This window comes from Lutra lutra, chromosome 2 (assembly GCF_902655055.1).
Source record: "Lutra lutra chromosome 2, mLutLut1.2, whole genome shotgun sequence".
Classification (NCBI taxonomy): domain Eukaryota; kingdom Metazoa; phylum Chordata; class Mammalia; order Carnivora; family Mustelidae; genus Lutra; species Lutra lutra.
In genome coordinates, this window is record NC_062279.1 from 93,625,508 (window position 1) to 93,697,596 (window position 72,089).

Here is a 72,089-nt window from a genome sequence, read left to right on the forward strand (position 1 = left end):
GATTATTCACCACGACCAAGTGGGATTTATTCCAGGGCTGCAAGCTTGGTTCAACATCCGCAAATCAATCAATGTGATACAACACATTAATAAAAGAAAGAACAAGAATCATATGATACTCTCCATAGATGCTGAAAAAGCATTTGACAAAGTACAGCATCCCTTCCTGATCAAAACTCTTCAAAGTGTAGTGATAGAGAGCACATACCTCAATATTATCAAAGCCATCTATGAAAAACCCACCGCAAATATCATTCTCAATGGTGAAAAACGGAAAGCTTTTCCGCTAAGGTCAGGAACACGGCAGGGATGTCCGTTATCACCACTGCTATTCAACATAGTACTAGAAGTCCTAGCCTCAGCAATCAGACAACAAAAGGAAATTAAAGGCATCCAAATCAGCAAAGAAGAAGTCAAACTATCACTCTTCGCAGATATGATACTATATGTGGAGAACCCAAAAGACTCCACTCCAAAACTGCTAGAACTTGTACAGGAGTACAGTAAAGTGTCAGGATATAAAATCAATGCACAGAAATCAGTTGCATTTCTCTACACCAACAACAAGACGGAAGGAAGAGAAATTAAGGAGTCCATCCCATTTACAATTGCACCCAAAACTATAAGATACCTCGGAATAAACCTAACCAAAGAGGCTAAGAATCTAATCACAGAAAACTATAAAGTACTCATGAACGAAATTGAGGAAGACACAAAGAAATGGAAAAATGTTCCATGCTCCTGGATTGGAAGAATAAATATTGTGAAAATGTCTATGCTACCTAAAGCAATCTACACATTTAATGCAATTCCTATCAAAGTACCATCCATTTTTTTCAAAGAAATGGAACAAATAATCCTAAAATTTATATGGAACCAGAAAAGACCTCGAATAACCAAAGGAATATTGAAAAAGAAAGTCAAAGTTGGTGGCATCACCATTCCGGACTTCAAGCTCTATTACAAAGCTGTCATCATCAAGACAGCATGGTACTGGCACAAAAACAGACACATAGATCAATGGAACAGAATAGAGAGCCCAGAAATGGACCCTCAACTCTATGGTCAAATAATCTTCAACAAAGCAGGAAAGAATGTCCAATGGAAAAAGACAGCCTCTTCAATAAATGGTGTTGGAAAAATTGGACTGCCACATCAGAAAAATGAAATTGGATCATTTCCTCACACCAAACACGAAATTAGACTCAAAATGGATGAATGACCTCAATGTGAGAAAGGAATCCATCAAAATCCTTGAGGAGAACACAGGCAACAACCTCTTCGACCTCAGCCGCAGCAACATCTTTCTAGGAACATTGCCAAAGGCAAGGGAAGCAAGGGCAAAAATGAACTATTGGGATTTTATCAAGATCAAAAGCCTTTGCACAGCAAAGGAAACAGTTAACAAAACCAAAAGACAACTGACAGAATGGGAGAAGATATTTCCAAATGACATATCAGATAAAGGGCTAGTATCTAAAATCTATAAAGAACATAGCAAACTCAACACCCAAAGAACAAAGAATCCAGTCAAGAAATGGGCAGAAGACATGAACAGACATTTTTGCAAAGAAGACATCCAGATGGCCAACAGACACTTGAAAAATGCTCCATATCACTCGGCATCAGGGAAATACAAATCAAAACCACAATGAGATATCACCTCACACCAGTCAGAATGGCTAAAATTAACAAGTCAGGAAATGACAGATGCTGGTGAGGATGCGGAGAAAGGGGAACCCTCCTCCACTGTTGGTGGGAATGCAGGCTGGTGCAACCACTCTGGAAAACAGCAGGGAGGTTCCTCAAAAACCTGAAAATAGAACTACCCTATGACCCAGCAATTGCACTACTGGGTATTTACCCTAAAGATACAAATGCAGTGGTCCGAAGGGGCACATGCACCTGCATGTTTATAGCAGCAATGTCCACAATAGCCAAACTATGGAAAGAACCTAGATGTCCATCAACAGATAAATGGATAAAGAAGATGTGGTATATATACACAATGGAATACTATGCAGCCATCAATGGAAATGAAATCTTGCCATTTGCGATGATGTAGATGGAACTAGAGGTTATCATGCTTAGCAAAATATGTCAATCGGAGAAATACAACTATTATATGATCTCCCTGATATGAGAGGAGATGCAACATGAGGGGTTAAGGGGGTGGGAATAGAGTAAATGAAACAAGATGGGATTGGGAGGGAGACAAACCATAAGTGGCTCTTAATCTCACAAAACAAACTGAGGGTTGATGGGGGGAAGGGTTTGGGAGAGGGGGGTGGGGTTATGGACATTGGGGAGGGTATGTGCTATGGTGAGTGCTGTGAAGTGTGTAAACCTGGCGATTCACAGACCTATACCACTGGGGATAAAAATATTTTATATGTTTATAAAAAATAAAAAAAAGAAATATCCCATAATTAATAGATCACTTTATAGTTAAATTTGCTTTACAAAAATCTGTATATTTAAATATACAAATTAATCAACAACCACTTGAAATGTAGTTTATTTGCGGGATTATATCCCCATCTTTGTTCCTTTTTTCCTTTCTGAAATGCTTCTACTGTAGAAATACTGATAAATTTTGGCTTATCTCATTTTTTGTTTCTCTCTAGATATGGTATTAAAGTCCTTGATATTTTGGTAGTTTTCTGATTTCTTCCATTTCTTTATTCAAATTTGGCCCACTTTTTCTAGATATTCCCTTTACTTAGGCTAGACTGCAAATTGTTTCTTTACCATTCTTAGAAGCAGAAATCCTTATACTTTAATCACAGACTAGGAAAGGAATTTAATATTTTAGTCAGACAAATTTCTCAATTGCCACTAGTTCCTACCAGTGTGAGCTTATCTCTACTATCCATGAAGTTTTAGCCACTGAATCATCTGAGGTCCTTCACGTAGCAGACATCAGCACAGGATTGGGTTTACAAAGGAATTACTTGAGGCAATTCCTGTATAGGACAAACTGGAGGAAGAGCAGGGAGTAGAGAATAGGCAGGGAGAGCTAGAAGACTGCAATGCTGATTTGACACTTGTTAAAGAAGAAAATAAAGGAACATTGGGTAGAAAGAGCCTTAGACCACAGTGCAGCTCTGAGAAAGTCTCAACCACGCCAAATAGAAGTGGTAGGACAAAGATTACGTTAGAATAGTCCCTCGTTGAGCAGGGATGACTTATCTAGGATCCTAGTGGGCTCAGACACTGGCTGGGAACACTCAGACAGAATGGCCTTGGCCTCAGCCAACAAGGTAGAGCAAATCCAGAAGGTAGAGCAGGTGGTGGCTGTCAGCTCGCTTTATGCTCCTTGCAGCAGGTCTCTCCTGAAGCAAGTTCTGAGCAGTGCACTTCTGTGACTGCCACAATTGCGATTTTACCAACGATTTTCTGTTTTACTTTGCCCTTCTATTATTTCAGTTTTCTCCTCTAAATAATGACATAAAATTAAGTCCAGATTTTTAAGATTAATGAAAATACCAAATGAGAAAATATAAATGTAATTGTTATGAAACAGAGATGCTTAACAAATTTTAATTATTATGTCACTCCTTAGAGATTTTTCCTTAAAACAAAAATATTCTTTCATAAATTTAACAAGCTTCACAAAGTAAATAATAAATTTGAGTTTTAGAAATCTACTAATCATCTTAATGCACTAATGACATATACCTTAAGACATTTTTATATATTTATTTATATTTATTTTCTTTTTATTTAAGACATTTCTAATGGAAGTAGAGTATTAAAAGGCATATTGTACCTGAGTCCATGATTAGAATTTGGCATTGCTTTCTGTATGCTCAGTTTTAAAATAGCATGTGATTTTCAATGTGTAGCACGTAATCAAGCAATTTTAAGGGATTTCAAAATAATAATCAGCTTTGAATTTCCAAGAGCAAATTCGTAGATAAAGGTGCCAATACCACTAATAATTCCTGTGAAAGTAAATGTTATCATCAAGAGAACTTATAGAATACCAAATTTCATGTGGGCATGTACTAAATTATTTACAATAAAAAAATAGGGGCACCTAGGTGGCTCAGTGGGTTAATCCTCTGCCTTTGGCTCAGGTCATGATCTCAGGGTCCTGGGATCAAGCCCTGCATTGGGCTCTCTGCTCAGTAGGGAGCCTTCTTCTCCCTCTCTCTCTGCCTACCTCTCTGTCTACTTGTGATCTCTCTCTCTCTCAAATAAATAAAATCTTTAAAAAAAATAGACAAAATATGTAGGCAAAGGCTCTTCTTTTCAAAGCCATATGTAATTTTTCTAGCTGGGTAAAAGTTTAATTTTACATTAAATTTTTAATTTTACATTTAATTTTACATTTTAGGGAACTTAAGACATGATCTTTAATATTAACAAATGGTAGATGTGATGTGCAGGTTTTCCCATTATTATAAATTTATGTCCCTGTAAAAAACGAATATTGAAATTAATTTCTCCCTACTTCACAAGTTTGTGACACCATATTCTTTACTTATTAGTACATGTGTATAGATAACTGAGTTATCAAGAAAGATAGACTTATATGAAGTTGGAGAATAATTATTTCTTTACTAAAATCAATTTGGTTGTAACTAACACAGGGTGAATTTGAGAGTAGGGTAGAAGAGGAAAGATGACTAAATTATGATGAATATGTAAAATTAATTAAAAGATAAATTATTTCAAGCTATTGATTGTTATTAAAAATACAAATAACAAGAACAAATTTGGTACATGTATTTGAAATATTTTTGTCTTATTTCATAGCATAGGAATAAGGAAGTAAAACTAAACAATCCAAAACCACTGTATAATATTCTTATACTAAATGATTACTACTGCACAACCTTCAAATTACACTTAGAGATATACATTTATTATTATTTCTAATGTTTTTTTTTTTAAAGATTTTATTTATTTATTTGACAGAGAGAGATCACAAGTAGACAGAGAGGCAGGCAGAGAGAGAGAGAGGGAAGCAGGCTCCCTGCCGAGCAGAGAGCCCGATGCGGGACTCGATCCCAGGACCCTGAGATCATGACCTGAGCCGAAGGCAGCGGCTTAACCCACTGAGCCACCCAGGCGCCCCTATTTCTAATGTTTTGGAGAAGTCAATAAAACATATGTGAAATATTATTCTCACTTGTACCTTTAGGATAATAATCTTCAAGTTTTTGTCTGTTTCTGTTATACTTCTGATTACCCAAATTTTGATAATACACTTGACAAAGTTAATTTTTTTTTAATTAATTTGACAGAGAGAGATCACAAGTAGGCAGAGAGGCAGGCAGAGAGAGAGGAGGAATCAGGCTCTCCACGGAGCAGAGAGCCCGATGCGGGGCTCAATCCCAGGACCCTGGGATCATGACCGGAGCTGAAGGCAGGGGCTTTAACCCACTGAGCCACCCAGGCGCCCCAACAAAGTTAAATATTTTTACACTAAACAAAGGATGAATAATGAAAATATAGCAATAATATAATGATTTAATGCTGTGGATTATTTATAAAAGCATCTGTATTAATTGCCTTCTTTTTGTCTACCCATTTGAATAGAACTCTTGCTCTGGATGCTTATGTGTACCTGTAACCACAAGATCTTTTTTTGAGTGCCAATTTGATACAGAGCCAAATTTCCCATGAAGATTGACAAGAAGTATAATATTTACCTTATGTTCCAGTGGACAAAAATCAGTATAATAGTATACATATCCATTGTAGCAAAATTTTTAAAAAATTTAACTTGATGACATACTGATTGAGAACTAATGCCTAGATTATGGATGCTCAGTTGTACTTCACTCATTTTGAACATTGTATTCTGACATCATAAAATCTTTATAGAAACAATCTTTCAAGAATTATGTCCAGAATTACACAATAAAAAAATCTCCACTTATTCATTATCATTCTTTTAAAGAGTGGTTTCATGAGATCATTCAAAATAGATGAAAGCTGAGACACCTGGGTGGCTCAGGGGTTAAGCCTCTGCCTTCAGCTCAGGTCATGATCTCAGGGTCCTGGGATCAAGCCCTGCATCTGGCTCTCTGCTCAGTGGGGAGCCTGCTTTCCCCTCTCTCTCTGCCTGCCTCTCTGCCTACTTGTGATCTCTCCTCTCTGTGTCAAATAAATAAATAAAATATTTTTTTTAAAAGAAATAGATGAGGGCGCCTGGGTGGCTCAGTGGGTTAAGCCGCTGCCTTCGGCTCAGGTCATGATCTCAGGTCCTGGGATCGAGTACCGCATCGGGCTCTCTGCTCAGCAGGGAGCCTGCTTCCCTCTCTCTCTCTCTCTGCCTGCCTTTCTGTCTACTTGTGATCTCTCTCTCTCAAATAAATAAATAAAATCTTTAAAAAAAATTACTCTAAAGAAATAGATGAAAGTTTTCAAGAAAAGAGTAATAAATTTAGAATTTTAGGTACTACTGTACTCTTGATAGTTTATTAAAAAAAAAAAACAAACAAACTGGTCGAGGGGTGCTTGGGTAGCTCAGTTGGTTAAGCATCTGTCTTCATCTCAGGTCCTGATCCCAGAGTTCTGGGATTGAACCCTGCATTGGGCTCCTTGCTTGATGGGGAGTCTCCTCTCGCTCACTCTGCCCCTCCCCCCGCACATTCTCTCTCTCTCTCTCTCTCTCTCTCTCTCTCCCTCAAATAAATAAATAAATAAATAATGTAAAAACAAACAAACAAACAAACAAACTTAAACTGGCCAACCACCAAAAATCCAGGTAGCTATACTAACAAATTGATTAGTAAGAAAAATGCTCTTCTTTTGAAAGTTTTCCACAGGGTGAAATATTTGTAAGTAAGCTAGAATACACATATTTATTGAATATCCTGTTTCTACAAGTTTAACAGGATATGGGGGTGGTATAAAATTTATGTTAAATGAAAAATTTTAACCCATTAGTAATTTATGAATTAAAATATGTCTACATTAATGAAATAAATGTAATTTTTTTAGGTATATGTTTAAAACTAATGGGTTGCTTCTTCTTTTTTTTCCCATTCTGCAAGGGTTGTTACTAATAGTAATGAAAGAGAAAAGAGGCAAAGACAACATAAAATGGATACATGTTAAGGATTGGGCATTGGGCATAATATCATTGCATAACAATGATATTAGAACAAGAGTAAATTAAAATTACCAGAGAGGAGGAAATTGAATTTGCCATATGTAATGTGGTAACTATCTACAACCTGGCCCTAATTAGTAATATAAATTCTATTTGAAATTCTCAAATAACTTGCTGATAATCAGTTCCAAATCTACAAAAAGGTTTTCTCCTACTGGTAAAATACCTAGCTAGGCTTCTTGTCTCTGCAGTGAGTTTAACAGAGGAAAGAAGTCTTCTGTTTTCAGCATGTCCAACAGTAGATGCTCTCTGTGTAACCATGTGATCTTAGACAATGTAGAAGTTTGTATTAGAACTGGGAACATACAGTGTTTCTGTTCAAGATCATGAGCTAACATGTTCCCACAGACATAACAAATCCAAAGCTATATATGAAACAATTTCCTCTGACAAAACCTGAAAACAGACAGAATGACCTTTTCACATTCTGCAAGAGAGGGAAAGGACCTCGAGGTAGGTAGGAAAGGCTAAGTTACAGTCTTGCCATAAACCTCACTGCCAGCACAGCAACCCACAGTATGGAGGGAGCTCAAAATCTAGAACTTCTTCCTGAGGGGTAGAAGGCTCATAACTTATATTAAGCACCCAGTTTAAAAAAAAAAAAAAAAACTTGAATTTGATTTAAATATAGTTAATGTACAGTGTCTCATTAGTTTCAGTGGTAGAATTTACTGATTCATCAGTTGCATATAACACCCAGTGTTCATTACATCAAATGTTCTCCTTAATGCCCATCACCTAATTACCCCTCCACTAATCTCTCCCCCCAGTAACCCCAGTTTGTTTCCTATAGTTAAGACTCTCTTATGATTTGCTTCCATATCTGTTTTCATCTTATATTTTTCATCATATTTTATCTTATATTTTTCATCTTATATTTTTCTTATATTTTCATCTTTCCTTCCTCTATGTTCATCTGTTTTTTTTAATTCTACATGTGAGTGAAATCATATGCTATTTGTCTTTCTCTGACTGACTTATTTAGCTTAGCATAATACAATCTAGTTCCATCCACATCATTGCAAATGGCAAGATTTCAATCTTTTTTAAAAATTAACGTATAATGTATTATTTGCTTCAAGGGTATAGATCTGTGAACCATCAGCTTTACACAATTCACAGCACTCACCATAGCACATACCCTCCCCAATGTCCATCACCCAGCTACCTTATCCCTCCCCCCACCCCCCACCTAGCCTCAGTTTGTTCCCTGAGATTAAGAGTCTCTGGTTTGTCTCCCTCTCTGGTCCCATCTTGTTTCATTTTTTCCCTCCCTACCTCCCATGATCCCCTGCCCTGACTCTTAAATTCCTCATATCAGAAAGATCATATGATAATTGTCTTTCTCTGATTGACTTATTTCACTTAGCATAATATCCTCTAGTTCCATCCACATCATTGCAAATGGCAGGATTTCAGTTTTTGAGGGCTGCATAGTATTCCATTGCATGTATATACCACGTCTTCTTTATCCATTCATCTGTTGATGGACAGCTAGGTTCTTTCCATAGTTTGGCTATTGTGGACATTGCTGCTATAACCATTTGGGTGCATGTGCCCCTTCAGATCACTACATTTGTATCTTTAGGGTAAATACCTAGTAGTGTGATTGCTGGGTCATAGGGTAGCTGTATTTTCAACATTTGAGGAACCTCCATGCTGTTTTCCAGAGTGGTTGAACCAGCTTGCATTCTCACCAACAGTGGAGGAGGGTTCCCCTTTCTCCACATCCTTGCCAGCATCTATCATTTCCTGACTTGTTAATTTTAGCCATTCTGACTGGTGTGAGGTGGTATCTCATTGTGGTTTTTATTTGTATTTCCCTGATGCCGAGTGATATGGAGCACTTTTTCATGTGTCTGTTGGCCATCTGGATGTCTTCTTTGCAGAAAGGTCTGTTCATATTCTCTGCCCATTTCTTTTTTTTAAAATTTTTAATAAACATATAATGTATTATTAGCCCCAGGGGTACAGGTCTGTGAATCACCAGGTTTACACACTTCACAGCATTCACCATAGCACATACCCTCCCCAAAGTCCATAACTCAACCACCCTCTCCCTACCCCCTCCCCCCGGCCACCCTCAGTTTGTTTTGTGATATTAAGAGTCTTTTATGGTTTGTCTCCCTCCCAATCCCACCTTGTTTCATTTATTCTTTTCCTGTCCCCCAAAGCCCCCACATTGCATCTCTACTTCCTCATATCCGGGAGATCATATGATAGTTGTCTTTCTCTGATTGACTTATTTTGCTAAGCATAATACCCTTTAGTTCCATTCATGTCATCACAAATGGTAAGATTTCATTTCTTTTGATGGCTGCATAGTATTCCATTGAATACATATACCACCTCTTCTTTATCCATTTATCTGTTGATGGACAGCTAGGTTCTTTCCATAGTTTGGCTATTGTGGACATTGCTGCTATAAACATTCAGGTGCACGTGCCCCTTCAGATCACTACGTTTGTATCTTTAGGGTAAATACCCAGTAGTGCAATTGCTGGGTCATAGGGTAGGTCTATTTTCAGGTTTTTGAGGAACCTCCATGCTGTTTTCCAGAGTGGTTGCACCGGCTTGCATTCCCACCAACAGGGTAGGAGGTTTCCCCTTTCTCCGCATATTCGCCAGCATCTGTTATTTCCTGACTTGTTAATTTTAGCCATTCTGACTGGTGTGAAGTGATATCTCATTGTGGTTTTGATTTGTATTTCCCTGATGCCGAGTGATGTGGAGCACTTTTTAATTTGTCTGTTGGCCATCTGGATGTCTTCTTTGCAGAAATATCTGTTCATGTCCTCTGCCCATTTCTTAATTGGATTCTTTGTTCTTTGGGTGTTGAGTTTGCTATGTTCTTTATAGATTTTGGATACTAGCCCTTTATCTGATATGTCCTTTGGAAATATCTTCTCCCATTCTGTCAGTTGTCTTTTGGTTTTGTTAACTGTTTCCTTGCTGTGCAGAAGCTTCTGATCTTGATGAAATCCCAATAGTTCATTTTGCCCTTGCTTCCCTTGCCTTTGGCGATGTTCCTTGGAAGAAGTTGCTGCGGCTGAGGTCGAAGAGGTTGCTGCCTATGTTCTCCTCGAGGATTTTGATGGATTCCTTTCTCACTTTGAGGTACTTCATCCATTTTTAGTCTATTTTTGTGTGTTTTTTAAGGAAATGGTCCAGTTTCATTTTTCTGCATGTGGCTTTCCAATTTTCCCGGCACCATTTGTTGAAGAGACTGTCTTTTTTCCATTGGAAAATATTTCGTTCTTTTTGATGTTTGAGTAATATTCCATTATGTGTATATACCACATCTACTTTATCCATTCATTTGTTGGTTGGCATCTGAGCTCTTTCCATATTTTGGCTATTATGGACATTGTTGTTATAAACATTCGGGTGCATGTGCCCCTTCAAATCACTATTTTTGTAACCTTTGGATAAATACCTAGTACTGCATTTGCTGGTTCATAGGGTAGTACTATTTTTAACTTTCTGAGGAAACTCTATACTGTTTTCCAAAGTGGCTGCACCAGTTTGAATTCCCACCAACAGTGTAAGCATCCAACTTATAAGACTGACACCTAAGAGAACTAGGAACATCCACAACACCAAACCAAATCAAAACAAACCTAATAGTAAAAAAGAAATCCTACCATTCGTTCAATGAAAACATGTTAAAATTTCAGAACACTATAGTTAGTCTGGATTGCTTTATTTTCAAATATAATTTGTCTGAAGCTTTATGGTCCTGTTTGATCTAAGTAAAATAATTTTATAACCTACTCTTGATAGTGCTTTTCTTTATCCAGATTTTAAAAAGCCAAAGCTAAAAATGTTCTTGTGAATTGAGTGGGTTAAACAAACAAAAAAATTGACATTGAACTACATATTTTTTTTGCTGTACAACTCAGTTTATTCATGGTTAAAAATATAAGTGATGACAATTGCCTTTCAGAGTAATAGGAATTAAGCTTTTTTTTCTTTTTTTTAAATTTTATTTTTTATAAACTCATGAAAGAAATTGAGGAAGACACAAAGAAATGGAAAAATGTTCCATGCTCCTGGATTGGAAGAATAAATATTGTGAAAATGTCTATGCTACCTAAAGCAATCTACACATTTAATGCAATTCCTATCAAAGTACCATCCATTTTTTTCAAAGAAATGGAAAAAATAATCCTAAAATTTATATGGAACCAGAAAAGACCTCGAATAGCCAAAGGAATTAAGCTTTTATCACCACAGCTTTTAGTACTTGACCCAGAACCTTAAAGAGAATGTTAAAACTAACATGGAAAAGTCTTATTTAGATGTTTACACCAAATATACATATTGCTGAGGAAATACTTTTGAGTGAGAAGTTTATATAGTATCCCTTTATAACCCATACAAAAATTCATGATTGTGGCTGTCATACTTCTGGGGAACTAAAATATTGTGGACTGGAATCTAATCAATAGTATTCTTCAGGTAGAACAAAGTGTGTTATATCTGTATTTTTCCAACCATTATTTTCTCAGAACACATTAAATAGCATGTGTGGTAGTCATAGAAAAAATACAACAATATAGAGGTTACAAAATGATATATAAATGATATATTAAGTATAATATAATGATGCTAAGGTATTTCAAATAAAGTTTTTGTTTTTCTCTACATTTTGATTCTATGATATTAACCACAAAATTACAATCTGGAAGTAAAGCACACAACACAAATAGTCCAAATTATCTCTCATTTTCCTCAGATACTTTCTTTCATTCTGATTTTCACTGACTAAAATGAAAATAAAAAGAGCAATTATAAGGAATGGGAGATTCACTTTCCTTAGATTGCTTTTACTGTATAAACAGCTAGGAGGTTTTTATTTACTCTAAGCATCCTTTACTAGCAGGGGCAGAAGTACATATTTTAGAAAGGACTTGTCTCCTTTTGTTAGTTATAAGCAATTTCTGTTAAAAGGAAAATCTTTTTGTGGAGTACTGCTGAATAGGAGAAACACTTTTTAACTTTGGCATGTAACTCATGTAACCTTTTTTTTTAAATTTTATTTATTTATTTGAGAGAGAGAGAGAGAGAGAGAGAAAGTGCACACACAGCAGGAGATTGAGAGGGAGAAGCAGGCTACCCACTGAGCAGAGAGCATGAAAAAGGGTTCAATCCCAGGACCCTGAGATCATGACATGAGCCAAAGACAGATGTTTGACTGTGCCAACCAGGCACCCCTCATGTAACTTTTCTTGGAAAGTTACTGGGAAAGACCAGGTTAGCTCACAAGGGATTAGTCAAAGTCAAAGATCCAAGTATAAGATTTCTACATTATAAAAGGACCACCATAATAATGATGATGAAAATAAAAAATACATTTTATATTAGATATTATGGATATAAAACTCATATATGATATTTTAGAAAACATATTATACAATTAACATTTTGAGTACATCCTTTGTGGCAGGATGTCTACTAAGAATTTAACAAGCATTTTTACTTCATAATGCCAAACATTTCTCACGAGTTTTGTTGTTGATATCCCATTTTATAAGTAGAGATGATAAAACCTAGAGCCATTAAGTAATTTAGCCAAGGTTACATAAAATGGCAGAGTTGAAGTTTCTTCTATATAATCAAATTTAGAAGAAGCTGTATCTCTATACAGCTACAACATCAAAAATATGTTCTCTTGGGAAGGAAAAATGTGTGATCTTAAAAGGTCTAGAATAATGAATGATATCATAAAGCAATAGCAATGTACAGGAAATAGCAAAAACCACAGGAACAGTTATAACATTTTCATTATAGCATTCAGCACACAAACAAAATAATCACAAATAAAAATTTTCCTTAATAACCACAAACAGGACTTTCCCCAAATTTACTTCAGGGCAAACTGATTTGGTGGTTAACGTTTTAGAGGGAGTGTTTATTCTTTGCTGTCATTTCATAGTTTGCATTATTTCAAGTGAACTGAAAATGACTAAAAATACAGCTACAAAGAATAAATAATACAACTATTCTAGCCCACTGCTTTTTTTTTTCTCCTTTTTACACAATCTCTCAGTTAAATTTCCATTCTCTTTGGAATGTGATAAAAATGTATTCATTCAAAATCAAGAAGAAGCAAAGTGTCCAGGACAAAAAACAGTAGAGGTATATAATATGAAGGTATGTTACTTTCCATATTAATAAGAATATATGTGTGAGATATAGAAAGTAGTAGAGATCTAATAAAAATGACTCCTACAAATTCTCAAAAATGGAACAATTAACAAAAAATCCATATACTTACTGGTGAATTTTAAAAGAGTTAAATCTTCAGAAAGTATAAACACCAAAAATCATTAGGGATTTTCTTTTGTAAGCCATGTAATTGTACCCTCCCATTAAATGCAATTTAATGAACTTTAATTGCATGTGTTTGTATAAATTTCAGCATAAAATCACTCTGTAGCAGATAAAATGTTAATTTAAGAAAGTTTTAAAGTTTGTCGGAAAATACGTTCAAATTAAACTCACTAAAGCTTCCCTTATATTTTAATTTTTCTTCAAGTAGTTATTTTTTTCATCTTCAGAAATTTCTTTCAGCTTATTTCTTTAGTCTTTTTTGGTCTCAAAGTATTCAAGGATCACACAAGATTTTAAACATAATTAAGCACACATTAATTGAAATGATTTACTAACCATAATTCTCAACTAAATTGTTATTAGCACCAACCATTTCATCATGAAGTTCCACTTTCTACAATAAGTGTTATGATCTTTTATGTTAGTTCAAATGCAATTATTTGTAATGCAGCAACTACACTAGCATTGGAAATAATGGTCAAGATACAAAAAAGTTAATATAATGCTTGTAGAACAATCTCTTTGTGAATCCTGTGTGTTCATACATAATACACAGTGTTTAATAACAAAAAGCAACACTTGCTATTGAGGAATTTCTTTCTCAGAAGATACTGTTATGAAAAAGTAAGCACCACTACAAAGTTTATTCTTTTAGTTATTGGAAAATGTTACAACTGGTTATATTAAAGAGAGTTAATAAAACTTTCAATAGGATGCTAGGATAAAATATAATCTTTCCCAAAATTCCAAAATTATAGGAAACATTATTCCTGTATCTATCTATCTAATCCATTCATCTACCTACCTACTTATATATCTACCTAATTACCTGTATTGTTCAGAAATGTTGAACTTGGAGAAATCCTCCACTGACTTCTGTAGTCAATTATTGAAACACAGATGCACACATCAGTGTGGGCTATGAATACATAAAGATATAAATAGTGTTAAGATACAAGAAATCTTCCATAAATAACAAAAAGTTAGATGTAAATAACATAAGATTAGAGTTAACAGAAGGAAGGGAAACAATATTGAGGACATACTCTGTTTCATGTCTTCAGATAATCATTTTAGATTTGCAGTCGCACATAATCTTCATAATTAGGTGATAGTTTGCCACTAGATTTTATTTTATAGAAAAACAATGTATGATATATAAGATGACAGATAAGTAATATTATGTGGTCCCAAATTTCTTTGCCATCACTACCAACATTTTTATTTTACAACATTGCTTCTTTCCCTGTTCCAGAAGAAAAGGTAAGAGCATATGCTTAGAAGATATTGTTATAGCAGTATATATACTATCTCTATATGCATTTTATAGATTTCCTACTATCTCTATATTCATCCATATGCTTACATGGATATAGATTTCCATGCTGGCAGTAAGTATAAATTAGCAAATAAACATTAAATTTATGAGAAAATTGTACCACTAACAGAACCTCCAACAGCTAACATTTCTATGTATCAGGGATTCATCTAAGTGCTTTTATATTGATTAATTTATTTAATACTAAAGAGAATTTTATGCTATTAATATCCCTGTTACAATGATGACAATATTGACCCTAGACATGCATGACCATGTAACTAATAAATTAAAAAAAAAAAAAAAAACTTAGTTACAGAACAAGTCATTCTTATTCTAGACCCTGGACCTAGCTATTGTGTTGCCTCTTCCTTGCCTGCAGTCACTGTTGTCAAGTGGTCATTAACAGAGTCCATTCTTCTAGGGAACAAGGCTTTAGTTCAATTCAGAACTTCTTAAAATTATATTGGTGGTTTCCCGTTAAAATGAGATATAGACCTTTGGGATAATATAAACATTCTAAGCCTGTGAGTATAATTTCAGCGTGGTGATTCTAGTTGTTGAAGGAGGTGTTTGAGAAGATGTGGACTCTAGTCTGGAGCCTGGCAATATGAGGCTCCTCATCACTTCCTCTGTCCTTGGAATGCACTTTCCACCCACCATTCCCACAGTGAAAGCCATTTTCAAGGGCACTACTTGAAGACAGCTATGTGTTGCTCAGACCATCTGGATAGTATTCCAGTACTGAACTCAGTTAAGGCTTTTGTATAAACTTTTAAAATTCTGTTGGGAAGGTGAGGAGATCTTGTCTTGTGCCTGCCCAAGACAAGCCTTATATGCAAGTTCCCTTGCTTGCTAAAGCTACCATTTAGCAATCTGGAGTGTTTTGCCTTACTGTTCAGTCTCTCCTTGCCCTCCATGTATGGAGACTGCTTTCAGATTTCACTCAGGAGTCTCCCAAAGTTTTGAATCAACATTGGTGCAGTGAAGGATTCCAATTTTCTGTCTTAGTCCCCAAACAGGAAGTTCCAACCTCTCTGTGAAGAATTAAGAAGTACTTTATTCCTTCAACATCTTATTTGCTCCTTCCATTCTAGAATAAGATATAGCAGTAGACGTAGATACTCTGTGTGGCACAAGCATATACATCTTTGTCTGCAACTGGGTGTATAAACTCAATGCAGGGAGAAGTAGAAGAAATTCCAATTTCTGTGTACATCCCAAGCTACATTTCAAATACTATTTTACCAGTTGAATTTGATATCTGATCACATATTTATAATGACCACACCATAACATGAACCATTCAATTATTTCATCCATTTTTTTTTTTTTTTGCTTATTAGAATTATGCATGTATTGGATAATCAAGAAGGATTAAAAGAATAAATGTGCCGGGTTTTAAGAAAGACTTTATGGTGAGTTACAACATTAATACAGTTACATACTTATACCTACATAAATATATAAATACATATTAAATTGTAGAACTAATCAGACATATAGATTATCTAAAGCTTAGCATGCAGCTGTGGTAATCCTCTCTCACTTCATATCCATCTGTCATCTATCTATCTATCTATCTATCATCTATCTATCTATCTATTCAGAAAAGTTAATATACTATTTGTCTCCAAGAAAAAGCTTTTTGGAGGCAGTGGTATTAAACTTAAGGAAAATATGCTAGCCCTCCAGAGGAATGAATTATTAAGTAATACCTACAACTTCTCTTCAGATTTTTACTTAAGTGATTAAGTTAAAACATAAATTCCCATTTTATCATTTTCTACTTACTCTTTTCTATATGTTCTATAATAAATATGTACTGTCTGAATTATTTTTAAAGTTTGGGACAGTTAGGATAATTTGAAGAAATTACAACTCTCAGCAAGTCTGGACTGGACAATTTATTGTGTTCCATTTTCCAACTTAGTATAGCTTAAATTTGCACAAGAAAATCAAGCTCAGTTTCCATAGTTATAAATTGGTTATCAGAGTTGGTTTTTAAAAAATCACTTTTAAATATCTAATACTTATTAAGTGTATTGAAAAACTTGAAAGCAAGTTTATAGTGATGAAATGAATGCTGACAATGTAAACTCACTGAACGAATATGTCTCATTATCTAAGATGTGAGACTTTCAAAGGACTAAAGATATACATATTTGCAATTCATTTAAAATAATTTTATTTAACTATCTGTTTATGGTCCATATGTCATTTAAAATTAGACAAAATTAACAAGATATTGGATCTTATATTTCATGAAACAATTTACTAATTTCTAGGCAAGCCCTTCTATTTTTAAATGATGTCTTTGTAAAGACAAGGTAGGGCTCCTTTCTTTTCTTCTTCTTCTTTTTTTCTTTTAAGATTTTATTCATTTATTTGACAGACAGACAGTGAGAGAGGGAATACAATCAGGGGGAGTGGGAGAGGGAGAAGCAGGCTTCCTGCTGAGCAGGGAGTCCAAAGCAGGACTCAATCTCAGGAGCCTGGGATCATGACCTGAGCCAAAGGCAGATGCTTAACAACTGAGCCACCCAGGTGCCCTTCCTCTCTTTTCTTCATCCAACTGATGGAAAATAAAAGGTAGAAATGTTGCCTGCCACAATCCTTGTTTATTGCTGAGGATAAATTAACCGAACCTCGAATTTTCATATAGTTCAAATGTTAGAATTTTATTGTTATTTCATTTCAATAAAAGAGAATTTAAAAAGTGATCCACTTAATTTTTTCCTCTACTAAAAGAATTCTCTTTATCACTGTATTCATTATGCCAAAATCCAAATGTTTTAAAAATAGATTTTTTTTTCTTAACTGTTTTAGCATTTCAACCTGTGCTGAGCTGACTTGAACTCAGGTGATGGTAAAACCAAACCAGAACTGGAACAAATCCATTTATAGTCTTTAAATAGCTGAACAATGTGGATATGCTTATATTTTGCTGGAGTATTATGAGTGTGTTGCACTGAGAGATGCTGCTGAACTCCACTGAAAGTGTTAGTCTATATAAAATGTGTATTTTAAAAAACCTGAAAAGTTTTGAAATTTAGATAACATCTGGCCCCATGAGTTTCTGATAAGGGATAGTAGATCTGTAATATCACCTTCTGGTTCTAGCTCTTGAAAAAGAAACAATGAAAACAATAAAACAAACATTTTACTCCTTACTTAAAAAGTGTACCTTCCAAATCAGTGCACAGGCTCTGTCATCATCTGTGTGTTCTCTATCTTGATTTCTTCTTTGCTCTCTACTTTCTATTTTCATCACACTTTTTACACCTCCTCACTAACAACCTTTGGTAATGATGCAGGTCTCTTGTAGTGTGTATTATATTCGACCAGTTTTTTTTTTTTTTAATTTCTCCTTACCCAGACTTTCAGACTAGATTATGCTTATGGATTAGTCATGCTTCTGTAATCTGAAATCTTTCTCCTATGTAATATATTTTTTTAAAATTGCAAAAAGTTTGAGTTAGTAAATCATGTATGCTGGGAGTTAAGGAAAGTAAAATTTCTATGGCATTTGACTGAAATAAAATTAAGTTTAAGGAGAGAAAAATTTCACAACTCTCCTGTGGTAGATATCTCTGGTTGACTGTTCAAGATCTGCCATTCTGCCTTCTCTTAGAAAAAAGAACCCTGCTATTTTTCATCCTTCTTGCAAGAATCCATATACTTTGGCTGAGGTCGAAGAGGTTGTTGCCTGTGTTCTCCTCAAGGATTTTGATGGATTCCTTTCTCACATTGAGATCCTTCATCCATTTTGAGTCTATTTTCGTGTGTGGTGTAAGGAAATGATCCAATTTCATTTTTCTCAGCCGCAGCAACATCTTCCTAGGAACATCGCCAAAAGCAAGGGAAGCAAGGGCAAAAATGAACTATTGGGATTTTATCTGGATCAAAAGTTTTTGCACAGCAAAGGAAACAGTTAACAAAACCAAAAGACAACTGACAGAATGGGAGAAGATATTTGCAAATGACATATCAGATAAAGGGCTAGTGTCCAAAATCTATAAAGAACTTAGCAAACTCAACACCCAAAGAACAAATAATCCAATCAAGAAATGGGCAGAGGACACGAACAGACATTTCTGCAAAGAAGACATCCAGATGGCCAACAGACACATGAAAAAGTGCTCCATATCACTCGGCATCAGGGAAATACAAATCAAAACCACAATGAGATATCACCTCACACCAGTCAGAATGGCTAAAATTAACAAGTTAGGAAATGACAGATGCTGGCGAATATGCGGAGAAAGGGGAACCCTCCTACACTGTTGGTGGGAATGCAAGCTGGTTCAACCACTCTGGAAAACAGCATGGAGGTTCCTCAAAATGTTGAAAATAGAACTACCCTATGACCCAGCAATTGCACTGCTGGGTATTTACCCTAAAGATACAAATGTAGTGATCCGAAGGGGCACGTGCACCTGAATGTTTATAGCAGCAATGTCTACAATAGCCAAACTATGGAAGGAACCTAGATGTCCATCAACAGACGAATGGATAAAGAAGATGTGGTATATATACACAATGGAATACTATGCAGCCATCAAAAGAAATGAAATCTTGCCATTTTCGACGACGTGGATGGAACTAGAGGGTATCATGCTTAGCGAAATAAGTCAATCGGAGAAAGACAACTATCATATGATCTCCCTGATATGAGGGATAGGAGATGCAACATGGGGGGTTAAGGGGGTAGGAGAAGAGTAAATGAAACAAGATGGAATTGGGAGGGAGACAAACCATAAGTGACTCTTAATCTCACAAAACAAACTGAGGGTTGATGGGGGGAGGGGGGTTAGGAGGGGGGTGGGATTATGGACACTGGGGAGGGTATGTGCTATGGTGAGTGCTGTGAAGTGTGTAAACCTGGTGATTCACAGAACTGTACCCCTGGGGATAAAAATATATTATATGTTTATAAAAAATAAAATAAAAAAAAAAGAATCCATATACTTTTTGAAGACTTCATAAAGGTTGAATAGGTCATAGTGACCTCATTCTTTATTATTATGTTTGCTTTATGGGAACTACAGGACCCATGAAAAGAGATTTTCAGTGGGCTTTCAGAAAAGATTTACATTTCATTAAACAGGGTTGGTAGATAAGGCCCAGATGGCTTCTAAGGGGGCAATTCTCCCAAGTCTATGAATCTCAGATACCTACAATATTACCTTAAAGATTCTATAGCATAGAGAAAGGACAACTTCTAAATAATTTGTATCAAGTGAATAACTCCTGTTCTGACCTGTCACCAAAACAAGATAAGAATTCAAACAAATAAACCCTACTACAGACAAACATATATTATTAACGTCGATGCAAATATCTTAAATAAAACTGCTGGAAAATATTAAAACATAAAAAAATATAGTATGTCCTCCACTTGGGTTAATTTCAGGAATGCAAAGATTATTCAATTTTAGAAAAACTATTATGAAGTTTATCATATTGATAGTTTTAAGAAAGAAAGCTTAGGATCATCTTTACAGATTCTGATAAAAGATTTGTCAAAATTTATGATCCATTTCTATTTATTGATACTTGGGCTTTTTATTTTTTTTAATAGGCTCTAGTAAATAATTCAGGAAAGCTAAACAAAATACTTGTTAGGTTTCTTGTGATAGTCTCATTAATTTCTCTAATATTTGCTATCTCTGGTTTTTCTGACTCTATTTTTAATTGTACCACTTTTTTTTCCATTTTCCTTTTTATTCTTGATCAGTTTCTCAAAAGGATTGTCTGCTTGGTTAACACTCAAAAAAACACAAACTTTTGACTTTTTTCATCTTATTTATCCTTATTCTATTGACTTTCATGTTAATTTTTATTATCCCATTTTTCTACTATCTGCTCTTCAACTGACTTCTTATTTTGGCCACTGAGTTCATTAATATTTTAGCTTCTCTTACTTTTACTCTTTTGGTTTATACCAGTGTTTTAATATTTTAAGGCTTCATTTTTTATTAAAATATAATTAATATACATGGTTATATTAGTTTCAGGTGCACAATATAATGATTCAATAATTCTATACATTAGTCAGAGTCATTATAATAAGTATACTCTTAATTTCCTTTATCTATTTCACCCCCCAAACACACACATCCTCTGGCAACAACCAGTTTGTTCTCTGTATTGAAGAGTCTTTTTCATTTGCCTCTTTTTATTTCTTTGTTTGTTTCTTAAACTTCATAAATGAGTGCAATTATTTGCCTTTCTCTGACTTATTTCATTTAGCATTATGCCTGCTAGGTTCATCCATCCAGTAATTCATAACTGGGTATTTACCCAAAGAAAACAAAACACTAATTTGAAAGGATATACATACTCCTATGTTTATTGCAACATTTACAATAGCCAAGATACAGAATCAACCAAAGTACCCTTTATAGATGGAGGATAAAGAAAATGGAATATATATACATATATATTCTTTGAAATATTTCTCAACCATGAAAAAGAATAAAATCTTGCCATCTATAAATGCTTTGCTTTTAGAGCAGTTTCAGGCTTCCAACTAGTTGAGAGAAAAGTTTACTGATTTCTCATATATTCCCTGTCCCCACACATGCATGGTCTCCCTTAATTTCAAAATCGTTCATTAGGATGTCACATTAAAAAAAAAAATCATAGAACAACCTACATTAATAGATCATAATTACCCAAAGTCCATAGTTTAGGGCTCAATCTTAGAGTTGTATATTCTATAGGTTTAGAAGTTTGCATACTGAGGTAGATCTATCATTATAGTAACTACTATATTCACTGCCCTAAAAATCCTCTACCTCCCTCCATTACTGGCAACCACCAATCTTTTTATTGTTTCTATAGTTTTGTCTTCTATGTAATGTCAAATAGTTGAAATCATAGAGCATACAGCCTTTTCAGATTGACTTCTCTCTCAGAAATATGCATTAAGCTTCTTCCATAGTTTTTCTGGCTTGCTAGATTACTTCTTTTTAGTATTGAATGATATTCTCTTGTCTGGATGTACCAGTTTATTTGTCCATTCACCTACTAAAGGACATTTTTGTTGTTTCCAACTTTTGGCAATCATAAATAAAGATGCAATACATGTCTGTGTTCAGGTTTTGTGTGGATTTAAGTTTTGTGTTCCTTTAGGTAAATACCAAGGAGCATGGTTACTAGATCATATGGTGAGAGTGTGTTTAGTTTTGTAAGAAACTGCCAGACTGTCTTCCAAATTAGCCGTACATTTTTCCATTTCCAGCAGCAATGTATAAGAATTCCTGTTTTTCCGTATTCCCACCAGCATTTGGTGATGCCAATGTTCCAGATTTTGGCCATTCTGATAGCTGTGTAGTGGTATCTCATTGTTGTTTTAATTTATATTTCCCAATAATATGTGGTGTGGAGCATCTTTTTATATACTTATTTTCTATCTATATAACTTCTTTGATGAGGTGTCTGATAAGGTCTTTGGCCCATATTTTAATTTGGTTATTTTTTTCTTATTAAGTTTTAAGAGTTCTTTGTATATTTTGGGTAACAGGGTTTTACCAAATATGTCTTTAGCAAATATTTTCTTCTAATCTGTGGATTGTCTTCTAATTCTCTTGATGTTGTCTTTCACAGAGAAGTTTTTAATTTTAATGATGTCAGGTTATCAGTGATTTAATTCATGGACCATGTCTTTGGTGTTTTATCTAAAGAGGCATCACCATACCCCAGATTATCTAGGTTTTCTCCTATGTTATCTTTTAAGGAGTTTATGGTTTTGCATTTTACAGTTAAGTATGTGAAGCACTGAGTTGCTTTTCATGGAGGGTATGAGGTCTGTGTCTAAATTCCTTTTTTTTTTTTAAACAGTGGGTGTCCTGTTGTCTCAGTACCATTAGTTGAATGAGTGTCTTTACTCCATTGTATTGTCTTTGGTCCTTTGTCAAAGATCAGTTGACTACTTTTACTTGATTCTGTTTCTGGGCTCCCTATCTATTTCGTTGATCTGCTTGTTCTTTCACCAACACTACACTGTCTTGATTACTGTAGTTTTATAGTAAGTCTTGAGATTGGGTAATATCGGTCCTTTAAATATTTTCTCCTTCAATATTGCATTGGCTTTTTTTTTTTTTTTGCACTTTAGCTTTTTTTTTTTTTTTAATAATACTAGTATTACTGTACTCTTGCATCCCACAAGTTTGGTGTGTTAACAATCTTTTAGTTCCAGGTATTTTAAATCCCATTATATATTTTCTTCTCTTATTCTTGATTTATTTAGGTGTACATTTAAATTTAAAATAAATATCCCAAAATATTTTTTGAATATTGGCAAGTTAATTCTAAATCTTATATAAAAGACATAGCCAAAAATGGCTAAGATCCTTATGAAGAACAGGCTGTAATTGCTATGCATACTCTCCATCCATTATTATGCACTCTGGGCCTCACTCATCTTTGGTTAGCATTTGTGCTAATTTACATTGATTACCCAATGAAAGAACCTATGGTCGAATTGTCTAAACTCCTTTAATACTGTGATCTTCTCTAGCTGTGATTGCTACAGTTGTCCATTGTGCTAGACATATAAAGAGCCCCACATGAATTTCTTTAGCTTGTATCATATTCTTCCCTGTTTCCATTATGTAGCAACAACCCTATCCTTTTATGATGATCAGGGTCAATTAATCACTCCAGCATTATAAATCCTTTCTTTGCTTGTCAATCTACAGTCATGAAGAGTTCAAGTTGACCAGGCGTGAGCCATAGATTTACGCTTATTCAAACTCTTATTATGTAATCTGGTAGGAGTATTATTACCCCTATTACTGAAAATGGGACTTCTAATCCTTAAATGCTTACAATTATAAAGGTGGAAAATATAAATTTCCCAAGTGTTTCCCTGGTAATGATAAAAGTGACCACTTTTACCTACACAGACCCATGTATTCACAAACAGCAGCATATAATGGTTGATGGTTCTATGTCTAAATTGTCATTCCCAAGCTTACACATTCACTGTGCCTTTTAATGAGCATTACAAGTTCCAATCAGGCCAGCAGTTTCTGGTGATACAAGCTATGATAAAGCCAATACATCTAGAATACTTGCTACCATTTGTTTACCAGATCCATTTAATAAAGCAGTACCAGTATAATTGCCAACATATTTTTTCTGCAGAATGTTAAAGCAAAGATCTCTGGGCTACACTGAGACAGAAACCAAAATTCATCATAGCCCTGGGGTAAGATAATGAATGCATGCTACCGTTCTCAGGAAGATTGAAACAGCTTTTGATTCTTTTCTTGATAACAGATTGAAAAGCACTCACTAAATAAACTCACACCAAAAACAAGGGCTGTATTATTGATTCTAGCAGAGAAAACACATCCAGCGTAACAGCTGTACTTGGGGTTACCATGGGGGTTAAGTCTATAGAAATGTACTATAAATTTACATGATACATCTGATTTTTGCTTAGGTTAGTTAGTTGAATGAGAATATGATGAGACAACTAGCTTTATATTATTTGAGTCTTTAAGAGAAGCATTAATCTCTGCCATTCTACCCAGCATGCCTCATTACTTGTTATTTATAATCTGGGTTGAGGTATGCAGGGGTGAGCAATTTCATGAACCTCTACTTGGTTTTCCCTATCACATTATCAATGCACATGACAAAAATGATACAATAGTTATGACAGCTATTAAGTGTGTCCATCACAATTATGTAATTCAAGAAACTGAGGAATGACTATAGGATGTTTCCATGAACACATATGAGACCCAATATGGGATGGCTTTGTGCCAGAAATTCATTCCCACTCATATATGAGACCATGATCCTGTTGTACCCTCCTAGTTTCAGTGTTAGCACACAGCCCGTATCTGATGGTTTTTGAATGATCTGAGATATTCTGTCTTCCCTAATCTGTCATTTAGGGAATAGCTGCTGAATATACTTGCCGTTGATTTTATCCCCTCTTCTACTGCTGAGTTATGGGTCTCATACCATGCTCATGACTAAAAACTCTCTTAGGGACAATGATTTACCTTTAGTGGTGACTGTCATCAGCTTTCTTCTCACCTGCTTTTGACTAATTTTAGTTATATAAATGAAACAAATCCTCAATGACTTCCCGCATATTTTGCCCTTAGGAATATCATTGTGTACTAACTACCTACCTCAAATCCCTGGGAACAAAGGTCACCTGCTTGCCACTCTATCATTAGTGCCATGCGGTCATTATATAGACCACACTTATGATGTTTAAATATTGCCACCTGTTCTCTGCTATTTCAGAATCCCATCATCAGCAATTGTCACTGGAGAGCCCAGTATGATAGCAGCAATAGCTGCAATTCTTTTTTTAAGCTTTTATTTATTTTTTTGACAAGAGAGAGAGAGACAGCAAGAGAGAGAGAGAACACAAGCAGGGGGAGTGGGAGAGGGAGAAGCAGGCTTCCCGCCAAGCAAGGAGCCCAGTGGGGAGCTTGATCCCAGGGCCCTGGGATCATGACATGTGCTGAAGGTCGATGCTTAACCAACTTAGCCACCCAGGTGCCTCAATAGCAGCAATTCTTAATATCAACCTTGGCTTTTAAAGGACCATCATCACATGAAAAAAATGTTCATCATCACTAGCCATCAGGGAGATTCAAATTAAAACCACATTGAGATATCACCTTACACCAGTTAGAATGGCCAAAATTAGCAAGACAGGAAACAACATGTGTTGGAGGGGATGTGGAGAAAGGGGAACCCTATTACACTGTTGGTGGGAATGCAAGTTGGTGCAGCCTCTTTGGAGAACAGTGTGGAGATTCCTGAAGAAATTAAAAATAGAGCTTCCCTATGACCCTGCAATTGCACTACGGGGCATTTACCCCAAAGATACAGATGTAGTGAAAAGGGCCATCTGTACCCTAATGTTTATAGCAGCAATGGCCACGGTTGCCAAACTGTGGAAAGAACCAAGATGCCCTTCAACGGACGAATGGATAAGGAAGATGGGGTCCATATACACTATGGAGTATTATGCCTCCATCAGAAAGGATGAATACCCAACTTTTGTAGCAACATGGACGGGACTGGAAGAGATTATGCTGAGTGAAATAAGTCAAGCAGAGAGAGTCAATTATCACATGGTTTCACTTATTTGTGGAGCATAACAAATAGCATGAAGGACATGGGGAGCTAGGAGAAGGGAGTTGGGGGAAATTGGAAGGGGAGGTGAACAATGAGAAACTATGGACTCTGAAAAACAATCTGAAGGGTTTGAAGAGGTGGGGTGGGTAGGAGGTTGGGGGAACCAGGTGGTGGGTATTAGAGAGGGCACGGATTGCATGGAGTACTGGGTGTGGTACAAAAACAATGAATACTGTTATGCTGAAAATAAATAAAAAATGTTTAAAAAAAAGAAAATTAAAAAAATAAATAAAATAAAGGACAGTCATCACTGAATATGACAATGATATTAGAACCCTACACTAAAACATTTCTTATCAATTTAATGAAGGGAATGTTTCTTTGATCCTCTCAGAGATCATTATCAGCTAGTAAATTCTTTGGTCTTACATAACAGATCCATTTTAGCATGACCTATCTTCAGAATTATTTGACCTCTTCCTCAATATGCTGCTTAGTTACAATGTATCCACTTAATTTAACGTGAATCAGTGTTTCCAGTTTCAGGGATCATTTTTCCAGTGTATTAGGACAGCTCCAGGAATCTTGGCCAGAATGTTAACACACTAAGTCACAAGTATAAATCCACATTATTAAACTTTTGCATATCCAGCCATATATTCTGCTACTGCATTCTAGTCCCTTCAGTATCTAATGCCATGTATGTTCTGTGGGTTCATATCAGCTGGGTTCTGGATCTTCCTGGGGAATAACATTTCTTCCCTTAAAGACTATGTTGATAATTGACCCTAACTAACTATAGGTCAAGAAGGAATGAGTGGAGGAGGTAGCAGATCTTAGGAACAATGAGCATCATTAGATGAAGAAATCATCTCTGATAAAACTGCTTATAGTTTTCAGGCAATGAGAATGAGTTGTTCAATTGCCTGGGTGAGGGAACCTCTTTTTCTGGCCCCAATTCCCTTATAAAGAATCTGTATGTTCAAGATTTCTTTTGTTTGTGTCCTGTTGTTCCATTCTTGGTCTCAGAATACTCCTCCTTTCCTGCTAGGGCCCAGACTTCAGCATAGTAGACTTTCCGGGACTGAATTTAGTTTCTTTTTAACTCTACCACTATTACAGGAAAATCTTGGGTCTGATTTTCAGCACAGTCTGCCCTTGCACTGCAGGAAAAGATTATTTTAAAATGTTGTAATGGAAGCCTTTTGGCTTTAACACTACACTCTGAGTAACTGAGCCTATTATTTTCTTCCTTTAGAGGAACAATAGTCAACCCATATTTGATCCTTCTAAATATTATTGCCTCCATATTTACTCAAGAGCTATACTTATTTGCATAATCTAGTAAATTCCCTTCCATCACTATCTTTAGTCCAAAACACTTGAAAGTCTTAATAATGGTAAAGCTATAGCATATTAGAGGTTATTATTACTCCAGTCATCTTCAGTAAAGGTTTCCTTGTTGAATATGGCTGATAATTGATATAATTCTAGAATTTTAACCTAAGTGTCTACTTCCTGGAGCCTTATTTCCAATACCAACTTCCCTGGTTGTATGCCCTTCTTGAAGCTAGGGAAAGCCATCATGCAGAGAGTAAACTGATGTAGAGAGAGGTCATTAACAAGAACTGGAATGGTAGGTGTTGAGAGGACAAGGGTGAGGTGTCCACAATGATTGCTGCACATGGCTTCTGAATGAAATTATGTAATTAATAAAGGGCTCTGCAATCCAATTCTATAAAATGAAGTCCAAAGGAAAAATAATCTGAAAAATAATATTCAGATAATTTGTAACAACAATTTTCATGACCCTAAAAGATATGATTAGGGACCAGGACTGCATAAATGATAAATTTTCTTCTAGTCACTTGAAAAAGATACCAGTATTTTTTCAAAAGGCTGCTCCTTCTGCAATGCAAATGCCAGGGTCTATTCAAATTAAATTAATATCCAGCCTGAAAGTTCCATTTTTTGAAGTTTTATGGGTTCTCTCTAGACATTTAAAAAGATTAACAAAAACAGCAAACATTCTTATAGGATGTCCCTTTCTTGGTGTATTTAGCCAACTTAAATGGATTTAAGGTTTCACTTTAAAAAAATAACTCAAATACAAGTAAACTTTCTTTCCCAGGTTCTTGCATAATCAATGCTGCAATTCTTTCAGCATGTTAGGGCTGCTGGTAATTCCAGACTTTCTGCCATGGCCCCTCCCATAAGAATCTATTCAGTCACAGAAAACAGGAAAACATTTTCCTGTGTCATCAAGGAAACCATGAGGACTTTTCAACAAGACTAATATTCTGTTAATGGTAATTTTACATTGTATTCAAGGCAACATTGTTTCCAAACTGTAAGGAGGATCAGGTAGAAATTTAAATGATCATTTTCCATGTGCTTTTGGAAGGAAAAAGGAGGAAAAGATAGAACAGCCAGTCAGTATGACTCATGCATTTAGAAATTCTTCCAACCACTGATACTACAGGTTAGTATCCTTCTTCTGACCTCAATTTTTATCTTTGTTTTTTTACTTTTCCAGTTGTCTCAGTTATCACTATGGAATTATATAATGGTGTATTTTTCCCCAAAAGTAATCTAATTATTTTATATAATATAGTGTTTTTAAATTTATTTTATATTTTAAATTTATTTTGTATAATATAATAATAATCTATCATTATGGCTACCAATATTTTTATGTAGGTAAGATCATAGTAGTATCAGTAACCCTGAGTTCTCATTTTTGTTGGCTTATACCCACTTTTTCATTACCTACAGCATGTTGCTTACTGAAAGTATAATCATAGAGTAAAAAAATTAAATGTTCAATTCTTTAGATGTTTTTGGCATCTATTTGGCATCTATTTGAACAGAAAATTAAATTATTAATTTAAAATTAATAATATCTATCTGGTAAACTTACTAAGTGCTACTTCTTTCTAAAACAAATTTCAAGAAAAACAGTTAAAACTATTTCAGTAGAAATAATTCTTAAAAAAGAAAGTTAGACTCTTAGGCTTTTAGAAGAGAATCTAAGACAGTATTGCTATTGATTGATCTAATAATCAAAAGAGGCTAGTAAAATATATTTAAAATTATTTGCTGAATGTAATTATCACTCTCTTGAGGAATTGCCATTTACAAATTCCATTGTAACTCTTCTGGGAACAAAATATTATAATTAAATTTTGTTTTATTTACATCATAGATTTTTCATCTAGTAAATTTTACCTACTTAGTTTCTTTATTATGAGTAGGAAATTGGCTTTCTTTGTACTCTGTTAGCCTACATAACAGTAAAGTAAAACTTTTGACCTTGCCTAGTTTCAAAATGCATTGTACTTTCCTTTACAACTATGTTGGTAAAGAATTTGGAGGCTTCTCTATTGATAAATATAAAACACATAGAGGTCTACTGGTGAATTATTTTACCTAGAATTAATGTTTTTGCTTATTTCCATTTAACTAGAAATGCTAAAGCTAATGTTGGTATAGTAGGTTCAATAAAGAGCTGGCTTAAGCATATCTTTCCTGAAGAAATTAAACATCCTTTTAAACTACAATGTTAAACTAATAATAGAGGATTAGAATTCTAATTTCATTATGAGTTTGGGGTATAAGACTACATATGAAGTGCTATCTTTCATCTGTCAAAGTAATTATTTGAAAAAATATATATTCATGGACAACTGAATTAGTTACTGATGATGTAGTATAATACTAGGTGTGATCTGTTGCCTGAGGCCGTTTCCTTCATATAAAATGTTAAGTGTGTCTTGGAGATCTGTCTGGCAACTAGACAATAGTTAAAGATACCATTTGTTGTTTTCTTTTCTCTTTTCTTTTAAATGAAAGAGAAAAATACAGCAAACTCGAGTTTTCTGTGTGGCATGGCAGTAATTATTGACCAAATTTTCAGTGAAAAAAAAAAGGTATTTTGCATAACCAGGCTGCTAGCACTGAAAGTAAATCGTGCCACATATATATGTCTATATGTATATGAATCCACAAACATGTCTATCTGCCACATTAACTGTGTTACTGCAACCACCATTAGAGAAGGAAATGTGTGGAGCACTTGCCTTCCCTCTCTCACTCCCCAGAGCATATGGCCCTTGATAACTTCTTTTAGGTAGATCCTGTTTATATCTATCCAAGAAGACAAGTAGTGTTATTTGGTGGGTTTTGGAACTTTTATGAGGAGGTCTTAGGTCATATACACTCTTAGACATAATCTTGGGTTACATTCTGGGTTTATTTATTTATTTATAAACACATAATGTATTTTTAGCCCCAGGGATACAGGTCTGTGAATTGCCAGGTTTACAAACTTCACAGCACTCACCATAGCACATACCTTCCCCAACGTTCATAACCCAACCTCCCTCTCCCTACCCCTCTCCCGCCGGCAACCCTCAGTTTGTTTTGTGAGATTAAGAGTCTCTTATGGTTTCTTTCCCTCCTGATCCCATCTTGTTTCATTTATTCTTTTCCTACCCCCCAAAACCCCAACATTGCATGTCCACTTTCTCATATCAAGGAGATCATATGATAGTTGTCTTTCTCCAATTGACTTATTTCCCTAAGCATGATACCCTCTAGTCCCATCCATGTTGTCGCAAATGGTAAGATTTCATTTCTTTTGATCACTGCAGAGTATTTCATTGTATATATATACAACCTCTTCTTTATCCATTCATCTGTTGATGAACATCTAGGTTCTTTCCATAGTTTGGCTATTGTGGACATTGCTGCTATAAACATTCGGGTGCATGTGCCCCTTCAGATCACTACATTTGTATCTTTAGTACGATTGGTAGTAGTGCGATTGGTCATAGGGTAGCTCTATTTTCAAGTTTTTGAGGAACCTCCATGCTGTTTTCCAGAGTGGTTGCACCGGCTTGCATTCCCACCAACAGGGTAGGAGGGTTCCCCTTTTTCTGCCTCCTCGCCAGCATCTGTCATTTCCTGATTTGTTAATTTTAGCCATTCTGACTGGTGTGAGGTGATATCTCATTGTGATTTTGATTTGTATTTCCCTGATGCCCAGTTGTGTGGAGCACTTTTTAATTTGTCTGTTGGCCATCTGGATGTCTTCTTTGCAGAAATATCTGTTCATGTCCTCTACCCATTTCTTGATTGGATTCTTTGTTCTTTGGGTGTTGAGTTTGATAAAAGCTTTATAGATTTTGGATACTAGCCCTTTATCTGATATGTCATTTGCAAATATCTTCTCCCATTCTGTCAGTTGTCTTTTGGTTTTGTTAACTCTTTCCTTTGCTGTGCAGAAGCTTTTGATCTTGATGAAGTCCCAGTAGTTCATTTTGCCCTTACTTCCCTTGCCTTTGATGATGTTCCTAGGAAGAAGCTACTGCAGCTGAGTTCGAAGAGGTTGCTGCCTGTGTTCTCCTCAAGGATTTGGATGGATTCCTTTCTCACATTGAGGTCATTCATCCATTTTGAGTCTATTTTCGTGTGTGGTGTAAGGAAATGGCCCAATTTCATTCTTCTGCGTGTGGCTGTCCAATTTTCCCAACACCATTTGTTGAAGAAGCTGTCTTTTCTCCATTGGACATTCTTTTCTGCTTTGTCAAAGACTAGTTGACCACAGAGTTGAGGGTCTATTTCTGGGCTCTCTATTCTGTTCCATTGATCTATGTGTCTGTTTTTGTGCCAGTACCATATTGTCTTGATGATGACAGCTTTGTAATAGAGCTTGAAGTCTGGAATTGTGATGCCATCAACTTTGGATTTCTTTTTCAATATTCCTTTGGCTATTCAAGGTCTTTTATGATTCCATATAAGTTTTAGGATTATTTGTTCCATTTCTTTGAAAAAAATGGATGGGATTTTGATAGGGATTGCATTAAACATGTAGATTGCTTTAAGTAGCATAGACATTTTCACAATATTTGTTCTTCCAATCCATGAGCATGGAATATTTTTCTGTTTCTTTGTGCCTTCCTCAATTTCTTTCATAAGTACTTTATAGTTTTCAGAAAACAAATTCTTTATCTCTTTGGTTAGGATTATTCCTAGGTATCTTATGGTTTTGGTGCAATTGTAAATGGACCCATTTACCATTGCAAATTGCAATTACAATTGCAATTATAAATTAAGGATTGACTCCTTAATTTCTCTTTCTTTTACCTTGTTGTTGGTGTAAAGAAATGCAACTGATTTCTGTGCATTGATTTTATATCCTGACACTTTACTGAATTCCTATATAAGTTCTAGCACTTTTGGAGTGGAGTCTTTTGGGTTTTCCATATATAGTATCTGGCATTTTTTCCTGGTTTTCTTTTCTTGGTCCAAAGCAAGATAGAAAAAGGGGTCACTTTCTGAATATAGAAGTCTTTTAAATGGAGGCATTTAAGTGTACACCAATCTCTAGTTTTTATCATGACCCCTCCAGTGCATCTTTACTCTTCTGATGTCTATTTAATGTACAGTACTGCCATGGTGATTTTTTAAATCTTTTTTTTTTCTTTCTTAACCTTGGTTTCCTCAGTTAGAGTGGGAATTATCTTCACTTAATTTAAGTATTGAGATCAGGATTAAATAAGAGCACACATAGTATTGAGAAAAGCAATTGTGCAGTCTTGTGACACCTACTTAACTATGTATGAGTGTATCTTGGGTCCAGATGATTTTCTTACCAAGAGATCAAGAGCCCATACAGTCCACAAGATTTCTTACCTTGTGTGCAAACTCTTCTCCTGTTGCAAGCTCACTGAATATGTCTTTGTTCTACATACACACATAAATCACTGGCCCTCAGGCATATACTCAGTTTCCAGACTCATGGGACCCACTAGTCAAGAGAGAATAACTCATTACTGGAGAGGATCTTGCTCTCTTATGTGAGTAGAGCTTTGTTCCATCCAGTGCTTGACTACATTGTCACTTGGCAACTCTGATACCAATGCAGTGGGCAGAAGTGTTTGTTGTCCTTCTTGGGACTGACAACCAGTGCACAGTGTTCTATTTGACACAGTATCTGAATTTCAAAGAGTATTCATTCATAAACTTCTTTCTCAATGGAAATTGTTTACCAGTTCTGTAATCAGTTAAGTGGCACAACCCTCACCAAATTGATCAGGTCTGAGTCATTATTTCACACTATTATTCTTCAGAAAAGAGTGCTATTTAAAACATACAAAGCATAACAAAACTCTTGGGGACAGTTAAACTGTGTAATTTTCTCCAGAGGATGTTAACTTAAAAAAGTTCCAACCCATTCTAAAAGAATTTTCATGACAGAATGATATTGTCAATACCTGGTTTGTTCTCAAAAAGTTGCATAGCCTGCCTCTTAAATCTTCTATATAAATATAGATTACTACAACAAACCTAGACTTAGTACAGCATAGCATTTGCTTAGCCATCTGTTATATTTACATAACCAGTGTCCAGGCTACTCCCTGGGGCTCTACAACTTAATCAAGTACTCTATTTATGCAGTCACATATTCCCTGAGAGCTGCCTCTAACGATGAAGTTTACACAACTAAAGCTATCAATTAGTTCTAGCTCCTAGCCAATCAGTTAATAAAAGTGGAAAGCTATGTGAAAGAGGAAAATCTTGTCAAAATTCCTTTGGCTTTCTTAGATTATTTAAAAGTGCTGAAATTGATGGATTCCTTCATTTATTTGTTTATTTTTTTGGTCAGTCTCAGAACAATTTGCAGCTATTATAGAGATTAAACTCAAGTAGTGGGATACAAAGGGCAGGGGTTGGATTGTCAGTAGAGAATTTGAAAACAATAAAAACCCAAATAAAAATTGGTCTACTTTTTATTACCTCCAGCCATTCTAAACATTTTCAGTGATAAAATACTCATTCACCAAAAAAAATAATAATAATAATTTTTGTTCTAAGGTCTAATTAGAACAAGTGCTGTACTTAACTTTGCATTTTATATATGCATATATGTGTATCTTTTATACATATATATGTTTGTGCCAATATACATCCTCACATATGTTATATCTATATATGCATATTATTTATATATTGGTTTGTGCATATATTTGTCAAACACCACTTTATTACTTATCTTTTGATAAACATTGTATTCAACATGATTACTGTGAGGACTCAGTTATGTGATCCTCCCTGACATCCCAATCCCCCAGCTTAGATGTGTGTGTGTGTGTGTGTGTGTGTGTGTGTAAGTAGGAAATTCAAAATAAACAGTGATTATAAAAACAAGGAACAGGGTCTCCTGGGTGGCTCAGTGGGTTAAGCCTCTGCCTTCGGCGCAGGTCGTGATCTCAGGGTCCTGGGATTGAGCCCCACATCAAGCTCTCTGCACAGCAGGGAGCCTGCTTCCCCCTCTCTCTCTGCCTGCTTCTCTGCCTACTTGTGATCTCTGTTAAAAAAAAACAAAACAAACAAACAAACAAAAGAAACAAGGAACAGAAATCGAGTTACTATAATTTCATGATTCTATGTGAGCACTTGGAAGTTAAAATTAATAAATGTTTTATTTTTTAGTTTTATTTTAACTTTTATTTTAATTCCAGTTAGTTAATATAAAGTACTATATTACTTTCAGGTGTATAATATAGTGATTCAACACTTCCATACACCCCCTTGTATTCATGATGACTAGTGCACTGCTTAATTGCCATCACCTATTTAACCTCTCTCTCCAAACCCTTCCCTCTGGTAACCACCAGATTGTTCTCTATAATTAAAAATCAATTTTTTCTTTTAAATTTTATTTATTATTCATTCATTTATTTATTTATATTTATTTATTTGAGAGAGAGGGACTATGCCTGTGTGCCAGTAGGGGGAGGGGCAGAGGGGGAGTAAGAGGGACAATTAGACTATACACTGAGCACAGAGCCTGATTTAGACCTGACTCACCACCTGGAAATCATGACCTGAGCCAAAAGTAAAATGGACTGAGCCACCCAGGCACCCCAGAATCTGTTTGTTTTTAAGATTTTATTTATTTATTTGACAGAGAGAGAGAGAGATCACAAGTAGGCAGAGAGGCAGGCAGAGAGAGGAGGAAGCAGGCTCACTGCTGAGCAGAGAGCCCAATGCGGGGCTCGATCCCAGGACTCTGAGATCATGACCTGAGCTGAAGGCAGAGGCTTAACCCACTGAGCCACCCAGGTGCCCCCAGAATCTATTTCTTGATTTCTCTCTCTCTCTCTTATTTTCTCTTTGCTACTTTGTTTTATTTCCTAATTTCCACATATGAGTGAAATCCTATGGTATTTGTTTTTCTCTGTCTGACAAAAGTTCATTCTTTTTTTATGACTTTATAATATTCCAATATGTAGATATACTATTGAATATTAAATTATATATATATATATATATAATTCCAATATATTCATATATATATAATTCATATCTATATATCTTTTTATCCATTTATCAGTAGATGGACACTTGGATTACTTCCACATCTTGGCTGTTGTAAATAATGTTGCTATAAACATAGAGGTGCATGTATCCCTTTGAATTAGTGTTTGTGCAGTTGCTGGATCATAGGATAGTTCTATTTTTAACTTTTGGAGGGACCTCCATACTGTTTTCCAGAGTGACTGCATCAGTTTGTATTCCCACCAATGGTGCAAGAGGTATCCTTTTTCTCCACATCCTTGCCAACACCTGTTGTTTCTTGTTTTTTTTTTTTTTTTAATTTTAATTTTAATCATCCTGACAAGTGTGAGGTGATAGCTCACTATAATTTTGATTTGTATTTTCCTGATGATTACTGATAATGACCATCAGTATGTCTTTGCAAAAATGTCTATTCCTGTCTTCTGTCCATTTTCAAATGTATTATTTGTTTCTTGGGTGTTAAGTTTGATATGTTCTTTATCTATGTTGGATATTAACTGTTTTTGCAGATATGTTATTTCCAAATATCTTCTCCCATTCCATACATTGCATGTTAGATTTAAAAAAAAATTATTTGACAGTGAAAGAGAGAGAGAGAGCACAAGCATGGGTAGTCGCAGGCAGAGGGAGAGGGAGAAGCAGACTCCCCGCTGAGCAGGGAGCCAGATGCAGGTCTTGATCCTAGGACCCTGGGATCATAACCCAAGCCTTAGGCAGGTGTTTAACTAACTGAGCCACCTAGGCAACACCCCAAAGTTTTTTTTTTTTAAGATTTTTTTTTTTTTTTTGACAGATCACAAGTAGGCAGAGAGGCAGGCAGAGAGAGACAGGAGGAGGAGGCAGGCTCCCTGCTGAGCAGAGAGCCCTATGTGGGACTCAATCCCAGGACCCTGAGATCATGACCTGAGCCGAAGGCAGAGGCTTTAACCACTGAGCCACCCAGGTGCCCACCCCAAGGTTTTTAAGGTCTTATTTATTCATTACCTTGCCTTTTAGTTTTGTTGATTGTTTCCTTTGCTGTGCAGAAGCTTTTTATTTTGATTAAATCCCAATTGTTTATTTTTGCTTCTATTTCCCTTGCCTCAGAAGACATATGTAGAAAGAAGTTGCTATAGCTGATGTCAAAGAAGATACTATCTGTGTTCTCTTCTAGGATATTTATGGTTTCAGTTCTCACATTTAGGTCTTTAATCTATTTTGACTTTATTTTTGTGTATGTTTTAAGAAAGTGATCCAGTTTCATTTTTTGTATGTTCCTATTTAGTTGTCCAAACTATTTGTTGAAGAGATTCTTTTCCATTGGATATTCTTTCCTGCTTTGTCAAAGATTAATTGACCATGTCATTGTGGGTTTATTTCTGGGTTTTCCATTCTGTTGCAGTGATCAATGTCTATTTTTTTTTCCAGTACCACAGTGATTTGATTACTAAAAATTTGTAATGTAACTGGAAGTCCAGAATTGTGATGTGTCCAACTTTGCTTTCCAAGATTGCTTTGGGTATTTCAGGTCTCTGGTGGTTCCATGTGAATTTTAGGATTATTTCTTCTAGTTCTGTGAAAAATGCTGGTGGTATTTGGATTAAGATTGCATGAAAATTGTAGATTACTTTGGGTAGTACAGACACTTTAACAATATTTGTTCTTGCAATCCATGTGCATGGAATGTCTTTCCATTTCTTTGTATAGTCTTGAATTTCTTTTATCAGTGTTTTATAGTTTTAAGACTTCAGGTCTTTTATCTCTCTGGTTAGGTTTATTCCAAGGTATCTTATTATTTTTTTGTGCAGTTGTAAATGGGATTGTTTTCTTAATTTCTCTTTCTACTTATTTATTATTGGGGTATAGAAATGTAACAATTCTTTTGCAGATTGATTTTGTATCCAGTGACTTTCCTGAATTTATTTATCAGTTCTAGCTATTTGGGGGGAGTCTTTCAGATTTGCTATATATAATATGTCATCTGTAAATAGTGAAAGTTTTACTTTTTCCTTACTAATTTAGATGCCTTTTACTACATTTTGATGTCTGATTGTTGTGGCTAGAACTTCCAGTACTATGTTGAAAAAAAGAAGTTAGTGTGGACATGTCTATTTCCTGATTTAGGGGAAATGCTGTCAGTTTTTGCCCCCTAAGGATGATGTTAGCTGTGTTTTTTTAATATACTGCCTTTATTATGTTGAGGTATATTCCTGCTAAGCCTACTTTGTTGAGGATTCCTATCATGAATGGATGTTGTAACTTTGTCAAATGATCTTTATGTGTCTATTAAAATGATTATATCATTCTTATTCTTTCTTATTGATATGATGTATCATGTTGATTGATTTTTGAATATTGAGCCACCCTTGTAACCCAGGAATAAATCTCATCTGATCATGGTGAACGGTTTTTTAAAATATATTGCTGGATTTGGTTTGCTAGTATTCTGCTGAGAATTTTTGCATTTGTATTGACCAGGAATGTTGGCTTTTAGTTCTCTCTTTTAGTGGGGTCTTTATCTGTTTTGGTATCAGGGTAATGCTGGCCTCATAGAATGAATTTGGAATATTCTTCTTCCTTTTCTATTTTTAGTAACACTTTGAGAAAAATAGGGACTAACTCTGTAAGTATTTGATAGAATTTGCCTGTCAAGCCATCTGGTCCTGGACTTTTGTTTGTTGGGAATTTTTTGATTACCAACTCAACTTCTGTGGTAGCTATAAGTCTGTTAAAATTTTCTGTGGTAGTCTGTACCAATTTCTGTGGTAGCTATCAGTCTGTTAGAATTTTCTGTGTACATACCAATTTTGGTAATTTATATGTTTCCAAGAATTTCTCTATTTTTTTCTGGGTTTTCAATTTATTAGTATATAGCTTTTTATAATATTCTTCTATGATTTTTGTATTTCTGTGAGGCTGGTTATTATTTCTCTTCTCTTGTTTGTGATTTTATTTATTTGAATTCTTTCTCTTTTTTTCTTGATAACTCTAGCTAGAGGTTTATCAATTTTATTGGTATTTTTCAAAGAATCAACTCCTGGTTCTATTCTCTTTTTTATTTACTTTGACCCTGGGATCATGACCCGAGCCAAAGGCAGAGGCTTTAACCCACTGAGCCACCCAGGCACCCTTCTTTTATTTCTGCTTTAATCTTTATTATCTCCTTCCTTCTGTTGTTTTGTTTACTATTTATTTATTTAGTTAGTTAGTCAGTTAGTTAGTTAGTTTTTAGTATTTTTCTTGCTGTTCTTTTTCTAGCTCCTTTGGGTATAAGATTATGTAGTTTATTTGAGATTTTTCTTGCTTCTTGAGTTACGCCTATATGGATATATACCTCCTGCTTAGAACTGCTTTTGCTGCTTTTGCTGTATCCCAGAGGTTTTGGACTCTTATGTTTTCATTTTCATTTGTTTCTATGTACATTTTTTTCTTCTTTTATTTCCTGGTTTATTGTTTAATTATTTAGTAGCTTCTTATTTGACCTCCATATATTTGTGGTCTTTCCATTCTTCTTCTTCTTCTTTTTCTTTTCTCTTTTCTTGTTGACTTCTAATTTCCAGATTTTATTTTATTTTTTATTTTATTTTATTTTATTTTGTTTGTGCTAATTTCATAGCATTTTAGTCAGAAAATATGCATGGTATGATTTCAATCTTCTTGAATTTGTTGAGGCTTGTTTTGTGACCTAATATGTGATCTGTTCTGGAGAATGTACTATGTGCACTTGAAAAGACTGTGTATTCTGGTGATTTAGGATAGAATGTTTTGAATATATCTGTCAAATCCATCTATTCCAGTATGTCATCCAATGCCATTGTTTCCTTGTTGATTTTCTGCTTAGATGATCTGTCCATTGATATGAGTGGGGTGTTGAAGTCCCCTACTGTAATTGAATTATTATCAATTATTTCCTTTTTGTTATATATTTTATATACTTGGGTGCTCCCAAGTTGAATGCATAAATATTAACAATTGTTATATTTTCTTATTGAATTGTTTCCTTTCTTACTGTATAGTATCCTTCTTTGTCTCTTGTAACAGTCTTTGTTTTTAAGTCCATTTTGTCCCTTTGCTACTCTGGCTTTCTTTTGACAAATTTTGCATGATAAATGTTTTCCATCCTCTCATGTTAATCTGCATGTGCATTAGGACTAAAAACAGTCTCTTACTCACAACATATAGATAGGTCTTTTTTTTTTTTAATCCATTCTGTCACCCTGTCTTTTGATTAGAGCATATAGTCCATTAACATTCAAAATAATTATTGATAGATATGTATTTATTGCCATTTTATTACTTGTTTCTGAGGAATTTTTTCCAATCTTTCTTATCTTTCCCTCTTTTAAGTTTTGCTGTTTTCTTTAGTCATATATTTGGATTTATTTCTCCCTTATCTTTGCACATTTATTAGTGGTTTTAGATTTATGGTTACATTAAGTTTGTATATAACTTCTTCTGCAAATAGCCGTCTATCATAGGTTGACAGTATTTTAAGTTTGAGCCCATTCTTTTCTCTTTCCCCACCTTTTAAGTATAAGTTATTATATTTATATCTTTTGTGTGTGTGATTTCATTGACTAATTTTTTACAGGAATACTCATTTGACTGCCGTTGTTTTTCCTACATCTATACCGTCACTTTGGTCTTTCTTTCCACTCAAAGTATCCTCTTTTATATCGCTATGTGGCTGGTATGGTGGTGATTGTACCCCTTTAGTTTTTGTTTATATGGGAAACTCTTTATCTGATCTTCTATTCTGACAGCTTGGCTGGATAGACTATTCTTGGTTGCATAATTTTCCAGTTCAGCACTTTGAGTATTTCATGCCACTCCCTTTGTTACCAGTGTCCAGTGTTTCCCAGATTCATGCCTGAGAGAACTCAAAGAATGAGAGTCCCAGACGAGACAATGGGATGGGGGGAGCAAAAGCTTTATTGAGCAGAAAGAAGGACTCTTCATGTGCAGGCTTAGGAAAAAAAATAAAGACCCCTGAACAGGAGGATATTAAAGGAACTAAGCCACAGAGGTGGCATTGTTTAAGGGTTTTTATGAGTCTTATCTGGGCAGGGGGGAGAGTTCATGGACTTCTGGTGACATTTTGTCCATTGGTCAATTTAAGGATTTTCTGTATAAGGCTATGATACCAAGGACCTGGTAGTCATAGTGCTATGTCCTAGCTTCCTGTTATTCAGGCCCATTGTTTAACCTTACGCAATCTACTTTCAACTTTTTTTTTTTTTTTTTTTGTATTCCTTAGGCCCCTTAGCAGATTGTTTGTCTAGTGGCTGTTTGTCTGGTTTTAGGCATGTAAAGCTTGATCAGATGTTTTCCTGCAGATGTTTGTGCAACCTTGCTCAAGCCCAGTACCCTATCTAGTAATTTCTTAACTCCTATCACCTTCTGGCTTGCAAAAGTTTCCTCTTTAAAAATCTGCTAGCCTTGTGTGTTTTCCCATGTAAGTTATTGACTATTTCTATCTTGCTGCCTTTTAAGATTTTTTTCTTTATCACTATATTTTTGTCAATTAAATTATAATATGGCTTAGTGTGGGTCTGCTTTTGATTTTGATGGGAATAGTCTGTGTCTCCTGGAACTTATATCTGTTTGTTTTCCTAGATTTGGGAAATTTACAGCTATCATTCTTCAAAAGTGTTTTTCTGCCTTCTTTTCTCTCTCTCCTTCTTCTGGACTCCTATAATACAAACGTTATTACATTTGATGGAGTCACTGAGTTCCCTAAATATACTCTCATTTTGTATAATTCTTGTCTCTCTTTTGTTCAGCTTGATTACTTTCTGTTTCTCTGTCTTCTTTGTCCACTAATTCATTCTTCTACTTCTTCCATCCTGCTGTTCATTCTATCAAGTGTGTTTCTCATTTCATTTATTGCACCTTTTACCTCTGCTATTGTTCCTTATATTTGTGTTAAGGTTCTCACTCATTCTTCCACTTCCTTTCTCAAGTTCAACAAGTATTCTAATAATCATTGCTTTAAATTCTCTATTAAGCAAGTTACTTATATCTGCTTCATTAGATCTCTGGCCATGGTCTTGTCCCTGTTCTTTCATTTGGGACAAACTTGTCTGTCTCCTCATGTTGTCTGCCTTTCTGTGTCTGTTTCTATGTGTTGAGAAAATCAACTGTGTCTTTTGCTTTTGAAAGTAGTGACCTACAAAGAAGAGATCCAGAGTGCATTACAATGCAGTGTCCCTATTCACCAAAAGGAGGAGCATATCCTATATGTGTTACTTACACCCTGCTGTTGTGTCTGTGTCTTTTCCTTTCAGTGCTGTTACCTGCACTGACTCTCTGCCTGTTGTGGGTTATGTTTGTACTATTAATGAGACCCAGGTAGGCCAGTTCTGAGGGGGCATGCCTCCTGGGGAACTTGAAAGTGTATGGCATGTTAGCAAAATTTGTGCTGGTTCACCTAGTCCTATGCCTGATTCCCTGAAGCACTCCAGCAGCTGGAGATCATGTTCAGGTTGCCAGAGGTATGAGGCTAGGCATAGCATGCAATAACATTTGGGGCACACAATTGGGTGCAGGGGTAGTAAGTGGGCACAATATGGCAGATGGACCACAGAAACAGTGGTTGGGTGGAGTGTGTGTAGCAGCTGTGCACTTGGTGGCTGGATGAGACATATGCATGGCTTTAAAAATTTTTGCTCTGAGCCCAAGGCCAAGGCTAGCAGGCTTGGAGTGGGCTAGTCCTTAAGAAAACTCATGGGTATGGGAAACTTCCAGCAGTTTAGTAGCAAGTGTCTGGTGTGGCCCCACCTCCCACAGGTGACTCTGTGTTTATGCAGGAGGTAGGTAGGAAAATGGCATGTTCCAACTTCCTCATAATTGGAGAAATATTGGAGAAGTCCCCCAACACACTCAAGATCAGTATGAATATATCTGTCTGCCATTTGCCCCTAGTGTTATATAAACTGACTTTTTAATGTGTTTCTCTGCATAGGCTGCTGTCTCTTTAAGGGTGGTGACCCAGCTACCACTGGGCCACCTGGCTCACCCAGTGTTCAGGTCAGCTGACTTTTAAACTTCCAAGTCCCACCAGTTTTACAAACGTACAGTAGTCAGCCCTTCTGATTTTAAAGTTTAACAATATGGGGATTAATCTTCCTGTGTGAGTTCCCTGGTGTGAGGCTCATTCTCTCTCTTCTCTGTGCTTGAAACCTTCTTCCACCTTTCCTGACCTTCCTAATTCAGAGGCAGCTTCTACTCTATATTTAGTTGTGGAGTTTGTTCTGTCAGTCTTTGGATCGTTCTCCATTTTATTGACATGGATGTGGATGATATCTAGTTTTTTAACAGGGGGTGGAGTGAGCTCAGGGTCCTCCTATTTGACCATCTTCCAAGCTCCAACCCTAAATTCATAAAACATGTTAGAACAATTTAGATTTACAGAAAACTGAATATATAGTTCCCATAGACTCCTCTCTCCTGCAGTTTTGTGTATTATTAAACATGTTAGATTACTTGTTACAATTAATGGACCAGTATTGATTCATTAGTTTCACTAAATTTATAATTTTGTTAAGGTTTATTCTTGTGTTGTAAAGTTCTCTGATTCTGACATATGTGTAATGTTATGTATCCACCATTATAGTTTCAAATGAAAATATTTTCACTACCCTAGAAACCCCAGTGCTCCATCTATTTACCTTACTCCCTGTCCCCTGAAGCCCCTGGAAACATTGATCTTTATTTTTTCACACATAGATTTCCCTTTTCCAGGACAACATGTAGTTTTAGTTACCCAGAAGTAGTCATTCCAGACTGGCTTCCATGATTTAAATAATTTGCATATTTCTCCATGAGTTTTGTGGCTTCAGCCTCACTTATTTTTAGTATTTCTGTTTTTTACATTAGTATTATTACATTTAATATTCTTATTAGTATATTAGATTTAGTATTATTTTTTGGTTGAAAATATTTATTACTTATCTACTTTATTTATTTTTATTTAAATTAATTGGCATAGTGTATTAGTTTCAGAGGTAGAATTCAGTGATTCATCAGTCTCATATAATACTCAGTGCTCATTATGTCACATACCCTCCTCAGTGTACATCACCCACGTACCCTATTCCCCTGCCCCCTCCCCTCCAGCAACTCTGTGTCCTATGATTAAAAATCTCTATGGTTTGTCTCCTTCTATGATTTAATCTTTTATTTTTTTTTCCCTCCCTTCACCTATGATCTTCTTTTGTTTCTTAAATTACACATATGAGTGGATTGTATAATTGTTCTGTCTCTGATTGACTTATTTCACTTCGTATAATACCCTTTAGTTCCATCACACTATTGCATTTCATTTTTGGTGTACCTTGCTGCTATAAACTGGGGTGTAATGTGCCCCTTTGGATCACTACATCTGTATCTTTGGGATAACTAGTAGTGCAGTTTGCTGTGTTATAGGGTAGCTCTATTTTCAACTTTTTGAGGAACCTCCATATTGTTTCCTAGAGTGGCTGTACCACCTTGCATTCTTACCAATAGTCTAAGAGGGGTCCCCTTTCTCTGCATCCTCACCAACATCTGTTATTTTCTGACTTGTTAATTTTAGCTACTCCTTACTGGTGTGAGGTGATATCTCATGTGGTTTTGATTCATATTTCCCTGATGCTGTGTGATTTTGAGCATTTTTTTTCATGTGTCTGTTGGTCATTGGATTGTCTTCTTTGGAGTAATATATTTTTGTGTCTTCTGCCCATTTTTGACCAGATTATTTGTTCTTTGGGTGTCAAGTTGTAAGTTCTTCTAGATTTGAATACTAGCCCTTTATCTCATATATTGTTTGCAAATATCTTCTCCTATTCTGTCAGTTTGTCTTTGGTTTTGTAAACTATTTCCTTTGCTGTGCAAAAGCTTTATATCTTGAATTCCATTTTTTCCCCTTTGTTTCCCTTTGTTCCTTTGCCTTTGGGGACTTACTCTAGCAAGGAGTTTCTGTGGCTGAGGTCCAGAGGTTGCCGCCTGTGTTTTTCCTCGAGGAGATTGTCTATGTGATTCCTCAGATTTTGGTTTGTCACAAATTTTATGTCTTCCATCCATTTTGAGTCTATTTTTGTGTATGGCAGAAGAAATGAGTCCAGTTTCATTCTTCTGCAGGAGGTTGTCCAATTTCCTCCCCCAACACTATATGTTGAAGAGACTTTTTTCCATTGGAATAATTATTTCCTTGCTTTGTCAAATGATTAGTGTACCATTTCTGGATTCTCTATTCTGTTCCATTGATCCATGTGTCTTTTTTTGTGCTAGTACCATACTGTCTTGAATGATTGCAACCTTTGTAATAGATTTGAAACCCAGAATTTGACATCACCAGCTTTGGGTTTATTTTTCAATGTTCCTCTGGCTATTCAGTGGCCTTTTCTGGTTCCAAACAAATTTTAGGGTTATTTGTTCCAGCTCTGTGAAAAAAAAAATTTGATGGGGGGTATTTTTGATAAAGATTCCTTTGATTGCGTAGATTGTTCTAGATAGCATACACATCTTAACCATATTTGTTTCTTCCATCTATGAGCATAGAACATGTTTCCACTTTGTGTTTTTTCTCTCAATTTCTTTAATGAGTGCGTGTTCTGTAGTTGTTCTGAGCATAGATCCTTCGCCTCCTTGGTTAAATTTATTCCTAGTCTCTTATGGTTTTTGTGCAACTGTAAATGGGATACAACTTCTTAATTTCTCTTTCTTCTGTCTTATTGTTAGTTAATAGAAATGGAACTGATTTCTGCATTATTTTATATTATCCTGACACTTTTCTGAATTCCTGTACGAGTTCTAGCAATTGGGGGTAAGGTCTTTTGGGGTTTTCCACATAGAGTGAGAGGTTGAATTACTTTTGCCAATTTGATGCCTTTTATTTCTTTTTTATTGTCCTGACCTCCTGAGGCAGGATTTCTAGTACTATGTTGAACAACAGTGGCAAGAGTAGACAGCCCTGCCACGTTCCTGACCTTAGGGGGAAAGCACTTAGTTTTTCTTCTCCATTGAGAATGATATTCACTATCATTTTCATGATAGTGAGTTTTCATAGATGGCTTTTATGATACTGAGGTATGTTCCCTCGGTCCCGACCACCATGAAGAGATTTTAATCAAGAAAGATGCTGTATTTGTCAAATGTTTTCTGCACCTATCGAGAAGATCATAGGGTTCTTTTCCTTCTTTTACTAATATAGTATATAACACCAGATGTGATTGGGGATGTGAAAACCACCCTTGCAGCCCAGGGAATAAATCTCACTTGGTAGTGGTAAATAATCCTTTCAATTATTGTTGGAGCCTATTGCTAGAGAAGAATAGATGAATCCATAGAACAAAACACTAAGATGGCAACAATGGCCCCAGAGAAACATACACTGAACAAATCAGAAGAGCCCTGAACTGAAAAAAAAAAAAAAAAAGAGAGAGAGAGACAGAGAGACAAAGAGAGACACAGAGAGAATATAGTCAGACACATAACTGAGCAGAGCAATACACTGGATGTTGCATATTTTGGTCTGTTAGGAAGCTAGATCTCAGAATTATAAAGAAAGAAAAGCTTATGTATGTATAAAAATAAAATTAAATACAATGAAAGGATAGAATAAAATTAAAATGATATTAATTAAATTAAAAATGAAAATAAAAGACAAAGAAACAAACAAACAAACAAACAAAAACACCACCAACACCAACACCAACAATAAAAACAACAAAAAGAAAGAATATATACAGATGGACAGAACAATACACTATAATCCTGGGTCTATTTTGGTCTATTTGTTAGAAGAAAATACATCCCCAAAGTGTAATGAAACAAATATATATATATATATATATATATATATATATATTATATATATGACAATGAAATTAAAAATACATTGAAAGGATAGAATGCATCTCTAAAGATAAAAATTTTTAAAAGAGTTTTTTTTAAAAAGTAGAAAATATAATCGGACAGTTTGAAGAGAACAGATCAATACACTAGACTCTCTATGTATTTTGTGGGTTTTTTTGTTAGAAAAAACTATATCCCCAAATTCTAAAAAAGAAAAACTTCTATATACAATACTAAAATTAAATACAATGAAAGGATTGAATATAAGTGTAAAATAAAAATTAAAAAGACTTTAAAAAAGAGTTGATAAAATAAGAAATTGGTTGAAAAGGAACAACAAAAACAAATTAAAATTGGAAGACTAAAGAATCATGAAAAAAACAGAACAAAACAAAATAAAACCTTGAATTCTATATACTCTTTCCCCCGGTACTGGAGTTTTGCAATTTTGTGTGATCAATAAACTTAGTCTTAGCTGAATGTTCTTTCTGGTCTTCTGGGGGAAGATCCTGTTGTGCTGATTCTCAGGTGTCTTTGCCCCAGCTGGAATTGCACCACCCTTGCCAGGGGACCAGGCTAAGTGAGCTGCCCTGGCTTGCTTTTTGTGGCTTTTGTTAGTTGAAGGCTTTCTGCGCATCTTTAGAGAATGAGAATGAAAATGGCAGCCTTGCTATCTCCATCATCAGAGCTGAGCAGAAAGCTCATGCCCCCAAATCCTCAATACACCCTCAGGGAAAATCAATCAATCACTCCTATTTTCCTGGTGTCCAACCATATCTCCTGTTCACTAGCCCTGTGACTGAGCATTTCTATCTCAGACACACAACTCTGCTTCTAGTCTCTAAACCCTGCAGACTCCTGTAGTATACATATGTGCTGCTCCCCCCCCTGGGGAAGGGAGAGGGGTCCCATCATGGTTCTGCTCCTTGCTGGGCCCCTTCTTGGACAATAGTTGACCAGATGTGCAGTTTGTGGTTTATGGCGACACTGAGTTGAAAGCCCACTCCTGGGCTTGAGGGTTTCATCTGGCTTCACCTCTCCAATTTTTGGGAGCTCTGCCACTCTGAGGTACCCTGATTCTTTCTGTGACCCCAGATATCCTGAGACCACACTGTCTCACCTAGGATTCTGCCCCACTTTACTACATGAGCACCTTTCATTCAGGAATGTCCCTCACCAGAACAGACTTCTAAAAGTTCCAGTTTTGCACTCCACTGCTATATCATTTACCAGTAACCTGCTTATAGTGCCTCCCTTCTCCGTGGTTTATCTCCTGATATATTGCCTCAGATTCACTTCTCCACACCTCCTACCTTGAGGAAAATGGTCACTTTCTATTTGTAGAATTGCAGCATTTCTTTTCATAGAACTCCAGTTGAGTTTGCAGGTGTTCAGAATGATTTGATAGCTATCTAACTGAATTCCTAGGACCAGACAAACTCCTAATCCTCTGCTGTCTTGAACTCTCTCCTTTGTATTCTTATTTTTGTATTCTGTTACTTAGATATACCAAAATTTGTGTATCCCCTTACCGTATTTAAGAAAGACTTAGTTGTTTTCAGTTTTGGACAATTATAAGTTTATGTGTGACTTTGTGTGTGTGTGTATGTGTGTGTGTGTATACGTTTTCAACTATTTTAGGGAAATGCCTAGGAGCACAATTGCTCTGTCAAATACTAAGACTACACTTAGTTTTATAAGAAACTGCTAAACTGTTTCTTAATATTGCAGAATCATTTTATATTCTTACCAGCTATTAATTAGAGTTTCCTATTGCTTTACATTCTCACCAACATTTGGTATTACTAGTTTTTACATTAAAAAAAAAACGTTTAGCCATTCTAACGTGTGTATTGTTACCTCATTGTTTGATTTGAAATTGCCTAATAACATATATTTAGATGTTTTAGATGTTTATTTGCCACCTGCATTTCTTCTTTGGTTAGGAGTCAAGATCTTTTGCCTATTTCTTAGTTGACATATTTATTTTCTTACTATGAGTTTTAAGTGTCTTTTTTACATTTTGGACAGAAGTTCTTTATCATATATGTGTTTAGTAAGTATTTTTCTCCAAGTATGTGAATTGTCAAAAAATTTCAACACTGTATTTTGTAGAGCAGAAGTTTTCATTTTAATAAAGTCCAACTTAGCAATTTTTTTCTTAATGAATCATATCCTCCTACCCTACTTTATGTCCTTTTCCCTTCTAAATCTTCCTACAAGATTCATGATTTCCAGTAAGACTGTTTCTAGAACTTACTATATGGACCATGTTTTAGTTTCCTAGGGTTACTGTAACAATTTACCACAAAGGAGACATGGTAATTTATTCTATCACACTTTTGGAGGCTAGAAATCCAAAATTTCCTTCTGGAGTCTCAAACAGAGCCTCAAGGAGAAACCATGTTGCATCTTTCACATTTTACTTAGCAATCTCCTTGGATAAATATTTAAGTTTGTTGCTTGCAAGGTCTACTTCCCTCCCACCCAACAATAGAACACAATTTAGCCAGTTTCTGCTGCTTTTATCACAAGAGTCCCCGTTCCTTCAGTGTCCAATATCAGTCCTTCATTTTCATCTGAGAGTCCTAAGAAACATCTTTAGTATTTCTAGCACCAATTTCTTCTTGATTAATATATAAATCTATGTGTATATGTATATATACATCTACATGTATATATATGCATATGATCTATATGTAGATCTATATATAATATAATATATATTATTTAAGATAAAAGTTTTCTCTATAGCTCTCTTCACTTTCTGAGTCTTCACCAGAGTCAGCTTTAATGTCCATATTTTTACCGATACTATGCTTTTTTACTGTAATTTGCCTCAAATTTCTACCAGCCTCTACCAATTACCCAATTCCAAACCTAATTCCACATTTTGAGGGTATCAGCTTTCCACTTCCTAGTGCCAAAATCTGGTTATGGTTCTCTAGAGAAATAGAGCCAATAAAGATTATATCTTGTATCAATATATTTATATCACCTATCTATATCTTTGCATCTATCTTTATGTCTATCTTTATGTCTGTATCACTTATCTCTATCTATCCATCCATCATCCATCCATCCATGAAGATATTTTGGGTAATTGGCCTTTGTGATTATAGGAATTGGTAACTGCTAAATCTTTAGGGCATGTTCATGGACCATAAACTCAGGCAGGAGTGATACTTCAGTCTTGAGGCAGAATACCTTCTCATGAGCAATATGAGAACAAGAGCATCTTATCTTAACTTGATTATTTCTATAAAGTCCTTATTTCTAAGTGAGGGTCACATTCACAGGTTCAGTGCTTAAGATCCAGACATACCTTTGGTGGGGTCATAACTCAACCTACAATAGGACAAAAATTATATCCCAAACATCAAAAAACTATTACCCATGAAAGACTGCATAATCTTCTAGTCAACCTGATATAAATAAGAGTATTTTACAGTGTTTTTATTTCTAAAAATCAGAGTGATTACTAGATGAATATGTGGTATATAAATATCTTCTGTCAACACCAGAAAAACCTGGTAACCAACAAAACTAAGTTTATTGTACTTACTGCATTGAAGACAGGTCTTTGTTTAATGATCATAAAAGAGGCTCAAAAAGAAGAAATTAGGAAAGGGTATTTACAGAGCTAAAGACCCCGGCAGGGTGATTTCAAAGTTGGTCTTAAAGTCAGGGGGGAGATTGAAATTGTACAGAATATCTAATACTATAGTTTGGATTGCTTTATACCATGCGGAGGGAAACTTGAAGTGAAATTTGGTGAGTATGCTAGTTTAGATAAAGTCCACTCTTCCAGAGACAAATATTTTATACTAGGAAAAATATGTATGTTGGTTTTAGTGCATGTAATATATTTTTAAGTTTTAATATTTGGGAATTTCTCAAAAGTGTTTAGAATCTGCTGAAACTTTTTTATGTTTTTATTTAAATTCTAGTCAGTTAACATATGATATAATTTAATTTCATGTGTACAATATAGTGACTCAGCACTTCCATACAACACCCAGTGCTCTCACAAGTGCATTCCCTAATCCCCATCACAGATTTAATGCATCTCCTGACCCATGCCCTCTCTGGTAACCGTCAGTGTGTTCTGTATAGTTAATACACTTTCTCTCTCTTTTTTTACCTTTGCTTATTTGCTTTGTTTCTTAAATTCCACTTCCCAAGTCAAATTATTTTCCAATGGATCACTTTTTCAAATCACATGGACACCTGAATTTACTAAGATTTATAAAAAACAAAACAAAAATATAAAGAATATTTTGAAAAATAGAAGATAGGATCAATAGGGAAGTGGCCACAAATGATAATATTTTGATAATTTATAAAAATTCATTCTCACATCCTTCATCCTCTCTTCATCTTCTTTTTTAAAATCATCATTTAGAGAGAGGCAGCAATATGTATGGAGAAAGTTCGAAGGGAAAATAGATGACATGAGAGCAATTATCACAAAGTCAAGATTATCTCTTTGGTAAATAAAGAATAGCTTCAGGGTTCTCTGCATATAAATTTAGTGACCTTGCCTCAAGTCAGCAAACCAGGAATTTTTTTTTTTCCTTCACCGGTACTTTCATGCCCTAGAGTACTGCTATCTCTAGAATAAAGTTTTCTCAGTTTTCACAATCTGTCATGCAATGAGATATGCCTTTTTCTTTTTATATTATGGGTAGCTAGAATTCCTGAGGGGATGAATTACTCAAGATAGTTAAAGATTGTGAGACAAGAAGTAATGGCCTGAAACATGAAGGGAGAATGCTTAACCTAGATAAGATGAAGAAATTCTTAGTCATGAGGTCAATGAGGCAATCTAATAGGGTACCCAGGGAGGTAGTCAAGATACCATCACTAAACACTATTCAGACTCTAGGGAAAATTAATGAGACAAGATCTGGATGGGAGAATGAGAAATTTTATATTTTTAGACAAGGAAGAAATAATCTATTGTAGGTAACCCAAGATGCAGCTTTTAAATAGTTTGCCTATGTAAAAATATTCTGATTGGTATTAAAGTTTCATAATTTAAGGAAAAATAATATATTTCAAAATGATTTTTAAAGGCTTTAATCAGTAATTATGAAATAAATATTACTGAGGGTCTACATTTTTCCAGACACTTTTCTAGGCTTATAAATATATACCAGGAATATCATGTAGGGACATGAAATATTGATTTCTAATAGTCCATTGATGACCTCATTGGTGACCTGAAACAATATATGTAGTTAAAAACTAGAATAGAGTTGTCTCAATTTTCACAAACTGAATTTGAACTAATGCTTCACTCATATAGTAGCACACAGAATATACAGGGATGCCTGGGTGGCTCAGTGGGTTAAAGCCTCTGCCTTTGGCTTGGGTCATGATCCCAGGGTCCTAGGATCAAGCCCCGCATCAGGCTCCCTGCTCAGTGGGGAGCCTGCTTCCCCCTACCTCTCTGCCTGCCTCTCTGCCCACTTGTGATCTATCTGTCAAATAAATAAAAATCTTTAAAAAAAAAAAAATACAATAGTACTTGATTTACATGTTACTCTGAAAATGGTATGCTATTTGCAAGTGCTTTAACTCATCCAGTCAATATTGCCTAATTTTTTCCTTCTGTTTCATTATGCTATTCAACAAAGAAATTAATAGCTTATGCTTTATTTGTACAGATTAATGTACCCTATAATGATTAAATATAAAAACTATATTTTATATAGCTATGCTATATAAGTAATGTAGATTCATTCATGGATTACATTAGGTAAACTTAGAGTAAAATTTGAAGTATAATTGCTACATAAATCACTGTAAATATTTAAATTATACAGTTTGATTAGTTTGGATATACATGTATGCCTTTAAGTCATTACTACAGTTAAGATAATGAACATAACTACTACATCCAAAAGTCCTCTTTTCTAATCTCTTCCTCTCATCCTTCTGCATACCATACCCATCACCAGGCAATCATTGACCTTCTTTCTCTCCAATACTGATTATTTTGAATATTCTATAACATTTTATAGAAATGGAATAATAAAGTACCTATTCTTTATTGTCTGGCTACTTTTATTCAGCATAATTATCTTGAATTCATTATGCTATTGAAAGATAAATAGTTCACTCCTTTTTATTGCTGAACAGTAATCGAATGCATAAGTATACCATAATTTGCTTGTCTATTCACTTATCATGGATATGTTAGCTGTTGTTAGCAATTTGGGATTATTAAAAATAAAGCTGTTATGAATACACATGTAAAATCTTTCCATAGACATATGTTTCACTTATTTTGGTAAATAACTTGGAGTGAAATGACCAGTACCTACAAAGTTTTGGGAAACTCCCAACCTGTTTGCAAATATTGTATCATTTTACATCCTTCTAGCAGGGAAAGAGTTTTATTATGGAGTCATTCTACTAGGTATGTAGTGGTATCTTTTCTGTCATTTAAAATGGCATTCTCCTAACGATTAATGGTGTTGAACATATTTTATGGCTTGTGTTGCAATCCATTTATCTCTTTCATTACACATGTCTTTAAATTCTTTGTTCATGTTTAAATGGCTTGCGGTTTGTCTATATGTGACTTGAACATTTAAAAAAAAATTCTCTTAGAGTCTTTCCAGGAGTTTAATTTTGAAAGAAGACTATTTATTATTTATTTATTTCATGGCTCATACATCTGGTGTCTAAAAAACAAAATTCCACTGGCATTTTTCAAAGAGCTGGAACAACAATCCTAAAATTTGTATGGAAACAGAAGAGACCCCAAATTGCTATGGAAATATTGAAAAATGAAAAACTAAACTGGGGCATCACGTTGCCTGATTTCAAGCTCTACTACAAAGCTGTGATAACCAAGAGAGCATGATACTGGCCAAAAAACAGACACATAGATCAGTGGAACAGAGTAGAGAGCCCAGATATGGACCTGCAATTCTATGGACAAATAATCTTCCACAAAGCAGGAAAAAATATACATTGGAAAAAGACAGTTTCTTCAATAATTGGTGCTGGGAAAATTTGTCAGCTATGTATAGAAGAATGAAACTCAACCATTGTCTTACACCATACACAAAGATAAACTTGAAATGGATAAAAGACCTCAATGTGAGGCAGGAATCTATCAAAATCCTAGAGGAATTGGAAGGGGAGGTGAACCATGAGAGACTATGGACTCTGAAAAACGATCTGAGAATTTGAAGGAGTGGGGGGTGGGAGGTTTGGGGGCACCAGGTGGTGGGTATTGTAGAGGGCACAGATTGCATGGAGCACTGGGGTGTGGTGCAAAAATAATGAATACTGTTATGCTGAAAAAATAAAAAATAAATAAAATAAAAAAAAAATATGCATCCACTGATTGTTGAGTAAACTAGACTTATAATAAAGTAGTAACATTTTATAAAAAAAAAAAAATCCTAGAGGAGAACATAAGCAGTAAGTTCTTTGACATCGGCCACAGTAACTTCTTTCAAGATATGTCTCCAAAGGCAAAGGAAACAAAAGCAAAAATGAACTTTGGAACTTCCTCAAGATCAAAAGCAAAGGAAACAGTCAACAAAACAATGAGGCAACCCACGTAATGGAGAAGATATTTGCAAATGACATTACAGACAAAGGGCTGATATCCAAAATCTATAAAGAACTCCTCAAACTCAATACACACAAAACAGATAATCACGTCAACATAGACAGGACTGGAAGAGATTATGCTGAGTGAAATAAGTCAAGCAGAGAGAGTCAAGTATCAGATGGTTTCACTTACTTGTGGAGCATAAGGAATAACACGGAAAACATTGGGAGATGGAGAGGAGAAGTGAGATGGGGAAAATCAGAGGGGGAGACAAACCATGAGAGACTGTGGACTCTGAGAAACAACCGAGGGTTTTGGAGGGGAGGGAGGTGGGGGGTTGGGTGAGCCTAGTGGTGGGTATTATGGAGGGCACGTATTACATGGAGCACTGGGTGTGGTGTATAAACAATGAATTTTGGAACACTGAAAAGAAAAGTAAAATAAAATAAAATGGAAAAAAGAGAACTGAAAAATGTAAAAAAACTTTAAAAAATAAATATAAAAAAATAAATTGGCTATATATGTGGGTCTATGAATTGGTTTATTGTTGTGTTCCCTTGATACATTTGTACACCTTTACCACAGTTCTCTCTTTCTTGATGAGTAATAACCTTTGTAATAAACCTTTGTAATAAGTCAGGTTATCAGTATCTACACAAAGCCTACTGGGATTCTGACCAGAATTACAGTAAAGGTATATGTGAATATAGGTAGGACTGATGTTTTATCCATGTTGTTGCACTAATACTGCCTGTCTCTTGATGTATTTAAGTTTCTGACTTTAATTTTTTTAGTAATGATTTCTAGATTTTAATGCATAGATCTATCACAGCTTTTGTTATTTTTACCTCTAATTATTTCAAAATATTCATGCTCTTTTAAAAAATATTATTTTTCATTCTGACTTTTTATTGGTAAATATATAAAAATATTGCTAATCGTATTTCTAATAGTTTTCAATATATTCCCTAGAATTCTCTACATAGATGATCATGCCATTTGCAAATGAGTAGAATTTACTTCTTTTCCAAAATTGATGTGTTTTATGTTTTCTTATTTATTGCACTGCCCAGAAGTATAAGTGAAATATTGAATGTAAGTGTTGGGGACAGTCATTCTTTTTTTAAAGATTTTATTTATTTATTTGACAGAGAGAGAGAACAAACAGGGGGAACAGCAGGCAGAGGGAGAAGCAGGCTCCCCGCTGAGCAGGGAGCCTGACCTGGGACTCAACCCAGGACCCTGGGACCATGACCTGAGCTGAAGGCAGATGCTTAACCAACTGAGCCACCCAGGCACCTGAGAGCAGTTATTCTTTCTTTGTTCCTGAACTTAACAGGAAAACCATTCACTTTTTCACAATTAAAAATATTAATGAAAGAAACCTATAGGTTTCTTCCAGCTTCCTTTTATGAAATGAGGAAGTACCTATATATCTGAGAATGCTCATTAGAATGAATATTGTTTTGTTAAATGAAATTTCAGTTAATATTGCAGTGGGGTGTTTTTCTGCAAATATCCAACATACTTTTATTGTCACAGTCACATTTTCAGGGTATCTATTGGGCAGGTAGGTTGGGGAATCTATTGAATCACATGGGCAATGTTGATAGGACTTGGAATGAGGTCATAACCTGAACATAAGCATCACACTGTTCTTTTTATGCTGGCTGGGCATTACTAGAGTTTATATAAGAAAAACTGGCACTATAAATGACAAAAAAAAGTTGAAAATAATATGTGATTATTTTGGGGTATACCTATCAAAATATGCATATTAAAATATAATAAAATAATAAATATTGTTATTTCCTTATCAAGTTTGTAAATATTTTTAATGGTCATGTATAGTGTTAATGCCATTATAGTAAATGAGGTATTTATCAGAAATAGCTGGTAGGAATGCAAATTAGCTAAAGGTTGAGGAGATGATCACAGTATGTTAAGGAAAAAATCTAGACTGCAAAACAAAATTATATATTTCTTGTGTATAGGTAACTATAAAAGCATCTAAAAAATTATTAAAGATATATATAATGCATACTTATTATCTGAATGATAAATTTGTGAATGTGTTTTACTTTCTTCTCTATAACTTTATGTTCCTGAAAGTTTTATGAAATAGCCAAATATTTGTAGGATACATTTTTCAGGAACAGACTTTGAGCAAAGATTAGCCTTCAAAATATTTACTAGGGGATATTATGAGAATTAATGTTTTGAAGGAAGAGAAGGACACAGAATTTGGGCAGAAGAAGAAACCAAACTATGATTCAGTTTCAAAGAAAGCTTCAACCATTGTTCAATATTCTGAAAGGGAGTATCTTACTTACAGAAGAAAATTGCTGTGGGACATAATTTTTATGTCACAAATCATGCTTTCAATATAAGGGGATGGAGAAGTTATTGAAATACTATAGGAATACCCAGATTTCAGTTGAAGGAAATGACTACAAAACAACCATTATAGGGCACCTGGGTGGCTCAGTTGGTTAAGCAACTGCCTTCACCTCAGGTCATGATCCTGGAGTCCCAGGATCGAGTCCCACATGGGGCTCCCTGCTCAGCAGGGAGTTTGCTTCTCCTGCTGACCTCTCTCCTCTCATGCTCTCTCTCTTTCATTGTGTCCTCTCTCCCTCTCAAATAAATAATAAAATATTTAAAACAAACAAACAAAACAAAAAAACAAAACAACCATTATAAATATGTGCTAAAAACTAAAGGAAGCTATGCCCAAAGAGTAAAACAGGATATCAATAAAGAGATGGGATTTGTAAAATAAGTACCAAACAGAAATTCTGGAGGTTAATATAAACACTGAAATGAAACATTTACTAGAGGAGCTCAAAAGTAGATTTGAAGTGGCAGAAGAAAGAATAAGCAAACTTGAAGAGAGTAGAGATTATGTAATCAAAAAAATGGGGATTAAAAACAGTGAAGAAAACTGAATAGAGCTTCAGGAAAATTTAAGACACTGTTAAACACATAATCATAAACATAATGGGAATACTCATGAAAAGAGAGAGAAATGAAGTAGAAAAATATTTGAAGAAATAATGGTTAAAAACTTCCCAAACATGATGAATAAATTTAATCTATACAATCAAGAAGCTTAATGAACTCCGTGTAATAAATTAAACACATTCACATCTATGTACATCAGAGTGAAAATGTTGAAAGACAAAGACAAATCTTAAAAGCAGAAAGAGAATAATGACATTATAAGACTTATTAAGGGAGTCTAACAATGTTGAAGAATACAAGATTAATAGACAAAAATCAGTTTTATTTCTGTATCAATGTAATGAACAATCTTAGAATTAAATTAAGAACAATGCCATTTATTTTTTTTTATTTTTTTTAAAGATTTTATTTATTTATTTGACAGAGAGAGATCACAAGTAGACAGAGAGGCAGGCAGAGAGAGAGAGAGAGAGGGAAGCAGGCTCCCCGCTGAGCAGAGAGCCCGATGCGGGCCTCGATCCCAGGACCCTGAGATCATGACCTGAGCCGAAGGCAGCGGCTTAACCCACTGAGCCACCCAGGCGCCCAAGAACAATGCCATTTATAATAGCATCAAAAGGAATGAAATACTAGAAATGAATTTAGCAAAATAATTGCAAATGCACATTGAAATCTACAAAGCACTGTTTAAAAATAATAAATTAAGTAGAAAAACATACATGTTCCTGGATTGGGAGTTTTAATATTGTTAAGATTGTAATATTTCCCAAATTTATCTATAGATTTTATGCAGTTTTGTAAAACATTACAACTTCCCTTTTTGTAGAATTTGACATGCTGATTCTAAAATTCATATGGAAATGCAGAGGAAATAATCTTGATAAAGAAGAGTAAAGTTTGAAAAGCCATGCTTCCCAATAAATAAGTTTTAAAACTTACTACAAAACTATACTGTTACTACTACTGTTACTAGAAGGGTAGTTCTACCATAAAGTAGACATTTAGAACAATTGGATAGAATTGACAGTCCAGAAATAAACTCACATTTTATGGTCAGTTGATTATTGACAAGGATTTTTGAAAGTCATTCATGGGGAAAATGATGTTGGGATAATTGGATATCCACATGCACAAAAAATGAATTACAATACCTCCTTCCTATCACATAAAAATATTATCTTAAAATGATTAAAAGTCCTAAATATAAGTGCTATAACTTTAAAATTCTTTGAAGAAACATAGTATAAATCTTCATGACAACAGATTAAACAACAGATTTTTGGATGACACCTAAAGCATAATCAACCAAAGAAAAATAGGCAAATTCAAGTTTATTAAAATAAAAACCTTTCAAAAAAGATTTATTATTTATTTATTTTAAAGAGAGTGCTTCAGCAAGCAAGCTGGAAGAGGTGCAGAGGGAGAAGAGATGGGAGCACAAAGCATGCCCAGGGCTTGATCTCATGACCCTGGAATCATGACCTGAGTCAGAATCAAGAGTCAGACATTGAACCAAATGAGCCACTCAGTGCCCCTCAAAATAAAAACTTTTATGTATCAAATGACACTGTCAAGAAAGTTAAAAGACAACCCCAGAATGGGAGAAAATGTTTGTGTATAATATATCTGATAATGGTCTAGTATCCGGAATGTATATATAAATAAAAATTTACAACTTAACAAAAGATAAACAAAAAATTAGAAATTGAGCAAAGGTCTCGAATATGTTTCTCCAAAAAAAGTGTACAAATGGCCAATGAATGCATGAAAAGAAGCCCAACATCATTATTAGGGAAATGCAAATGAAAACCATGAGACATTACTTCATACCCACAAGAATGACTAAAATAAAAAAAAAAAAGAAGAAAAGTAAAGGAAAATAAACATTGGTGATGATAATGAAGAAATTGGAACCCTGTACATTGCTGTTGAGAATACACTGGTGCAGGTGTTGTGGAAACAGTTTGGTGATTCCTCAAAAAGTGAAATATAGTTACATCATGACCCAAGTAATTTTAGTCCTGGTTATATAACCAAGAAAAATACTAATATATATTCATACTAACATTTTACAGGATATCCTTAGGAAAATTATTTATAGTAGCCAAAGGTAGAAAATAACCTAAACATCCATTTACTGATGAATAGATAAACAAAATATATCTATAGAATGGAATATTAACCCAGGTATACAAGAATAAATGCTGATACATGCTACAACATGGATGACCCTTGAAAATATAATGCTGAATATCAGAAGCCAGTCACAGAGACTACATATTACATATAATATTTTATTTATATGAATTACCAGAATAGACCATTCTATACAGGCATAAAGTAGATTAGTTATTGCTAGTGATGTTGGCTGGAGCAATGGGAAGTCAATGAAATGGATGTTAGTCCTTTTTAGGGTGTAAAAAGATTCTAGAATTAATGGTAGTAATAGTTGCACAATCTTGTGAATATACTAAAAAATGCAATGAATCATATACTTTAAAACAGTAACTTTTATAATACACAAAATTTATTTATTTGTAAAAATAAAACAAATAGAAAATTGAATGCCTGAAAAGAAATGATATCACCTGAGCTTGGGATTTACAGCATATTATATACAAAATGTATGATGAACAGTAGCATAAATACCTTGAGGAGAAATATTTAAGTATGTTCCTGCAAGGCTCATGTAGTATACATGAAATGATATATAAAATCAACTGTGATAAATATGTACTTTATAACTATAAACCACTTAAAAAAATTATAGACATTGAGCCAACAGCAGTGATAAAATAGGGTGCAAAAAAAAGGGGAAAAAATGAAAGAGGAAAGTACAGAATAAGAAACAAATGATCCAAAGTGAAAACACAGGAAATTGGTAGATTTTTGCCCAGCTGTATCAATAACCACTTAAATGTGAAATTTCTGAGACCATATATTAAAAAGTAGAAATTGTCAGATTGGGTTTGAAAGCAAAACCCAGCTACATTTTATATACACATATAATAAGGAATAACACATTGTAAAGTGGGGGGTGCAGTAAAAGATTTTTAGAAATATACCATAGTATCACTAATAGAAGGAAAGCCAAAGTAACCATATTATATCCTGCCCCCAGTAACATGTTATTCCAGAAATGGTCATGTGGCTGAACTTCGCCCTATAAACTTGAAGGGAGGAATTTAGAGTTCATTTTAAAGAGAAGGTTTTTTTTTCCACATTTCCCTCCTTCATTCCCATCAGATGTAAAAAGAAAAACAACAAAACCAAAACCAAAACACTTTCACACGCAGTCATCTCGCTACCATAGGGATTACAAGCCTTGGGATAACAGGGGCAGTGGAACAGCACAGATGAAAGAAAAAGGTGTTTGATGACATCATTGGTTGAATGCCTACATTTCAAGTTACTTCAGATAAGAAACATTTTTATTAATTCGGGGCGCCTGGGTGGCTCAGTGGTTAAAGCCTCTGCCTTCGGCTCAGGTCATGATCTCAGGGTCCTGGAATCGAGTCCCCCATCGGGATCTCTGCTCAGCAGGGAGCCTGCCTCCTCCTTCTGTCTCTCTCTACCTGCCTCTCTGCCTACTTGTGATTTGTCTGTCAAATAAATTTAAAAAAATCTTAAAAAAAAAAAATTCTTAAAAAAAAAGAAACATTTTTATTAATTCATTAGAAATGTCTTTTTCTGATACACAATTCTCCTCAGAATCTATTGCGGATAATTTATTTTTTCTGTGCTAAAAGAAAATTGAAAAACATTTCAAATAGAATCTTTTTTTGTTTGTTTTTTAATTTATGACAGAGATCACAGGCAGGGGTTGCTGGGGAAGTGGCAGAGCAGAGAGCCTGATGCAGGCCTCCATCCCAGGACCCTGAGATCATGACCTGAGCTGAAGGCAGAGGCTTTAACCCACTTAGCTACCCAGACACCCTGAAAATTTTTTGATGAAAGTAATTTCAACCAATTATTAATAAATGACCGATTTAATAATTAATATTACTTAGTCCTATAAAATTCAGTTTGTGATTTTAAATCTCTATGTTTAACAAATTACATATGGATATGAAATATTTTTAAAAACCTACACATTTATCACTTTAATAATTGAGATGCCATTATTCGCATTCAGATACATAGATTTATAATTAATATTTTATACATCAGATTTATTTTCCTACCATTTGGATAATGCAAGTTATTTCCATTAAAGTAAATAACTCACCAAAATAAAATCCATATTTGTTTATTCTTCTTTGAATTCTTAATCAACACTGAATCTAAGTTTATTAAAATATCAGTTCCTTAATGACAATTTAATTTGAGGGAAATCTCAATTATAAAGAAACCATTAAGTATTATCTTATGGCCCAATGCTCTACCAAAAACTTAATGATATTCACTTAATGAAATCATATTCATAGTAGGTTCACATAAAGGCTTTGGAGATAACAATTTCTGGTAGATTATAATTAATATTTTCAATCATAATTATGCATAATAAAATACAATCATGTACTCCTTTCTCATAAGTAGGATGTTTAGGGGTGCCTGGGTGGCTCAGTTGGTAGAGCATGCAACTCTTAATCTTGGGGTTGTGAGTTCAGAGCCCCATGTTGGGTGTAGAGATAGCTTAAAAAAAATAAAATCTTTAAAAAATAAATAAATAAAACAAAATACAATTAAGATGTTTATATTCCACTTTGATAAGGAATTCCTTAATAAATGTTGAACAAAACACTAAATTTTAGACTTTCTTATTTTATGTCAGTTAAGGAGCTATCTTACTAAACCATTCCTTCTTTCATTAAACTAATATTTATTGAGATATGTGCTAGTGATACTCCAAATGCCAGGGATACAGGAATAAACAAGACAGTCTTAATCTGTTCTATTAACTCCTAGAGTTTATATTTTGGTAATAGACCCTATTGTCTGTATTACTAAGGGTAAAATATTAACAGATATATCACGGTAATTGTTAAGAATGATGTTGGAATTTCTTCAATAATATGCTAAGCATATATTAGCAACTCATATAAAAACTCTCACCACAATGCATAACACACTCTCTTTATCTTTCAGCATTTGCTACAGGCAGTGTCAGAACTGGATATGCATATTTGCATACCTCAGAAATATAAGAAAAATTTTAGAAAGACAGTGAATATACATAATTTCAAATGTTGCTTTCTAAACATATAAGCATGTAAATGAGAGACTATATTCCTTTTAAGTGAAAACAGTGCCTGTTGGCTTATAAATACATTAAATGTTCTCAGAAAAAAATTGCTTATTGCATTATATTATTCATCTCATAGGAAACTAATTTTATGAATATTTTATACTTAAAATATTCTTATAACTTCAGATGCTATCTATATACTGACTGTATATATATATTTATATATATACCTCTCAAAAATTCATGTTCAAAGGAACCTCAGAATGTGATTTTATTTGGAAGTAGAGTCTTTGCAGATGTAAATAGTTAAGATGAGGTCCTACTGGATTAGGATGAGCGCTTGATCAAAAGACTGGTGTCCTTACAAAAACGATCACATGAATATACAGAGAACACACACAAGGAGAACACCATGTGGTAATGAGGCAGGAATTAAGAGCGATGCATTGACAAACCAAGGAATGCCTAGGTCGCAGTAACCACCAGAAAAGAGAAAAAAGGTATGGACCAGTTTCTCCTTCAGAACTTCCAGGAGTTACCAGTATGGACAACACTTTATTTCAGACTTCTAGCCTCCAGAACTGTGAGGGAATAAATTTCTATTGTTTAAGCTGCCCATTATGGCTATTTGTTGTGGAAGCCTTAGAAAACTAATATAAGTCTAATATTAAAAATCCCAAACATTTTTCATATTAATTTCACAATAGAAAATACTTTTTAAAAATTAAGACAAGGATAATGCTCTTCCACACAGAAGTTTTTACTGATTTAAGTAACATATTAAATAACATAATAGTCTCATTTCGTTACTATTGTGACATTGTTCTCAATGACATATACTTATTATTCTTTTAAGTGTATATTTAACTGATATTAAACTTTTTTCCCTAATTTTATTGAGAAGTAATGAAATACAGCACTGTATAAATTAAAGGCATGTAGCTTGATAGTTTGACTTACATATATTATGAAATGATTACCACGATAGGTTCAGCTAACACCCATCTTCTCATATAGATAAAATGAAAAGAAAAGAAAAAAGAAAAAAAATTGTCCTTGTGATGAGAATTCTTAGGATTTACTCACTTAACTACTTTCCTATATATCATATGGCAGTGTTAGCTGTAGTCATGTGGTACATTACATCCCTGGTACCTTTTTATGTCTTATAAGTAGAAGTTTGAATCTTTTGACCATTTTCCTCTAATTCCCCTCCTCCCTACCCTCCATCCCTAGTAACCACAAGTCAGAGCTCTTTTTCTATAAGGTTTTGTGGGTATTTTTAGATGCTATATGCAAATGGGATTATAATATATTTGTCTTTGTCTGTCTGTCTGTCTTATTTCACTTACTAAAATGCCTTCAGTAACCATCCATGTTGTAGCAAAGAGCAGGGTCTCCTTGTTTTTTATGGCTGACTAATTTTTCATCATACATATCTATCAACTTACAGATAGATACACACACACACACACACACACACTGCAACTTTTTATTCATTCATCTGTTGATGGATACTTACATTGTGCCCACGTCTTGGCTATTTTAAATAATATTACTATAAACATGCAGGTGCAGATACATTTTTGAGTGTTTTCATTTCCTTTGGATTTCCCAGAAGTAGAATTTCTGGGTCATATAGTAGTTTTATTTTTAATTTTTTGAGATTTCCCTATACTGTCTTCCATAGTGGCTATACCAATTTATAGTCTCACCAAGGATGGTCAAGGGGTCCCTTTTCTCCACATCTACACCAGGATTTGTTACCTTGTATCTCTTGATGATGGTCATTTTAATAGGTGTGTGGTAGTATGTTGTAGTTTTGATTTGCATTTCCCTAATGAGGATGATGTCAAGCATCTTTTTCATGTACCTGTTTGCCTTTTGTACATCTTCTTTGGAAGAATGTTTATTCAGGTCCTTTGTCCATTTTTAAAAATTAGGTTATTATTTTTTTGTATTATTTAGTTACATAAGTTCTTTCAAATTTTGGATACTAACCTCTTGTTATATAAATAATTTGTAACCTTTCCTTCTTTCATTCATTCTTTCTTTTTTTTTACTGTTCTTTTCTTTGTTAATAGTTTCCTTGTGCAGAATACTTTTACTTTGAAAGAGTCTCACTTATTTATTTTTTATTTGTTTAGGTTTCATATCCAAGAAATCATTATTAAGACCCAGGCCAAGGAGCTTTATTCCCATGTTTTCTTCTATGTTTCAGGTCTTACATTAATTCTTTAATCCATGTTGAGTTAATTTTTGTGAATGGTAGATGATAGTGGTCCAGATTCATTTTTCACATATGGACATCTAATTATCCTAACATTAGTTATTGGAGAGATTGTTTTTCTCCATTGAGTATTCTTGGCTTCCTCATTGAATATTACTTGACTATATAGGCTTGGGTGTATTTCAGGTTCTCAGTTCTGGTCCATTGGTTTATTTGCCTGTTTTCATGTGAGTACCATACGGTTTTGATTGCTATAGCTTTATAGTATAGCTTGAAATTACGAAATGTGATACTTCCTGCTTTGTTCTTTTTTCTCAGGGTTTCTTTGGCTATTGGAGTCCTTATGGTTCCATACAAATTCTATGAGTGTTTTTTCTACTTCTGGAATATATGTCATTAGAATCTTGAAAGGAATTTGATTAAACCCATAGAAGGCTTTTGGTAGTATTGGAGTATTAATTCTTCCAATCCATAAAAATAGGATACCTTTCCATTAATTTGTTTCTTCCTTGATTTCCTTCATCAATGTCTTATAGTTTTCTATGTAGAGATCTTTATCTATTCCTAAGAAGTTTATTGTTTTTGATGCTATAGTAAATGGCATTGATTTATTTTTTTCCCAAAAATTCATTGTTAATATATAGGAATGCTGGGGTGCCCAGGTGGCTCAGTGGGTTAGAACCTCTGCCTTTGGCTCAGGTCATGATCTCAGGGTCTTGGGATCAAGCCCCTCATTGGGCTCTCTGCTCAGCGGGGAGCCTGATTTTTCCTCTCTCTCTCTGCCTGACTCTGCCTACTTGTGATCTCTATCTGTCAAATAAATAAATAAAAATCTCTCTCTCTCTCTCTCTCTCTCTCTATATATATATATATATATATATATATAGGAATGCTGTTGATTTTTATGTTAATTTTATATCCTGCAATTTGACTGAACTCATTGGTTAGATCTAACAGTTTTTTTTGCTGCATCTTTAGGATTTTTTATATGAAATCATATTATCTACAAATACAGAAAATTTTGCTTCTTCCTTTCTAATTCTGATACTTTTCTTTTTCTTGCTTGATTGAACTAGCTAGGACCTTCAGTACTATGTTGAAAAAGAAGTGGTGAGAATAGGCATCCTTGTTCCTGATCTTAGGAAAAAAAGAACTTTTCAACTTATCAATACTACCATATGATGTTAGCTGTGGATTTGTCATAGATGGCCTTTTTTATATACCTAATTTGTTAAGAATTTTTATCACGAATGAATGTTGTATTTTTCCTAATGTTTTCCTTGTGTCTGTTGAGATTATTATAGATTTTATTCTTTCATTTTATCAATGTGATTTATTATGTTAATTTATATGTGGAACCATCCTTGCACCCCACAGATAACTGCCACTCAACCATGGTCAATAATCTTTTTAATGTACCAATGAAATCAATTTGCTGGCATTTTATTGAGAGTATTTACATGTATATTCATCAAAATTATTGGTCTATAGTTTTTTTTTTTCCTAGTAATATCCTTTACTGGTTTTGGTATTGGAATAATGCTGGTCTTGTGAAGTAAATTTGGGAGTGTTCCCTTCTCTTCGATTTATTTGTAAGTGTTTTAATAGGATTGCTATTAATTCTTCTTTAAATTTTTTTGTTTTGTTTTGTTTTTAATTCACCTGTGGCAAGGGCGCCTGGGTAGTTCAGTGGGTTAAAGCTCTGCCTTTGGCTCAGGTCATGATCTCAGGGTCCTGGGATCAAGCCTCCCATCAGGCCCTATGCTCAGCAGGGAGCCTTCCCCCGCCCCTGTCTCTGCCTGCCTCTCTTCCTACTTGTGATCTCTGTCAAATAAATAAATAAAATCTTAAAAAAAAAAATTCACCTGTGACACCATTTGGTCCTGGGCTATTCTTTTTTTTGGGAAATATTTTTGTTCCTGTTGGAAGATTTTTGATTACTGATTGAACTTAGTAGTAGATTGATCTATCCAACTCAGTAGTAATTATCTATTCAGATTTTCTATTTCTTCCTGATTCAGACCTCTTAAAAGATTTTATTCATTTATCTGAGAGAGAGAGAGAGATAGATAGAGAGAAAGCATGAGTGGGAGAAGGGGCAGAAGAAGAGAATATTCAAGCAGACACCCACAGAGCATGGAACCCGATGTGGGGCTGCATTCCACAATCCATGAGATCAGGAACTGGGCTGAAACCAAGAGTCAGACAATCAACCAACTGAGCCACCCAGGTGCCACTTCCTGATTTAGTCTTTTTAAGTTGTATGTTTCTAAGAATTTTTCCATTACTATTAGGTTGTCCAGTTTCTTGGCATACAGTTGTTTATAGTAGCCTCTTAACTGTCCTTTGAATTTCTGTGGTATCAGTTGTAATGTCTCCTTTTTTGTTTATAATTTGGTTTGTTTTGCATCCTCTCTTTTTTTTCTTGGTTAGTCAAGCCTTGGTAATTTTTTTAATCTTTTATAAAAGTTGACTCTTCGTTTAGCAATTTGTTTTTCTGTCATTTCTATTGTTTTCTTACTTTACTTCTTTTATTCTGCTCTAATCTTATTATTTCCTTTCTTCTTCTAACTCTGGGCTCAGTTTGTTCCTTTTTTGTTGGGGGAGGGGTTCAGTTGTTCTGTTTCTGGTTCATTAAGGTGTAGAGTTAGATTATTATTTGTGACCTTTCTTGCTTCTTAATCTATGAATTTATTAGTGTGAACTTCCCTTCTAGAACTGTGTTTGGTGCATCCTACAAGTTCTGCTATGTTGTATATCCATTTACATTTGTTTCAAGAAACTTTTATTCCCCCTATTTCTTTATTGATCCATTAGTTTTTCAGGGGAGTGTTACTCAATTTCCATGTGTTCATGAATTTTCTAGTTTTCCTCTCATTGTTTATTTCTAGTTTCATATTATTATTGTCAGAGAAGATACCTGGTATAATTTTAATCTTCTTTAATTTTTGAAAGACTTGTTTTGTGGCCTAATATATGGGTTATCCTAGAAATACTCTACATGAACTTAAGAAGAATGTTTATTCTGTTGTTGTTGGATAGAATGTTCTGTATATCTCTGTTAGGTCCATTTTGGTCTATAGTATTGTTCAAATCTACTGTCTCTTTATTGATTCTATGTCTGGATGATCTACCTATTGTTGGGAGTAGGATATTAAATTCTTCAACTATTATTGTGTTTCTGTTTTTTTTTTCCCCCCCTCCTTTTAGCTCTGTTAGTTTTTGCTTTATACTTAGGTGCTCTGATACATGAAGCTGATGTCTATCTATTCTGAATTCATTGTCTGACCATTCAAAGATCTTCATTTCTTTAGGGTCAGTTATTAGAGATTTATTAGTTTCCTTTGGTTATATAGTATTTACCTGATTTTTCATGATCTTTTATTCCTAATGTTAATATATATGCTTTTAGGTTTTCAGGCTCCTCTTAAAGACTTTACAGATTGCTTTGGCAGAGATATTTCTTCATCATAGCTCAGTTTAGGTTTCTAGGTATATATGCTTATAACGCCCTTGGGCTTGTAGGACCTGCTATTAGGGTCTATTTTGGGGTGAGACAATTATTTGAGATCTGAGGATGGGTTTTGGGGATTGTTTCTCTGGCTGAGAACAGTTGGATACAACTGCTGTCTTGTTTTCCTGCCCAAGTGGGGATATAAGAGTAGCACTGCATAGGCTGTGCTCTCTGTTCAAATGCCGCTGTATGTAGGGCTGCTGAGTGGCTATATAGTTGTCAGTGTGCTCTGGTTAGGTTCCCTGGTTGGACAGATTGAAGGCTGTATCAGGGATGGGCAAGGCTACAAATTAGATTCCCTGCCTCGGTGCAGTGGGAAATGCAGCTGTAAAGCCAGTAAAGCTCTTTGTTTATTGTCTTAACTCAAGCTAAGGTGCACCCAAGTTCTCTGGTTAAACAGTGCCCCTGGCTCTCTTTTAGAAACTCTCAACTTTGACTGTTTTTCTCTAAGTTTGAGTGCTATTGGACTACACAGCTTCCAAGAGTTGTCACCAGCCTTTCTGGTTAGATGAGACCTGAAGACACTCTCCAGAGCAGGTGGGTGGTTATGTCTTATCTCCCTTGCATGGGTGGAATGGGAATGGTCCACTCCAGGTTACTCTCAATTTCTCAAGCAGATTGTCTGGTTGAGAGGGGCCAGAAGCTACCCTCAGCCTTATTTATTAATTAATCCCTCTCTCTGTATATAGCACAGGACATTTCCACTCTCAGAACTGGCTTTGCTCTGGGGTTGATCAGATATTCCCAATGCCTCACAGCTGGAACACCATGGGGCCAACATGGCTTCCAGAAATTGTTGCTAACCCTTCCAGTCAGATGTGGTCAGAAGACAACAGGTGGGGCAATAGCTCTCCTTGCTCTTTGCTTAGATATGGGCACAGTAAACTCCAGGGCCTGCAAATCTCTTCATCTGAGGGTCTGAATCAGGTAGATCTGTATCCCACTAAGTTCCCTATTCAGAGTGCACCCTGAGTTATTCTGTAGATGACCCAAACTGCTGGCTGAGACTACTACTTGGGCACTATATATGTGAACTGGGGCTACCAAGATCCATGTGCTGGTTGTAGTCACTCCCCCTTTTCTGTTACATTCAGACTTCCCATGGTTGAACCCCACAGATTCCATTGCAATTTTCATGGTGAAAGATTAATTTAGGGTATCTGACAAAGTGACCCAGTGATAGGGATTGGCTCTTTATCTCTCTGGGCTCTTCTTTACCACTGGAAGATCTGGAGGTTTGGAGAGACCTTTCCTCATGGTGCTGCACTGGTCTGCGGGAGGAGAAATGTAGTCAATGGGTAGGGATTTCCCTCACCCTTCTAATGAAGTCTGTCTTGGTCTCTGTAGTGCAAAGCTGGGTGCTTCAGCCTCAACCCATGTACTAGCGTTCTCTCAGTTGTAGAGAGGGAGATTCTTGAGGAATTTTTTGTTGTTCTTGTGAGGGGGAGTAAATTCAGAAACAATCTATGTCAACATCTTGGTTACATTATTTCCCTTATACTATTAAAAAAAAGACTATGATAGCTGTTATCATTATACATGCCATAATAGCACCAACACTTCTACCAAAGTGGAGACTTTAAATGCAGAGAATATCAGTAGAATAGATTAGATGTTAAATGAAAACCCACAGTGAATATCATCCTCAATGGGGAAAAGTTGACAGCCTTCCCTTTGAGATTAGGAACATGACAAGGATGCCAATCTCACCACTGTTGTTCAACATAGTATTAGAAGTCCTAACAACAGCCATCAGACAACAAAGAGAAATAAAATGTATTCAAATTGGCAATGAAGAAGTCAAGCTCTCTCTCTTCACAGATGACATGATACTTTATGTGGAAAACCCAAAAGACTCCATCCCCAAATTACTAGAACTCATACAGCAATTCAATAATGTGGCAGGATACAAAATCAATGTAAGGAAATCATTTGCTTTCTTATACACTAACAATGAAAAAATAGAAAGGGAAATGAGAGAATCGATTCCATTTAATATAACACCAAGAACCATAAGTTACCTGGGAATAAACCTAACCAAAGAGATAAAGGATCTGTACTCAAGGAACTACAGAAAACTCATGAAAGAAATTGAAGAAGACACAAAAAGATGGAAGACCATTCCATACTCTTGGATTGGAAGAATGAACATTGTTAAAATGTCTATCCTGCCCAGAGCCATCTATACATTCAATGCCATTCCACCAGCATTTTTCAAAGAGCTGGAGCAAACAATCCTAAAATTTGTATGGAAACAGAAGAGACCCCAAATTGCTAAGGAAATGTTGAAAAAGGAAAACAAAACTTGGGACATCACGTTGCCTGATTTCAAGGTTTACTACAAAGCTGTGATCACCAAGAAAGCATGATATTGGCACAAAAACAGACACATAGACCAGTGGAACAGAATAGAGAGCCCAGATATGGACCCTCAACTCTATGGACAAATAATCTTCCAAAAAGCAGGAAAAAAATATACATTGGAAAAAAGCCAGTCTCTTCAATAATTGGTGCTGGGAAAATTGGACAGCTATGTATAGAAGAATGAAACTCAACCATTCGCTTAAGCCATACACAAAGATAAACTCAAAATGGCTAAAAGACCTCAACATGAGGCGGGAATCCATCAGAATCCTAGAAGAAAATATAAGCAGTAACCTCTTGGACATTGGCCACAGCAACTTCTTTCAAGACATGTCTCCAAAGGCAAAGGAAACAAAAGTGAAAATGAACTTTTGGGACTTCATCAAGATCAAAGGTTTCTGCATAGCAAAGGTAACAGTCAACAAAACAAAGAGGCAACCCACAGAATGGGGGAAGACATTCGCAAATGACAGTACTGACAAAGTGCTGATATCCAAGATCTATAAAGAACTCCTCAAATGCAACACACACAAAGCAGATAATCATGTCAAAAAATGGGCAGAAGATATGAAAAGACACTTCTCCAAAGAAGGTATACAAATAGCTAACAGACACATAAAAAAATGTTCATCATCACTAGACATCAGGGAGATTCAAATCAAAACCATAATTTGATACCACCTCACACCAGTTAGAATGGCAAAAATCAACTAAATAGTAAACAGCATGCGTTGGAGAGGATGTGGAGAAAGGAGAACCCTCTTACACTGTTGGTGGGAATGGAAGTTGGTACAACCACTTTTAAAAACATTGTGGAGATTCCTTAAGAAATTAAAAATAGAGCTACACTATGACCCTGCAATTGCACTATTGGGTATTTACCCCAAAGATACAGATATAGTGGAAAAAAGGGCCATCTGTAACCCAATGTTCATAGCAGCAATGGCAACAATCACCTAACTGTGGAAAGAACCAAGATGCCCTTCAACAGACAAGTGGATAAAGAAGATATGGTCCATATATACTATGGAGTATTATGCCTCCATCAGAAAGGATGAATACCCAACTTTTGTATCAACATGGACAGGACTGGAAGAGATTATGCTGAGTGAAGTAAGTCAAGCAGAGAGAGTCAATTATCATATGGTTTTGCTTATTTGTGGAACATAAGAAATAACACGGAGGACATGGAGAGATGGAGAGAAGTGAGTTGGGGGAAACTGGAGGGGGAGATGATCCATGAGAGACTGCGGACTCTGAGAGTGAGTGTTTTGGAGGGGAGGAGGATGGGAGGTTGGGTGAGCATGGTGGTGGGTATTATGGAGGGCACATATTGCATGGAGCCCTGGGTGTGGTGCATAAACAATGAACTCTGGAACACTAAAAAGAAATTTTAAAAAATTTAAAAAAATTAACAGTACAAACTTCATTTTTAAATTTATGGTGTAATTTGATAACAGAAGGTATTAATCTAATATTGACATGACAAAACATGAATAACATTAAGTGAGGTTAAATATTTTCAGAGTAATTTATCCTGGTTTATTCTAAAAATTGAATCAAACTCTAAAATCCTTTGAACTTTTCAAATATTATAAAGTCTTACCATGTTTTTACTGGATTACTTAGCTCAAAAACCTTTCATTTTATAAGTGAAGAAAGATTTCAGAATAATCAAATATTTTCCTAATGTCGTTGGAGTAGGGGCTTATATTTGACACTCTGAATTACACTAGTAAAGACTAAACTTAGAGTTTTGAAGGATATTTGCTACAATTTATTTCCATTATTTCAAATATATTATGTTGACGGGATTTGATTCAATATGTGGAATACATAAGAATATTGATGGTATGAAGGAGCTGGCAAAACTGATTACACTGATCCAAATCAAGTTTTCTTATTTAGATTACCTCTGTTATCGTTGTATGCCATATACTGTTTAACATTTAAAAATAAATACAATTTCATGATCAATATAACAACTGTAAATGAAGTAGGTATTTCCATTACAAATGATGAAATTTAATCCTTTAATTTGGGCAAGATTCCCAAGCCAGGCAATACTAGAGTTATAACCAAATCCTGTACTGTATTAAAGCATCACAATGTGTCATTTTTTCCTATATTTATCATTAATTTTCCTCCATGACACATGC